The 72,089-nt window shown below is 38.0% G+C and overlaps 3 protein-coding genes across 4 annotated transcripts; 1 reads left to right on the forward strand and 2 right to left on the reverse strand.

Annotated features, from left to right (window-relative positions):
- The first annotated feature begins 34,360 nt into the window (after positions 1–34,360).
- Positions 34,361–34,843, forward strand: LOC141588564 (uncharacterized). Its single transcript, XM_074409998.1, has one exon. The coding sequence runs from the start codon at positions 34,361–34,363 to the stop codon at positions 34,841–34,843; it is 483 nt and encodes a 160-aa protein (XP_074266099.1).
- A 343-nt stretch (positions 34,844–35,186) lies between these two features.
- Positions 35,187–38,605, reverse strand: LOC141658936 (aluminum-activated malate transporter 12-like). The gene is made up of 6 exons (XM_074465659.1): positions 37,968–38,605; positions 37,500–37,640; positions 37,135–37,407; positions 36,417–36,532; positions 36,062–36,205; positions 35,187–35,955 (listed from the first exon to the last, which is right to left on the reverse strand). Exons 1-6 carry the CDS (start codon positions 38,278–38,280, stop codon positions 35,356–35,358), a joined length of 1,587 nt encoding a protein of 528 aa, XP_074321760.1. The 5' UTR covers positions 38,281–38,605; the 3' UTR covers positions 35,187–35,355.
- A 4,314-nt stretch (positions 38,606–42,919) lies between these two features.
- On the reverse strand, positions 42,920–51,438 carry LOC141587163 (MND1-interacting protein 1-like). Of its 2 annotated transcripts, none has more exons than XR_012519714.1 (2): positions 47,904–51,284; positions 42,920–43,649 (listed from the first exon to the last, which is right to left on the reverse strand). XR_012519714.1 is itself a non-coding variant. In XM_074408605.1 (2 exons), the coding sequence occupies exons 1-2, from the start codon at positions 50,818–50,820 to the stop codon at positions 43,143–43,145; spliced, it is 2,229 nt and encodes a 742-aa protein (XP_074264706.1). In that variant the 5' UTR covers positions 50,821–51,438; the 3' UTR covers positions 42,920–43,142. The 2 variants fall into 2 exon arrangements, 1 of the variants encoding a protein (XP_074264706.1); XM_074408605.1 differs by having other exon boundaries at positions 49,099–51,438.
- Positions 51,439–72,089: the final 20,651 nt, after the last annotated feature.

Consider the following 72,089-nt stretch of genomic DNA (forward strand, 5'->3'; position numbering starts at 1 on the left):
ACATACTCCACCAAAACACAATTTGAAAATAAAAATACTCATAAGACAAAGAAAATTGAGAGGGAATCCTACTTTCTTCATTTCCCATCTTCCTTTATCAGCTTCCTTGATCATCTTCCATTATTATCCTTGAGCATCTTCCATTATTATCCTCGAAGCTGAGAAACAAACAACAAGACCAACGTCCAACGTAAAAAATGACGGATTTGCAAATGGTTCCATTTGGCCATGGTAATGATTGGATTGTTTTTTTTTATTTTCTTCATGTTAGTTTATATATAATATTGTTTTGAGTCCTTAATATCTGATATTGTTATGAAAACATTAGGTTAGATATTAACAGTTCTTTAAATATGACGAGGAAGTGTATTTTAGGTTGTTTTTGAAGCTTGTATTTTATTATGTAAAATCTGTTAAACTTCTCCATGATGGAAGTTAAACTCTGGGAATAATAAGTTCAACATCATAGTGTCAGGCTTGAAATTTATAAATGTTGAATTCGATGAAATTGTAATCTTAACTGCAAAAGGTGTGAATGTAAGCCACCAAAGTATTATTGTAATTAGTATGGTAGAATTGAATTTCAAAAGTGTAATATTTGTATCTAAATTGTCAATATCGTAAGTATAACTTATAAAACTGTAATTATATGTGATGAAAGTATAATTTTAACAGGTAAAAGTGTTATTGTAAGAGACAAAATATGTCAGTATTCAAACTGTAATTGTAATAATTACAAGTATAATTGTAACATACAAAAGTGTAATTTTAACAACGAAAGGGTTGATTGTAACACAAAAGCTGCAACTTTATAAACTATAATTGTAATAATAAAAAGTATAATTCTAACAGATTGGACTGTAATTTTAACAGGCAAAAGTGTGATTGCAAAAGACAATTTCTGTAAGTTTTCAAAATGTAATTCTAATAGAAACAAGTATAATTGTAAGAAAGAAAAGTGTAATTTTAACAACCAAAGGGTTGATTGTAACAGAAAAGCTGCAACTTTATAAACTATAATTCTAATAGTAGAAAGTATAATTCTAACAGGCAAAAGTGTAATTATAACAACGAAAAGTCTAATTTTAAGAAATATATAATTTGAACAAATATAGGGGTTACTTTAAGTTGTTATGAAAACAATTGATAATTATTACGCTATTGTCAGATAATATTGAGCACAATGGAAAGCAAAAGCCGAACGAAGAAGAATTTTGCAAAGATGTTGAAGCTAAGTTCACCCCGTATGTTGGTCGAATTCCGGAAATAGAGGAAGCAAGTGACATTTTATAGAATTTATGTCTGTTGCTTGTGGTTTTGATGTGCGTAAGTACACAACTAAGAGATGGCGTGGAGGGGAGATCAAATCTAAACTGTTGGTTTGCAACCGGGAGGGGTTCAAACAGAAGGGACAATTGGAGTGTAGTGGCGGCCAGGACTCAGGTAGGAGACACAAAGTCAGGCGTGTTGGTTGCAAAGCGAGGATTAGGTTGTTCTTGATGAAGGGGGAATTACGAATTGACAGATTCCACAGTGGGCACAACCATGAACTCGTATCAGCCAGAGATAGAGAGTTCCAAAAGTTGGCATGCAACATAACAGACTATCACAAAATGATAATCCTTTATAATTCAAGGGTGAGTTAATTAAAATAACACTTGTCTTGATTGAAATTACACTTGTTTATGTTATAATTTCACAGTAATTTGTTAGAATTACACTTTTGTCAACTAAAATGACACATCTTGCGTCTACAATTACATTTTTTCTTGTTAAAAGAACACTTTTCTTTTTTTGAACTTATACATTTTAGATCGTTTTCTCTATCGCCAAGAGATAGAGAGTTTCAAAAGTTGTCATGCAACATAATGAGACTATCACAAAATGATAATCCTTTATAATTCAAGGCTGAGTTGATTGGAATTACACTTTTCTTGATTAAAATTACACTTAATTTTGTTAGCATTACACTTTTGTCATCTAAAATTACACTTTTTGCGTCTACAATTACATTTTTTATTGTTAAAACAACTATTTCCTTTTTTTGAACTCGATATATTTGTATCTGTTTTAATAATGTTTTTGATGAATGAAATCTGTAAATCTAAAAGATTGTCATTAATCAACAAAGTGAAGATAGGAGCTACGAAGACGTACAAAATTCGAAGGAACATGTTAATGGGTTTGAAAACATCGGTGCTAGTTTGAATTCTTTTAAGAACTTTCACAGGGATGTGAAATGCTACATTCATGAACGGACGGTCGGATGTTCGTGGACCACTTTAAGGAATTGGTCACGTTACTAGACCAGGGTTCTTCTTTGACTATGATGTTGATTTTGACGGTAGCCTTAGTAAAGCTATATGGGCCGACGGGATCGCTAGAAGGAACTACTCGGTCTTTGGGGATGCAAAGTGTCATTCGATCCGACGTATTCCACCAATAAGTATGATATGTCATTCACACCTTTCACGGGGGTTGATAATCATAAACGGTCGGTCACTTTCGTGGAGCGCTTGTTGCTCATGAAGATGCACTCGTTTAAATGGGTGTTCACCCGTTTCCTGGGTGCGATGGGTGGCAAAGAGCCTAAGTACATTATCACCGATCGTGATCTTTGGTATTCTTAAAGCGGTGCCATTGGTGTTCAAGACAGCGCGCCACCGCTATTGTATGTGGCATATCATGAACAAGGTTCCAAGCAAGTATGGAATGGCGAGAGATGATTATTCAGTGTTTCTAAAGAAATTGAATGCCATAATCTGGGATGAAGACATTGAACCGGCAGAGTTCGATGCAAAATGGGAAGAAATTGGCAGGGAACACAATGTTAATAACATTGACTGGTTCCAAGAAATGTTTGCTAAAAGGAGGCAGTGGGTTATGGCTCATTGTAGGGACCTAGATATGGGAGGTGTTATGAGGACAACCCAAAGATCAGAGAGCGAAAATAGTTTTTTTAAGAGATTTGAGAGTAAGTCAGGAACTTTAGTTGAGTTTATGATGCGTTTTGACAACAGCGATGGACCAAAGAAGACACACACAGTAAACAGATTGACAATCGTAATGCATACGTTTCTGAAATATCAACGCATCTAGCTATTGAAGTGCACGGGCGGAAGTGTACAATCATAAAGTATTCGAGGAATTTAAAGAAGAGGCCAAGTGGTCAATTGGTACTTGTAAAAGTAGAGGATTCACTGAGTGTGGCTCTTTAGAAGTGACCACTGTAAGAGATGCAAGCAGGGAGAGAAATTATGAGGTCACATACGCCTGTATCATTCTCAGTAGCATTTGTTTACTAAAATTATACTTTTATCCGTTAAAATTATACTTTTGTTGATTAGATTTACACCTAGGGTTGTTAGAATTATACGTTGGGTTGTTAAAATAATACGATGGGTTGCTAAAGTTATACTTTAATCAGTTAGAATAACACTTTTATTGATTAGTATTACACTTTGGGTAGTTAAAATTACAAATTGATTATAGTTATACTTTTATCCGTTAGAATCACCCTTTTATTGATTAAAATGCTACGTTTGTGTTTTACTACAGTCACACTTTCGTCTGACTGATTTAACTAACATATTACCTTATAATGTTGAACTAGATACACTGAAAGCCACTTGTAGCTGCAGAATGCTTGAGAGGAAAGGCATCATTTGCCGGCATGTCATATGGATTTACTCATCAAACGGAGTGAAGATTATTCCAGAACAATGTATTGTTAAAAGATGGTGTAAAGATGCAAGGTTGTCTAAAATGTTCGATTGTAATGGTGAAGCAACTGAGGACATTGATATAATAGATGAAAAAACAGATTGCGATGTCGTAATGTGGTCGGAGATTCATCGATAGTTGGGTTGCTCATGGGCAAATTGAAGAATGATGTCGAGAACTTCTCGTGTCTAATTAGACAGTTTAAGGAAAAACTCTCACCATTAGGATCACCATTGAATAAACGTCAACAGTTGGAGAAAATTCTTGGATGTTCTCCTACTGAGGAGATAACCATTTTGCCGCCCAAGAAATCCAAGAACAAAGGGAGCGGAAAGAGAATGTTGTCGAAGAAGGAAAAAGCAGTTGCTTTGGCAAGGAAGCCAAAACGTATGTGTAAAAATTGCAAGCGATTAGCTAACCATGACAAAAGGAACTGCCCTAACCCATTCGCAGAGCACCCGCCAGTCTCGCAATCGTCAGAAACCTCGTCGGAAGAAGAAGAAGATGGAGAAGACGAAGAAGAAGAAGAAGAAGACGAAGAAGATGAAGAAGCAGGCATCTTAGAATAATCAATTTAAGACGTAATAAGTAGTGCTATTTTTTGGGATGTCTACACAAAATACGAGGTACAACATGATGTTTCGTATTGTGTTTAGACATCAATCTGCCAGGTAGACAACTGGTCGCCGTTGGTATGACAATGTATTTTGATGAAGTTATTTAGTTAGAATTACATTTTTCTATTTTAAAGTTACACTTTTGTTATTTACAGTAACACTTTTTTGCCTTAGAATGACACTTTTCTCTCCACGCAATTAGACAATTTGTTAGTTAAAATCACACTTTATTCAGTTAGAATTACAATTTTCTCTACTAAAACTACACTTTTTAAGTTAAAATATGTTCTTCAAAGTATGTAATTTAAAGTTAAAAAATGTAATTCTAACTTAATAATTTGTTATTTACAAGAACACTTTTTTAAGTTAAAATATGTAACGCTTGACTATCATGAGAAATTATGTTCTTCAAAGTACACAGCTTATTATCGCAACATCTTTCGATAGGTAAAACAACATTACTATCTTTTCATAAATAAAACTCCTAAAATGACACTTTTGTCTTTTAAAATTACATTTATATTTTATGTAATGTAAGGTAAATCATCATCGATATTGCCTGTTAGAATTACACTTCAAGGTTACAATTACAATTTCGTGTATTACAGTCACACTTTCTTCTCGATCGATTTAGATAACATATTACTCTATATTGTTGAAGTAGATACATTGAAAGACATTGTGGTGCGTCTTGCTTGAGAGGAAAAGGCATTCTTTTATAGAATGTCGTAAGATTATTTACACAAAAAATAACTGTCTACATTAAGTTTGCTAACAAACCAAATAATACAAAATATGAAATAAGTGTTTACATAGCCAAGGGAATATTCCAACAAAAACAGAACTACTAAATTAAGGTTGTTATTTTTTCGCATTGGGACGGGGTCAGTCTCACGCTTCGTTGTAATACCTTCCACGCTTTGTCCTTCGTGCTAACAAAAGCTTTGACCTTCTCGAGCACACCTTCGCGCAAAATGTTCATGTCCGCCGAACGAGGGTAGCTACACTGGATCACCAAATAGCGCCGTGATTTCTTCTTCTCGAGATCTTCATGCTGAAAAGGAAGACCCTCGTATAAGAGCATCGCCATCATGGTGAATGCATCCGACTGGGTTGGTTGAGAGTTGGTGACATCCCGCTGAAAGGTATCTGGCGCAACACATAATTAGGAATTTCCCGTGCCCTACTGTTCTTCTTATCCTTATCCCGTGATTCTAAATAATCACTCACCGCGCTAGACCGCAAATGTACATAATTACCCTATAAAAACTGATTGAACAAAAAGGATAGCATTCGGAAGAAAGCGATCGAAAATAACTTACAATTAAACGCGCCGCTTTGCCAAATCGCGACTTCTTCAGTCGAATGCCTTTGCCCGTCAAGCAAAGTCGATCGTATTTGATTTGTGATTGATACAAACGCATGCAAAATGGTCATCAATGCAGAACGGGACAAATAGCAAGTCTGTTTTCAAGTTAGCGGTGCGGTCATTGTTGTCTTGGATGAAGGTGTCCAGATCTGGCACAGTCGTCATAGTTCTTTGTCTCGATTGTGTGCCTGGTTGCTCAAACGCCCCGAGCATACGCAAGAACTCCTTGAAAAGGCAATAGTACACATGATTCTTGTGTTTACATTGTCACCCAAAGTTACACTATTGTCCCTTAAAATTACACTTCACAAGGTTAGAATGACACTTTTGTGGATTAAAAGAACTAAAGTGAAACATTCACATTAAAACGTCAGTAACTAAGAAAAGTGACATTCTAAGCAACAAAGGTGGAATAGAAGTGGACATAAATATTATGCAATGATAAATGGAATTACCATGTGACGTATACCAAAGAATGACATCCTCATTTGGTCGCCATATTCCTCCTTCTCCAAATGGTTCATCAAAATCGACCAAAGACTCGATCACATCTAACGACATAAGGTTTTCGTGCATCAAGGACATAATGTCTTTTCTCCGAAGCGTTGCGTGACGGTGTACGCATCATTGTTCACCGCACCGTAATATTAAAGAAGTCGTTAATTAAAGTAAAATAAATGTCAAAAATAATCTGAGTATCCTTGAATAAAGAAGGCGTTAATTAAGCCGGCGTGATGCACCGTTCATCATAAGTGTGGTCATCTAACAAGCAATAGTCGGCTACATGCTTCCTCCTGATTTTAATATCCTTGATTAACGCCCGATTGCCCGGGAGCGGCCTTCGACACCACATTTGTGTTGAGACCACCTCTACCACAGCCGAGAGAGCAGCCCAACCCGTCCCCCTTTCCACGGGGATGGCTCCTGACGGCTGATAGCGCTTGACCAGATGGAATGCGCATGGCAAACCGCAAGCGTCACCTCCATAACGGGCTTTTCAAATTCGATTACGCGAGCACGTTTTATGGACTCCGCCCTATGTCACCATCTGTTTTCCTCTTAACAAAGATTCAACTTTCTTGTCAACGGATGTCCAGCGATCGTTTTGAAAAAACCAACCTGGTCAGGATATCTTCCGATCATCGTTAATGTCACGAGGAGGACGAGTGATGCAAAGCAATCTCAAAGACGGTACAAACTCATAGCATCCTCTTTCCCGAGGTCACATTTAAAAGGGCTTCCGCGGTAGAACATCATATGTAGCATCATGAAAACACCACAGTCATTTCTCGAATACCCTTGACCTTGCCAAATTTGAACTCAATGTTGACAATCTTGAACCACGACCTTTGCCCCCTAGAGACACCCTTTAGACACCAAATACTTCCCCATTATATTTGCCTGGACACAAAAAAACGTGTGATGGTAGCAGCACAAAGTGTTATTTTAACTAACATAAGTGTGATTGTAGCAGAGGAAAGTGTAATTCTAAAAAAAAAAAGGGTTATTTTAACAGCAACAAAGTGACATTTTAACAGAAAAAGTGTGATTTTAGGTGATAAAAGTCTAATTGTAGCAAAGATAAAGTGTTATTTTAGCAACAAAAGTGTGATTCTACCAAAGGGTCAAAAGTGGGATTTGTAGCAGAATAAAGTGTTATTTTAGCTTACAAAAGTGTAATTCTAACAAAATACGGTGTTATTTTAATGTAGACTACATTGTAATTTTAGCCAAGATAAGTGTGATTTTAATGAGAAAAGTGTAATTGTAACAAGATAAAGTGTTATTTTAACATACTACATTGTAATTTTAGCAAAGAAATGTGTGATTGCAGTAGCATATAGTGTTATTTTAGCATCAAAAGTGTAATTCTAACAAAAGCGTAATCAAAAGTGGGATTTCTCCAACAAAAAATGGATAAACTGTAATTTTAACAAAGAAAGAGTAATTGTAGATATCGGCCACTTACGGAAATACGCGCTATCCCTCCGTAAGGGAGCGTTTCTATTGGGTCATCGTACTTCCGGTTGTCGAGGTAGTCAATCGCTTCGGTGAGAAAGTTGATGCACACGCATTTGTAGTGATCACCGTCGCCGGATAAAACGGGAGAAAGATCTCGCACCGTGTGTTGCTAAGATCAGAACAATTAAAACTTAAAAACCATGAGACAAGATTACATGTTTTGTTACCTACCATGTCCGTATCAAGCTGGAATGGTGCACGACACATTTCAGCCCATGAATCCCAGCCACCAAAAATGTCTTCGTCTTTGTTCAACACTTTCCCAAGCTTTTGAGCGTCCCAAATCATAATGCGGGGACCGTAATTTGAAAAGTGTTAAATGCGTGAACAGATAATTAAAAGAACTATTTTATACAAATAAAGTGAACCTTTAACCAAAAAAAGTGTTAGAATTAACTCAGAAGGGAGATGTTAAAAGTATAATTTAAACAATCAAAAGTGTAATTCTAACGGCAAAAAGTATCATTCTAACGGACAAATGTGCAATTTTAACATACAAAACCAACCTTTAACTTTAAAAGTATAATTCTAACGGACAAATGTGTAATTTTAACACACAAAGGTAACATTTTAACTTACAATGTGACTTAGTCCAAAGAAAGAACGGGATATGTCCGAAGGTTTCATGATGTGGTTGAGTAGCAAGCACCAACCATCAATAACACCGGTCATGATTTGTCGCCTGGGTTCAAAGTTGCAATATCTTCCCGGTAATGAAATACCGTCGCTGAATTGGACCAATTGTTCCCTACAACGAAAAAATGAAATTAGCCAACAAATATATATATAATTAGCAATGTTAAGAGGCTCTTGTAAAGAATAATGCACTTACAACTCGTTAAACACGCCCGATCGATTGAACGCATAGTCAATCACATATTTCCGTCATCGAACATTGGCACTAAGAGCTCCCGATGAATGCTAGGTTTTTCGTCGCAAAGCACAAATCAGGATTAGGTGCCCCACAATCAAGAGAACACCCAAGGTTCTCAATGACGTGATCCATGCATGGTAAGGGCTCACTTGAGTGAAGTAAAAAGGATGGTAGCTCGAGATCACCGTGAGGGACGACGGGACCAGGATAGGAATGTCAACGTTTCTCCGCCTGCGGAAGAACGTCACCGATACCTCTCTTCTCTCGACGGTCCCTTCCGAAGACTTCGCGGCAACATCCTCAATCGCCGCATCGTAATAAAAATAGTGTTATTTCATCATCGTAAGTATGTTTAATCGTAAGGAGAAGAAAGTATAATTCAGTAGACAAAATTATAATTCAAACAAAATTGAGTGTTATTTTATCACAAATAAGTGTAATTTTAACTACAAATAGTCTAATTTTAACTACAAATTGTAAGCTACAAAAGTATATTTTTAACTTAAAGTGTGATTCTAACTGAATAAAGTGTGATTTTAACTAACAAATTGTCTACTTGCACCAGAGAAAAGTGTCATTCTAAGGCAAAAAAGTGTTACTGTAAATAAGAAAAGGGTAACTTTAAAATAGAAAAATGTAATTCTAAGTAAATACCTTCATCCACGGCATTACCTCCGTGATCCTTCAGTGCAGCCCCATCCACTACCTTCTCTACCACTGTCTGAGAACTTATATCCAAATTTGGCTCATCATTATTCCAACCCTCCTCATTTACAGTCGGCACAGATATTGGGTGCTCCTCGAACAGCGCGTTTACTTCCGCAGAAGAATATACAGTGCTTGTCCATTCTACGTCCATAAATTCCTTTGCCTGCAACGCATATACATATTCAGGCTGTTCATTTTCCTTTAACACCCGCTCGTCGCTGGTTTCGCCTCCGCCGTTTCCTCGCACCCTCTTGATAATGTTGTTTGGTGCGCGCTCGCATCGCATATCTCAAAGAAAAGAGAGAACATCAACGAGTGGAGTGGGGGAACTTCGTGTTCGAACTTCCGCCAAAGCATTATCCGCCTTCTCGTCTCCCGCATCGTGCCCTCTAAATTCCAAAGATTTAGAGTCCACTTGTACAAAGATCGTGTAGGGTTGCAGAAACCACAATTGAACTTGAACATTGGAGACCAGGTTCAACATTACCCTTCCCAATCTTGTCATCATCCTTTCCCGCCTCGGCATTCAGAGCTTCACTCACATACACAACCGCTCCCGTAGTGTCGGAGGCCACATTCACCAATTCTCTTACCTCTCCAATTCCATGGTCTTCTCTGGACGACCTTTCACTCGGCGGTCCGCTTCAATAATCTCCCAGACGAAATCGCATTGAGAGACGGGTGGAACAGCGTCGGTGGGCCCATCGTCCTCATTTTTTTGGTCCGCTAACTCATTATCCCCGCCACCGGACGTCCGATCCATCTTCCGCTTCTTCTTCGGCCTCATTTTTTTTGTCACCTATCTCATTATCCCCGGCCACACCAACGTCCGATCCATCGTCGCTTCTTCTTCCTTTGCAAATGCTTCATTCGCATAGAACTTCTTCTCAGCCTCGTCAAGCTCTTCTTTTGAATATATACCTTCCAGAGCTTCGCGGTCAAATTTTGGTGGTTCTTTAACACCCACCGCTTTCCATCCGCCTTCCTCCTTCAGTATATAACGGAAATCTCACGAGTACTACCAACATCCACGTCGGTGTCCTTCGTACTCGTCTCCGTGACCAGTGTCCGTAAATTCAGCGCCGGAGCCGTAATATTGCACGACCTCCATTATCTCATTTGTGTAGACACCTCCGTGCTTTCTCACTAGCCGCGTCATCCGAAACAATTGACGCGCCACCGGGCCTTCACGGTCTCTACCAAGATCTACAATCACCTCTTTCTCATTATCGGATCCATCATCCTCCATATCATCACCGTCCTCCTCATCGCCAACATTATCAACATCCTCGTCATCTCCCTCGTCCTCATCACCATTGTCCTCCTCTTCATCATCGTCACCAACATGCCGTCGTACTGCCGTCGTCATCTACCTCATCATTCGACATCGATCACCTGGACTTTGTTGCGAACAGTGTGCCGATTTCACGGAACGATTTATTCGTTCACCATCTCCCGCATTTCCACAAAGATAATCCTTCATCCTTTGGCTTTGAAAGAATGATTGCGTGCATTGTGTAGCTTATTGTGGTCACTAGGATGGTTCATCCCTCCCGTTAATCTTTTGAGCGTCATGGTCGCATCTCGCATACCATGAATAGAAGATGAGCGTTCCTTTGCATCTTCAAGTAAAGCTCATGCACATCCTACATTAAAATACAGATAATTGGACAATTGTTCAGTCAAAACTTGTTCATTAAAAAGTATAATTTTAACCTTAACAATCGTAAGTCTAAGGTCCAAAAGTATAATTCCAACGGACGAAAGTGTAATTGTAAGCTACAACAGTAAAATATTAACTTTAAAAAGTATTATTTTAACGGACAAAAGTGTGATTGTAACATACAAAAGTATAATTTTAACTGTAAAAAGTATAATTTAAACTGACAACCTTGTATAATTTTAATCGACAAAAGAATTTTTAAACGGACAAAAGTGTAATTGTAACGGACAAAAAAGTATAATATTCATTTTAAAAAGTATTATTTTAACGGACAAAAGTGTAATTGTAACATACTACACTATAATTTTAACATTAAAAAGTATAATTTTTACTGACAACCTTGTAATTTAAGCAATTACTGATTAATATCGCAATTACAACTGTAGTGTAATTGTACTGAAAGAAAAATTGATGTTTTAAAACATTAAAGTAGCACTTACATCTACAACCGAGCTTTCAACTCCTCGTCATCATCAACACCGAAGGGAGTTCAATCTCGATGAACTTCTTCCGTCAAGTTGAAGTCACTTGTAATGCCGTATCCCTAACCACATTTCCAATGGCCAACACTTGGTCGTTATCGTGCACCCCACCAATGCTTAACAGTTCTTTTTGTAGGCACCGAGGATACTTAACCAACGACCAAGTTAGCCGACCCAAACGGCTCTTGTCAAGCTCACCATGTAGTCTGTCGAAAGCGTCCGCCTCACGGCCCCAAAGTGCTTAATGAGGGGCAGGGTGTGGGGACAACTCTCACCACGGAAATCGAAACGTTGAAAGTACGTAATCATTAAGAAGGGATACACCCAAAGCCAGGCGTCATTTATTTTCACCAAGATCCGCAGCCTTCACCAAATTTTCCAAAGACATAAGTACACCAATCGTATCGCGTAATCGAGTCCACATCTTGAACAGCTCTCAAAAGCTTGAAGTCAACCCCATCGTATGACGTTGGAGTTAGGAATGATGACATTGCGAGCAGAACAAACAGCCTGCAGAATTGCGGACCTCCTTTTTTGTATTTTTTTTTTAAAATATCTTGGAAGACAATTCCTAAGTTAATGCCTTCATTAACCCCTTTTATGTTGTACGCTTTTCGCCATTTATCTTTCAATTGCTTGTTCTCCGGCGCTTGAGAATCCTTTTGGCGGCCCGTAGGTACTAGATCAAGAGTTTTAGGACCAAGTGGTAACATAAAACAGTCATACACGTCATGCTTGGTGACCATGAACTCCTTATCCTTGGCCCGAAAAATATACGATCCATCACTGAATGCTTTCAGAAAATCTTTAACGTACCCCATCGGGTATGTTTTGAGCTTAAGCTCCAGAATACCACCGAAACCAATCCTCCGTACCGCATCTCGCTGTGCATCATTGAGCTTTTCAAGGAGCTCAACCACCGCTTTCTGCCGGACTGATGTACCCACCTTTGCTATTTTCTTCGTGTCCGGTTTTATTTGGTTTGGCCGGGTTTGGCAACAACAAGCTCCTTACTCGACTTATCGTGCACCTTTGCTTTTTTGGACTTGCTCGATTTACCCTCATTTCCACCGACATCCGTTAACATTACTCAAAATTCATTGTTAAAAAAAAAAAAATAAGACAAAAAGAAAATTTAAAATTCAAAGAAAGATAAAGTGTAATTATAGCACCAAAAGTGTAATTCTAATAAAATAAATGGTTATTTTAACAGCAAATGTAAAATCACAAAGAAAAGAAAAGTGTGATTGTAGCAAAGACAAAGTGTTATTTTAACAAACAAAAGTGTAATTGTAGCAGAGGAAAGTGTAATTCTATCAAAATAAAGGGTTATTTTAACAGTAACAGTGACATTTTAACGAGAAAAAAGTTTGATTTTAGTCAAAAGTCTAATTGTAGCAAAGATAAAGTGTAATTATAGCAGACCACAAGTGTAATTCTAATAAAATAAATGGTTATTTTAACAGGGAAAGAGAACTATCAAAGAAAAGAAAAGTGTGATTGTAAAGACAAAGTGTTATTTTAACTAACATAAGTGTAATTGTAGCAGAGGAAAGTGTAATTCTAACAAAATAAAGGGTTATTTTAACAGCAAATGGTGACATTTTAACGAGAAAAAGTGTGATTTTAGTGACAAAAGTCTAATTGTAGCAAAGATAAAGTGTTATTTTAGCAACAAAAGTGTGATTCTAACAAAGGGTCAAAAGTGGGATTTGTAGCAGAATAAAGTGTTATTTTAGCTTACAAAATTGTAATTCTAACAAAATACAAAGTGTTATTTTAATGAGACTACATTGTAATTTTAGCAAAGAAAAGTGTGATTTTAGCTGAGAAAAGTGTAATTCTAACAAGATAAAGTGTTATTTTAACATACTACATTGTAATTTTAGCAAAGAAAAGTGTGATTTTAGCTGAGAAAAGTGTAATTCTAACAAGATAAAGTGTTATTTTAACATACTACATTGTAATTTTAGCAAAGAAAAGTGTGATTGCAGCAGCAGAAAGTGTTATTTTAGCATCAAAAGTGTAATTCTAACAAAAGGGTAATCAAAAGTGGGATTTCTCCAACCAAAAATGGATAAACTGTAATTTTAACAAAGAAAGAGTAATTGTAAGCAACAAAAGTAGGAATTCTCCAAAAAATATGACTAATCTTAATGAATATGAACATATATACTCAAAACGTTAGTTGACAAAATACTGATGATAAAAAATAAAATCTGTTCATGTCCTAAATGTGCTAAAAATAATCGGGTAATCAAAATGAAGAAACCAAAAACAAGTGATCAAATAGAACAAAGACATCAACAATGGTGACAAAATACTGTGATCAAATACAGTCCAATAGCATAACAATGTCCAATAAATTAAAAAAAACGTCTAATTAAATGAAGAGAACAAATAATAAAACCGTAAAAACCCAGAAAAAAATCATAAAACTATAAAAACCCCAAAAATAATTACCTTCTGAAGTGATTCAATGGACGACAATGGCAGTTTGCAAGTGAGCAAAGAAAATGGAGAAAAAAACGATAATAAGGTAGCAAAAAAACGATAAATTTGGGGGATTTTTAGAGCAGTTTCCTCTTGAAATGAATGTGGTTTAATTTGGGGCAAATGTTTTGGGGGAAAATTAATTTTGAATAATTGAGAGATGGAAAGTGGGGGGAAGTTTTTAGGACGTGTGTGTGTGATGTTTTGATTGACAACCTGCTGCATGCATGCTAATACCCACCCTATGAGTGGTAGGAGGAGAGAGGTAATTATTTTAGCCATTAGAATAATATTATTAGTTGCTTTTTACTTTTAATCTAAGCCATTCAATAACATGATCTAAGGGATGAGAATAGAACTCATGGACTCAAATGTAAGAGGTGGACTTAGATGATCTTATTACTATATATATATATATATATATATATATATATATATATATATATATATATATATATATATATATATAAAGTTCAAATAAGTCCTTTATATGTTTTTAGTCCATGAGTCCTTTCCAGAACCCTTGGATCATGCATGGTGGAAGGTTGAGATTGAAAGCAAGAAATACACTTAACACTAATTAATTCACTTCTCTCTCTAGTTTTAGTAATACATTCACTAATTCATTATCATACACAATTAACACCACCTTTTGTCTTATACTTGTAAGTTTATGAAAATTTTGTTAACATTTTTCCTGATTCGGGTTTTTTCGTTTTTTTTCGAGAGAAGTTTTCGACATTTTAGGATTTTACGAGTGTAATTCTAACAAAAAGTGTAATTTTAAGGAAAGTTTACGAGAATTTTGCGTTTTACAAGTTTAACTTCAGTCTTTTTCGAGTGATTTTGACGAATAATATTTTTTTTTGTAATTTTATCACAAGTTATTGTAATTTTAGCATTTTACAAGTGTTATTTTAACGACAAAAAGTATTATCTTAGTCCAAGTAAGTGTAATTTCAGTCCAATGAGATTGTTATTTTAGTCCAGGAGAATGTAATTTTAGTCCAGAAAAGTGTAATTTTACTCCAGAAAAGTGTAATTTCAGTCCACTGAGAATGTAATTTTAGTCCATTGAAGTGTAACATTAGTCCAAGTAAGAGTAATTTTAGCAGAAAGTGTAATTTCAACAGAAAAAAGAGTAATTCTAGCAGAAAAAAGAGTAATTCTAGCAGGAAAAAGATTAATTCTAGCAAAAAAAGACTAATTTTGGCAGCAAAAAGAGTAATTCTAGCAGCAAAAAAGAGTAATTCTAGCAGAAAAAAAGAGTAATTCTAGCAGAAAAAAGTGTAATTCGAAGATGAGAAAAAAATGTAATTCTAACAGAAAAAAGAGTAATTTTAGCAGAAAAAAGAGTAATTTTAGGAGAAAAAAATGCACATCTAAGATGAAAATCAACAAATAACCTTAGATCGATTTATTAGATCTAAGACTAAAATAAAAGATCTAATATAACAACAATTGAAGAAAAATAAGGAGACGACATTTTAAATATATCTAAGATTAAAATTAACAAATTATATGAGATGTACTTAGTAAATGCAAGACTAAAATAAAAAAAAATTCACAAAATAAAAACAAGATCTAAAATATTTACTCAAGTAAACAAAATAAATATACCTAATGTCATAACTTTCCGTGTAGACTTGTACATCCAGGTTTCCAAAATTATATTATTCATAAATTAACCAAAAATTTTAAAAATAACCACCAAATCTGAATAAAATGAAAAAACATTAAAATAAAATCTGTAAAACAATCTGAAACGAAATCTGAAAAACATAAAAAAAATTACCCCCATCATTAAACACCCAAAAAATCGAAAAAAAAATTAAAAAGTGTTGGTGTTTGAGACAGATCTGAGAGAAAAGGAATAGGCGGCGTTGAAGGTGCTGGTGGCGGCGTGAGGGGCGGAGATGGGGTGGTCAGAAAGTGACGGCAATGGTGGAGGGCTGGTTGAGGGAGGTTGTTGTGGGGTGGTGGGATAAATAAAAAAAACTGGAAGATGGTGGCTGGATCTGGGGTTAGAAGAGGCGGGGTGAGAGACGACAATAGGTGAAGGTGGTGGCTGGATTCGGTGAAGGTGGGGGTAGAGGAGAGGAGAAGGTGGCGGCGCAGATCTGGACCAAGCGGTGTCGTCAGAGGAGGAGGGTAATGAGGGGCGGCAGTAGAGGTGGTAATAATGGGCTGTGGGTCGAGGAAGTGGTGGAAGTTCGATGGTGGTTGTGGTGGTGGGCTGCTGTCAGGTGGAGAGGGCGAGGGAGGTGAGGTCGTGAGTGGTTGGTGGTGATGGTCGGATCTGAAGGGTGGGGCCGCGGTTGTAGTGGGTGGTGACGGGAGGTGGCGACCGTGGTGAGTTGGAGAGGAGAGGGTGGGTGGTGGGTGCTGAGTGAGGGTTCCGTGAGTGGTTGGTGGTGGTGGTCGGATCTTGAGTGGTGGGCCACGGCTGTTATGGGCGGTGACGGGAGGTGGTGACCATGGTGGGGTTGGAGAGGAGAGGGTAGGTGGTGGGTTGTGAGTGAGATTTTTTTTTTTTGGGTCAAATGAGTCCTCCTCCTAAGTGTGAGTTCATAAGTCCTATTGATGACAATTGGATGAGGAAGATGGGTGGTGGAGATCAAAGCACAAAAGGTGATTATTTTGCTAAATAAACACTCTCTCTCACTACCTTTACTAATCCACCCTAATTATCACTAATTCCACTATATATTATTTTTCATCACACCCATTTATCTCTCATCTCACAATTCATTCACATTCTCTATCAAAAACCCAATGAAATCAGAAACCCAATAAATTCAAAACCTAAAAATTCAAAAAAAATTCCCCCTCTTTTCCTCACCACCACCCACGACACCCCCACCACAACCACCATACCGCCCTCCACACAGCCACGCACAACCACCGCCACCAACGACCCTCGACCTCACGCACACCACCACCAGATCTGACCTACACATCACCGGCCACCACTTCCGCACAACCACACACCCTCTGCTCATAACCACCCGACACCAACACGACCCACAAACCACCCGACACCACCTCGCGTCACCCCTCCACCTCCCGCCAACAGCCTCCCCCAATACCGCCACCACCACCAACAACAAACATCAAACACCACCGTCATTCACCCACGAGCTTCTCATGTCGCCGCCATTGCCTCTCACCTCATCTGCTGCCGCCGACTACTCTTCTCATTCCTTTTTTTTTGTTCGGTGGTTTCGTGGTGATTGTTGCCGCCTTCTCTTCTCATTTGTTATTTTTGTTGGATGTTGTCGTTGTGTTTGTTAGGCTGTCGTGGTTGTGTTGTCGTGGTGCTGTGGTGTGTCAGGTAGGGGTGTTGGTGGCGGTTGTAGCCCCTCTCCCTTCACTTTTTTTTTCGTTCTCAGATCTCTGTCGTGGGGGTGGCGGTTGTTGTTAGTGGGGGCAGTTGGTGTTGCTGGTGGGACGGTGGCGATGTTGCTATGGGAGATGGGGGTGGGTGTTGGTGGGTCAGATCTGTGGTGTTGGCTGGAATCATGTCACGTTGAAATCTGAGTTTTTAAAATGATTTTTTTTATATTTCCAGATTTCGTTTTTTTTTCCAGATTTGGTGTTATTAGTTAAATTATGGGCATTTTCCTTCTCTTCTCCCTTTCGTGTGTTATTTTATGTATATTAAAATTACACTTTTTTCTTTTAAAGTTACATTTTTCTCTATTATTAAAGTTACCCCTTTCTCTATTAAAATTACATTTTTTTCTATTAAAATTACACTTTTTTCAGTTAAAATTGCATTTTTTTCCAGTTAAAATTACACTTTTCTCCATTAAAATTACATTTTTTCTGTTTTTTTTTCTGTTAAAATTATAAACTCCATTAAAATTACACTTTTTTCTGTTAAAATTACATTTTTCTCCATTGAAATTGCACTTTTATCTAATAAAATTACACTTTTTTCTATTAAAATTACACTTTTTTCTGTTAAAGTTACACTTTTTTCTGTTAAAATTATACTTTTCTCCATTAAAATTACACTTTTTTTCTGTTAAAATTACACTTTTCTCCATTGAAATTACACTTTTATCTAATAAAATTACACCTTTTTCTATTAAAATTACACTTTTTTCTATTAAAGTTACACTTATCTCTATTAAGGGTACCCTCTCAAGTACTAAAGTTATACTCTCAATGGACTAAAGTTACACTAGCAAAGGACTAAAGTTTCACTCGCAATGGATATTAAAGTTACACATTGAATATGGACTAGAGATATATACTCTCAATTGACTAAAACTACAATTTAATGGCCTAAAATTACACTTTAGTTGACTAAAGTTATACTTCTGGACTAAAATTACAATTTAATGGACAAAAGTTACACTTCTGGACTAATATTACAATTTAATGGACTAAAGTTACACTTCTAAAAGACTAAAGTTACACTTATAAATCACTCAATTTAGAATGATTTATGTTAAAATTTGAAAAAAAACAAAAGTCTCAAAAATTTACGTAAAATTGCTTCAAAATTTCAAATTTGTCGTAAAACGCAAAATTTGTCGTAAACTTACTTCAAAATTTGAAATTTCAAAATAATATCCATCAAAACCGCTTTCTTTTTGTTAAAATTACACTTTTTTTTGTTAGAATTACACTTTTAAAACAGTAAAAGTGTCATAAAATTTGTATAAACTTTCTCTCAAAAAATTTTTTTTGTAAAAACTTGAAAAAATAATAAGGCAAAAGATAGTGTTAATTGGGTAGATTAATCAATTAGTGAATGTATAATTAAAGTTAGAGAGAGAAAGTAGAATTAATTAGTGTATAAGAAATTAATTAGTGTTAAGTGTGTTTTTTGCTTTCAATCTAAACCATCAATATTGGAAGATCCAAGAGATGTAGTGAGGACTTAGGGACTCACAACATATGAGGGACTCATTTGAACTTCGCTTCCATCAGTAACCCACTCCGTCCAACCGTACTCCGGTCGACCGATCTAAATTTGAACATACTGTCTACGCCCTTGTCCGCCTTCCCCTCCCCCCCCCCCCCCTCCCCATCATATTCATATATGATTTAATTTAATTTGTCATAAAATTAAATATGGATTTTATGCATGCAAACAAATGAGCAAAATAGAGGAGAAATCATGTTCTTACATTGGATGTTTCGGTTTTATGGGCACAAAAGAAATCTCCTTTTCTTTTGTTCTTGAGCTTTCCTTTAATGGAAGAACCAAGATCCAAGTATAGGATCTCTCCCTAAGCTTAATACCCAAGGCTTTCTCTTAATAAAATTAACGGAAAATTCACGTGGTACCCTCGAACTTTTCCATTTTGCACATGGTACCCAACTTTTTAAGTTTTTGTACATTATACCCTCCACGTTTGATTTTTATGCACAACATACTCTTTTTGTCGCTTTAAAAAAACTCAATTGCGCATAAATCCTAGACCGGAATTCAGAATCGGGCAATTTTTTTCCTAAAATGATTATCTCGTCATAATCTACGTTTTGTGAAAAAAAAATTGTCGACTGACATTTTATAGGGGTTTTTTTTTAACGAAAATCTCAAATCAACCATATCTTCGATCTTAAATTTCCGAATAACCATTTTCGTTTTATTAATTTGTAGATCTCGAAGAGATAATCAATTTGAAAAAAAAAAATAGTCAATTCCGATTCCCGGTCTATAATTTATGACCAATTGAAAATTTTAAAAACGATAAAAAGGGCACGTTGTGCTTGAAAATCAAATTTCAAGGATATTACGTGCACAAACTTAAAAAGTTGGATACCACGTGAAAAATGGCAAAGTTTGAGGGTACCACGTGAATTTTCCGTAAAATTAATATTATAGGAACTAGTACAATATTAATTTAGTAGAAAATTGATCCAAAATATTATATAACACTTGAATATTCGGTTTTTAGAGAGAAGAAGAGGAGAATTATTTTTCTCTCTAGAATTCTAACTTTTGGATGAGTAATGGAATGAATAAGATTTACAACATTTTGTATGTTATTAGGTTAATGAGATGAAAAACCATGATGGTTTTCTCTTCTCAAAAACCGGGTGGAAGGGGGGCTTTTTGGGGAGCCAATGCATGCAATTGTTGCTCTTAACAATAAACAATAGGGTTGCATGGCTAAATAGTAGGTAATCATTGTGTTTCTATTAACTTAATCAAAACACAATATTAGCCTAAACTACTCCCTTATTTCGGCACATATGGATAACAAGTAATCCATTTTATTTTTTGTCAATTGTCAATATGTCACATGTCATATGTCACATAAATTTGTTATGTATTTTTAACATATTAAAAATCAACGTATTATTAAAAATACGTCACATACAAAAATTGACTTAGTAATTTCATAATTACTTGTACCAAAATATTTTACCATTTATAAATCACAACAGATTGTATTTATAATAATTCATTCAATTTCGATTGTTTCTTTAAACAATAATTTCATCCGAGTAATGATACAATTCGATTACTCAGACCGTATCTCATTTAATCACATTTTAATATGATACGTAAATTTTACTTCCAAAATCGTCCGTCAATTTTCAAATAATTTAATTAACTCGTAACGTTATACGATTAATTAAATAATCAATTAAGAGTGTTGCCCTATAGGTATGACCTAGGGAGTCAACTGATCACCACCGTCGCACGACAATAATGTCAAACTCTAGTCAGCCAAGCATTACCGATATATGTTGACCAGTTGACAGTAACAATATTACTTCCCAATTGTATTCTTTATAATGAGATTTAAACATGTGATCATCATGATCAACAGTCGTGATCGCATTATTGTCGGAGGACACATATTCCAACAGTTTTTATGCGTATTGTCTCTAAGTGTATTTGTGGACAGCGGGCCGCCCACGGGGGCGCTTGGTGAGAAACGGGGACAAGCGTTTGCATTTTGTATGGAGTCGCCACCAATTTTTATGGGAAATTGGAACCGTTCGAATACCTCGTGTCATGTCAAGACACAAAGTAGTGACATGAACACTAAGCAATCGTTACCCTTAGCATTCTATGTCTAGAATGACTCTCGTGGATGCCAATGAACACGGGTGCTCACGGAGATCTGGAGTAAGGGGTGAGGGTACGTATTAGGAAGCTCTTTTGATCGAACACCTAATCCCGCCCGCCTCGATAGCGGCCTCTACTAATGATTAGGGAAGTTATTCGTACTCGATGTATCGTCGGTTGTAATGCATGCAATGCAACATCCATACATTAATCCTAGCATGTGAGAATTAGACTAAGTCGGTTGACAATTAATTAGCAAACAATTGGGTCGAAGTTGGAATTAATGTTCATTTACATGTGAGAACATACAAACAATAAAAGGAATACAACAATTATAAATTACAATAATGAAAATTACATTAATTACATTGAAATAGGCGATTTATGTCGAAAATACCTTTAAAACGGATGATTTGAGAAAAAAGAATAAAAGAATAAAACACGACAGATCAGAAGGTGATAATACAGATATTAGTTGATTAATACGTTTATTAAACTAGGTCAAGGCAGAAAAGGAGTTCAGGGACAGAATTCACCCTGGAACAGGCGCAGCAGGCACTGCGCCCTTTGGAAGAGGCGCAGCAGTTGCCGCGTCTGTTCCAAAGGTGAGTTCTGGCTGTGAAGCCGGAACTGCGAACCGTTAATGTTAATTGGTAAATTAATGGATTGATTACGATTTTAGACTCGGATGAAAGTTATTAGCAGATTATTTACATATGATTGAGGTCATAAAACAGCAAAACATGGTTAAGACGGAATTAAACGGATTAATTATGTGAAGGGTCGATGTTAATGAATGATTAATTAAGCTAACTAACTAAACGAATTAGACTGAACATGATGAATTGACAATGAATTAATGACTAAACAGGTGAAAATATATCAACGATGAATCCCAGAAACTCAATATGAACGAATTGAATTCCTAAAACTCGAATTGAATTTAATGACGGAAACCCGCAAATATTGATTATGTGGGATTAGAGTCGGATTTATGATGAATTATATGAATTAAACATGTTAACGATGATGGTTAATATACATATGAATTATTAAACTATCATGTGAGAGAATTAACAGACGAACAAAACAAAAGAAATAAATTTGATACGAATTACAGAGGACGGAGGAAGAAGAAAAGAAGCAGGAACTGCGGCAGCCTCACGAAGAGGCGCAGCAGGTGCTGCGCTCCTTCGAAGAGGCGCAGCGGTTGCTGCGTCCTTTCTCGACGTCTGTCTACTGGAAATCCGCAAAAAAGGTTTTAAAGACGGTTTTAGAGATCGGTTTTAATGATGTTTTCGACACAAACCTTACAATTGTGATACAATAATTAAAATACAATAAATAAAAGAGAGATTAATACACCCTCAGACTTACATGTTGACGGAACGAGAAGAACTAAGATATCGATTAGTGATGCTCGACGCGAATGCAAGGAAAGAGTGCCCTCGAAAGAGGAAAACGATTAAAACAGATTGATTAATTAGATTGATTGAGTGTAGTGGTCAAATTGGTCGGTCATGCAACGGAGAGGCTGGTACCCGGAAAGATCCGAGCTTACGTGGTCGGAAGTCCAAGCACGTAGGCGCCAATTAGTAAGAACGAAGTCTAGAATGCAAAGGGAGAAGAGAAGGGCGGACACTCGCGTGAGAAATATGAGGAACGAAAGCTCCTATTTATACTAATCACACGACGGAATTATGGTAAGACTAGGATACGGAAGGAAAGATCCGGAAATAACCGACTTAGGTTAAAACACGGAAACTTGGACAAAAAGAAAGCCCAGGAAAAGGCGCAGTAGGAGTGCTGCGTCCCTTGAAGAGGCGCAAAGACTTGCTGCGTCCTTTCCCGGGTAGGTTCCTCTGCGCGTAGAAAACGCGTTTGACAGCCTGTCGTATTTTAGGCATAACTTTCTCTACAAGACTCGGATTAAGGTGATTTCGGTGGCGTTGGAAAGCTAAAAGAAAGATCTAGAACTTTCTGTGAAATAGGCCTGACCCAAAAAACTCGTTATGACCTCGTAAAACGGGCCTAAAGGTCGGGTTATCATTTTAACTAAATGAAATGCACATTTTGTAATGTAAACTTTTAGTTTAGCCCAAAGAAGTGACATGGGACTCAAAATGAGATATAATCCCAACATTTTATGACATCCTAACCTTAGGTAGACAATCCCATTGCTTTGACTCGGGATTTGACGGTTTTAGGAAATGAAGACGGTTTTTGACCCGGACTCCAAATGTACTCTAATTACTGCCAAAACGACCGTATCGGCACGTAGATGACAATTAAGAGGTAGACATTAATGTTTGAGCAATCACTTGACGATAATCTTACGAACTGTCACAAATCGTTCCGCGAATCAAACATGCGGCCCAATCATCACCGGGTGGTTGGCGGGAGGTGCAGAAACGAGGTGTCTACAGAGCCCCCACTTTGACTGAGGCTTGGACAAGGCGAAAGTCAAAGTATAGCCATCAGGTCAATCGAAGATTACAACCTGACGACTATGGCGACGCGAGGCGGTTCAAGGGGTCTGAGCCAAGGACCTATCGTCGGGAACATTTTAGAGTCTGTCGACTATCGGGGAGGGTCGTTTAAAGTCCATTAGACTACGTAAGGAGGCTTGCCAGCCATAAGAAGAGACCATACCTGAGACTTCTTCCTCGAGATGCTTCCGGGGTTGCGTAGGAGCTAAGGTTGAGCATGGGAGCTAAGGGTAAGACCTAAAGGATATATAAGGATTGTGCTAGGGTATGGGGCCCTAAAGGAAAGCATTGATGGGAAGGAGGCCAAATATAAGTTCAACCTAAGGGGTAACCAAAGTTTGGGTTTAGGAACTCTAAGGAAGTGATGATCCTAAGGGTAGAAGTGTATGAATTCTAGGGAGCTTGGGAACTTAAAAGAAGCTATGTGTGTGAACCTGGGTGTACGAACCTAAAAGGACGGCTGGTATGGGAACTTAAAGGCTTATGAACCTAAGAGGAATTGGGATCCTAGGGTTAAGTTTAGGAACTACTGGGTTACTAATTCTCGTTTTGGACACATGCATCCAAGCTTTCTATGGTATGGGAACTTCAAAAGGATTTATGGGTTTATGAACCTAAGGACGTTGGGATCTAAGAATCTAGGGGTAAGAATCCTAACTTTGGGTTTACGAACCTAAGGAAGGAGGCTTTGGTTTGGGAACTTCTGGAGAACAACACCATTGCCGAACTCCGTGAGGAAACAATAATATCGAGGGTAGCAGGACGTCGGTAGAAACTGCTGGGGAAGCTGCTTGGATCGTCTCAAGCGAACTCTGGCAAAAACTTGAGGTTGAATCTGCTTGCGTCGGTCTCAAGCGAACTCTGGCAAAAACTTGAGGTTGAATCTGCTTGCGTCGGTCTCAAGCGAACTCTTGTTGGGGAATATATTGACGATTAGGAACATCTTGATCGCCATGGAAGAAATCTTGAGTGAGCAATATCGAAAAATATCGCTTACTGGGAAAAGGATTTGAGCAATACCGCAAAATACTGCCGCTGATGGATATAAGGATTTGAGCAATACGCAAAATATCTACTTATTTGGATAAAGGGACCTGAGCAATACTGCAAAATACTGCTTCTGATACCTACCTGCATGGTTAGTAGCCACACAAGAATGCAATCTAATATATGCACGTAAGCAATTATCGCATGGACGTCGAATGAGGAGACACATAGGCTTTGCAAAAGTTGTTTCTTTATAAAAGTTGTTTAAAACTTGTGTAAAGGAAATTTGTCGTTTGTAATGCGTTATGCATATTCAATGGGCTTTAGACACGTGACTGGCGCGACGTAGACCTTATATGGACGTGAAATGTAGACTTAGCCTGGACTGACGCGACACCAACTTAGATTTGACGCGACACAGGGATGACTTTGACAGACTTTGTTTAAGCATGCGCAACTCCTAGCCAAATGTGGGTGACAATGCGTATCAGTTCCAAAGGTATAAGAATTGCAAGAATGATGGGGACACATAAAAGCAAGGCATGAGCCATGGATCAGCTGTCTACTAGGACTTCTTTCACCACCGTTTGCTGTAAAAGAGACCCCTCTTGAGGCACGATGACTTGGAGAATTGATCTAAGATCTTTGTCATTGTCCGGACCGAGTACTAGCTAGACTTTAGAGGAATAAAGGAAGGGTGGCATCTCGGAAGAGAAGCCCCCAGGATGAGAAGATGACTCTGGACTTTGGTAAAAAGAGGCTGGGCGACAATAAGGAGCCCCCAGTATAGAGGTGTTGGTTGTGGAAGGGATGTTAATTGAGGTTGGAAGGTTGAAAATAGAGGTTGAAAGTTAATGGTTAAGGATGGTTGTGTCCTTGAGGACTGCCTACGTATTCACGTGAAGTGAAATCAAACCAGATCGTAGTTCTGAGGTTTGGTTAATTTTGTTTAGGTGTTGTGGTTGTATCCTTCTTGTGTAAGAAAGGACTGCCTACGTATCCACCTGAAAAGGTGAAATCAAACCATGCTCGTAGTTCAGGTGTGTGCCTAAGCTAAGTTGTTAGGGCCTTAAAGTGCAGGGTCACAAGGGTGTATTCCTTTGGTGACTCGAAGAATCGATTTGAGATAACTCCCTCTGATCATAGACCAAAGAGGTATAATTAATTTTGTAAAAAATTTCCTTGTCGTGTGAGCACACTTAGAGTGGACCCTAAGGATGAATTGGGGTATGTCCCGTTCTGGGTAGCAAAGTATTTGAAGATTCCGTGTTTGGGTAAAGGTGAAACTGGATTGGATATTTGGAATGTGGAGCTTGGTAATAAGAGGCTTTGATGAAACAAATCTCTGGAGCTTGATTTTGTGGTGTTAAGGCTTTATGGGATTATGGCTTGTAATATGGCTTGGAAATGGAGTCTCTTGGCTTGATGTAGCCTGAGCACATAAAGGTAGGTTAAAATGACGTGGGTTCAGGTTTCCATGTCTTGGCCCTAAAGGATGGGTATATTTGACGAGCTTGAGAGGATTCTCAAAATTCCTAACTATCTCTCTGTAACGGTCTCGAGAAGGACTTAGGGTGTGTGATGTATGAAAGGCTAAATGAGGGTGCTAGCTGACCATCTTCATTGATGTCTTGATTCTACCTAGACTTCAGCAGTATTCTTTATAGCATTTGATTTCAGACTTGTTCTTGATTCAGATTCAGATTCTTGGTCTAGAATATATCTTGGATTCTTGCTAAGATTCATGATTCAGGTTTTTGAGGATAACATTGACTTCGGATATTGACTTGACTTGCTTGATTGAGCCTTTTCTTTTGACTCTTTTGTCTTGGATATTGATCTTGGTCATTTCTCTTGATTGAGCCTTTGTCTTTGATCATGGCTCGTATTGTCTTGGATGGACCTGGGTCAGACTAGCACTTTTTGATGTGAAACGGGTTGGTCTTTTTTAGTAACACGGGTTGTTTATTGTGGGAAATGGGCTTGCCTTCCGTCATGGATCGTTAACAAGGGAGACGGTCTGGATTCGTCCTAGAATCTCTTGAGATAGGCTCGTCCTAAACTGGGGTTATATTGTGGTTTCTACTGCCAGACATGGAATAGGTAAGGAAAGAACACGGAGTTTCAGGTCCTCTACAACTTGGAATGGAACATCATCTAAGTGCACTCACATCGATTTGGAACGTGCTGTTGTTCATTTTAAAAAAAGTCTCAAACCAATTCTTGTTGTCACAGGAAAAGGGTAGAGGAAGAGATATGATAGAATATGTGGATTGAAAAGTGTACTTTTATTGAATTGTATAATAAATGTATTTAACATAGACTCGAGAAGACATGTGACTCGTGGGACAGCCCCCGGGTTGTCACTAGAAATGAAAATGGACACGAAGAAAGACACTAGAACAAAATATGAGATAGAAAGCCTAAGACTCGGACTCGGACCCGGACTTTGACGCGATCTTAGACCCAGACTCGTAGTCATCGGCCCATGCTTGAACATTTTCTTTTTCAGCGATTGGCTTCGGCATCTGGCTTTGAGCATTCACCCATTTGAGCACCTCGTCCTCATCATTGGGAACATTGGAAGGATAATAGTCAAGAAAAGTTTCTTGATAATTGTTATATCCATGAGGATTGACTAACTTGCCGTGTGAGTTAAAGGTTGAGAGGGACAATTTCCCGCTTTCAATCATATCCTGAATGACATGTTTTAATTTGTAACATTTCTCTGTATCATGCCCTTTGCCTCTATGGTATTTGCAGTATACATTCTCATCCCAAAACTTGGATTTCCTTTCGGGTTCAGGAGTAGGTCCAATGGGCTTCAACATTCGTTGTTCCATGAGTTTCTGAAGGGCATCGGTGTATGTAATATCAATATTGGTAAATCTCCTAGGAGGTGTGCCCTTATTTTCGGAAGCCTTTGTAAATGACCTTGGAGGGTTGTTAGGTTTCTTTGACGAAGGATCCATGAGGATGCCTTTATTGATTTTGATTCCCGGATGAGAAGAACTAAGAATGGATTGCCCACTTGTTGCTTTCTCCTTAGGACTGTCAAGCTGAGGGTTTGTCTGGATATTTTTCATCTCAAGAGGTTGGGCAGCAAGCTTCTTACCCATTTCGGCGAACTGGTTCTCTATGTTGGAAAGCCGAGAGTTTAGGCTATCAATAGCTCCCTCTATTTTGGAGAATTTATTGTTGAAGGCAATGGAAAGCATGAGCATTCTGCTTTGGATATCTTCGTCTTCGAGGACATTGATTTCTTCATCGTCACGAGGATTGAGGAGATGAGAACAGTCCAGGGATGATTCTTCGTCATGTTTAATGATATTAGACCCAAGAGGGTCGATTTTCTTGGATTTCCCGACAGAAGGTGGCTTAGGAAGCATGCCCCCTTCGATCATATCTTGGATGGTGTGTTTCAAGAGAAAACACTCTTCAATATCATGACCTCTACCTTGGTGATATAGGCAATATTTGTTGCCCTTCCAGAGGTTCACCTGTTTCTCCAAAGGTGGATCCGGAGTCGGCCCTATTGGATGTAGCATGCCTTGGGCAGAGAGTCTCTTCAAAGCATCGGCATAAGACATGCCTAAATCGGTAAGTACCCTTTGATGCCTCCCAGGTTTCCTTTCAGCTGTTTTCGGCTTTCTAGGACGATGGTTATTGCAAGAGGTAAGCTTTGGACGACCAAGACTAGAGGTTTCCCTAGGTGGTGTGTTCTTTTCCACCATTCCATTTTCTAGGGTGAGGACGCGAATGCTCAAATTTTCCACTGTAGCTTGAACTCGTAGGACTATGGCATAAATGTCTTGAAGAGACACAGTGATTGTGGCTTGAACTTCTTCGTGACCTTGCTGACTGACGGAACTTGCCGGATTCCTACTCGACAGAAATGACGCGCATTACAACTCGATTTGACATGGGACCACGCATACTAAGGCAATCAACAAAGAAATGGATAAGATGACAAATCTAGACTTGACTTGTGAATTCGTGAAATGTCGTGAGCGACTTCTCGTGTTTGGATTCACGGTGTTTGACCTTGACCTTAGACTCGAGTGTTGACTTTGACAGAGTGACGTTTATATGATTGACCTTATTGACGGGATTGATGACACGTGCTGATTCTGGACTCGAGGTTTGCTTATAGGTGTTAAGAAGACTACTGTAGTTTAGACTCAAATATGAGGCCCATTGAGACTCGTGTGTTGAGCCTCGAAACGTGTGACTCGAGTGTTTTAGATCCTAACTGAATTGGGGTAGGGAGTCCAAAATGACGGCGTGACGCCTTAGGACTTGACTTGAGCTTTGAAAAGACCCAAAATGTAAAGGAAGACGGGTTCATGACTCGACGGAGTTCCGACTAGGACATAGTCGGTTTGAACTTTGACTCTAACTTAGCCCGATTGAATTTACACATTTACATTTACATGTTGGAAAATATTTTGAATAAAACGTTTTTTTTTTTTTTTTTTTTTTTTTTTTTTTTTTTTTTTTTTTTTTTTTTTTTTTTTTTTTTAAAAAAAACGTTTTGTTTTTTTTTGGTTTTTTTTGAAATGGGTTTGAGGCCCGAAATTTGACTTGATAAACGGACAGAATTTCGACTGGATTTTGCGCTAATCAAATGGCCTATTTCGAAATTTTGATTAAGAAAAGGGGTTTTGATTTTTGAAAAAATCGTCATGGTTTTGTTTAGAAAATGGTGATCATGTAATGTACAAGCATTTATACAAGCATTATAACGGGATGCTGAGTGCATTTAAGAGGGTTTTGGTTTAAAGGGTGGGTTGCCATACCGAACCATCAAACCCGAAGTCTGTGGAGAGGCTCGTGCCAAACAAGAGTAAGGCCGATTCCTAGTCCATTTCCTCAAGTAGTGAAGGCCCTTGATACCAACAAGAGTAAGCATCATGGTATGGATGACGTCAATCGCTATCCATCCTTAGGCCCAAATAAGAATTAGGACCGTTTAGACGGGACGATTGGTCGAATGGGTTGGGTTGGGCCTAGGAAGGCCGAATAAAACGGTCTAGGAAGACCGAGTTATGAAAACCGACAATTGTCTTGTACAAACTATTCCCTAACCTTGTTCAAGTTTCACCCTAGCTACACGTAAGTGTATTATCCCCAGTGGAGTCGCCAAAGCGTGGACAGCGGCCGCCCACGGGGCGCTTGGTGAGAAACGGGGACAAGCGTTTGCATTTTGTATGGAGTCGCCACCAATTTTTATGGGAAATTGGAACCGTTCGAATACCTCGTGTCATGTCAAGACACAAAGTAGTGACATGAACACTAAGCAATCGTTACCCTCTTAGCATTCTATGTCTAGAATGACTCTCGTGGATGCCAATGAACACGGGTGCTCACGGAGATCTGGAGTAAGGGGTGAGGGTACGTATTAGGAAGCTCTTTTGATCGAACACCTAATCCCGCCCGCCTCGATAGCGGCCTCTACTAATGATTAGGGAAGTTATTCGTACTCGATGTATCGTCGGTTGTAATGCATGCAATGCAACATCCATAGATTAATCCTAGCATGTGAGAATTAGACTAAGTCGGTTGACAATTAATTAGCAAACAATTGGGTCGAAGTTGGAATTAATGTTCATTTACATGTGAGAACATACAAACAATAAAAGGAATACAACAATTATAAATTACAATAATGAAAATTACATTAATTACATTGAAATAGGCGATTTATGTCGAAAATACCTTTAAAACGGATGATTTGAGAAAAAAGAATAAAAGAATAAAACACGACAGATCAGAAGGTGATAATACAGATATTAGTTGATTAATACGTTTATTAAACTAGGTCAAGGCAGAAAAGGAGTTCAGGGACAGAATTCACCTCGAACAAAGCAGTAGGATCGCGCCCTTTGGAAGAGGCGCAGCAGTTGCCGCGTCTGTTCCAAAGGTGAGTTCTGGCTGTGAAGCCGGAACTGCGAACCGTTAATGTTAATTGGTAAATTAATGGATTGATTACGATTTTAGACTCGGATGAAAGTTATTAGCAGATTATTTACATATGATTGAGGTCATAAAACAGCAAAACATGGTTAAGACGGAATTAAACGGATTAATTATGTGAAGGGTCGATGTTAATGAATGATTAATTAAGCTAACTAACTAAACGAATTAGACTGAACATGATGAATTGACAATGAATTAATGACTAAACAGGTGAAAATATATCAACGATGAATCCTTAAACTCAATATGAACGAATTGAATTCCTAAAACTCGAATTGAATTTAATGACTAAACCCGCAAATATTGATTATGTGGGATTAGAGTCGGATTTATGATGAATTATATGAATTAAACATGTTAACGATGATGGTTAATATACATATGAATTATTAAACTATCATGTGAGAGAATTAAATGACGAACAAAACAAAAGAAATAAATTTGATACGAATTACAGAGGACGGAGGAAGAAGAAAAGAAGCAGAATCGGCGGCCCTCACGAAGAGGCGCCAGTGCTGCGCTCCTTCAAGAGGCGCAGCGGTTGCTGCGTCCTTTCTCGACGTCCTGTCTCACCGGAAATCCGCAAAAAGGTTTTAAAGACGGTTTTAGAGATCGGTTTTAATGATGTTTTCGACACAAACCTTACAATTGTGATACAATAATTAAAATACAATAAATAAAAGAGAGATTAATACACCCTCAGACTTACATGTTGACGGAACGAGAAGAACTAAGATATCGATTAGTGATGCTCGACGCGAATGCAAGGAAAGAGTGCCCTCGAAAGAGGAAAACGATTAAAACAGATTGATTAATTAGATTGATTGAGTGTAGTGGTCAAATTGGTCGGTCATGCAACGGGAGAGGTCGGTACCCGGAAGATCCGAGCTTACGTGGTCGGAAGTCCAAGCACGTAGGCGCCAATTAGTAAGAACGAAGTCTAGAATGCAAAGGGAGAAGAGAAGGGCGGACACTCGCGTGAGAAATATGAGGAACGAAAGCTCCTATTTATACTAATCACACGACGGAATTATGGTAAGACTAGGATACGGAAGGAAAGATCCGGAAATAACCGACTTAGGTTAAAACACGGAAACTTGGACAAAAAGAAAGCCCTGGGAAAAGGCGCAGCAGGTGCTGCGTCCCTTGGAAGAGGCGCAAGACTTGTCGCGTCCTTTCCCGGGTAGGTTCCTCTGCGCGTAGAAAACGCGTTTGACAGCCTGTCGTATTTTAGGCATAACTTTCTCTACAAGACTCGGATTAAGGTGATTTCGGTGGCGTTGGAAAGCTAAAAGAAAGATCTAGAACTTTCTGTGAAATAGGCCTGACCCAAAAAACTCGTTATGACCTCGTAAAACGGGCCTAAAGGTCGGGTTATCATTTTAACTAAATGAAATGCACATTTTGTAATGTAAACTTTTAGTTTAGCCCAAAGAAGTGACATGGGACTCAAAATGAGATATAATCCCAACATTTTATGACATCCTAACCTTAGGTAGACAATCCCATTGCTTTGACTCGGGATTTGACGGTTTTAGGAAATGAAGACGGTTTTTGACCCGGACTCCAAATGTACTCTAATTACTGCCAAAACGACCGTATCGGCACGTAGATGACAATTAAGAGGTAGACATTAATGTTTGAGCAATCACTTGACGATAATCTTACGAACTGTCACAAATCGTTCCGCGAATCAAACATGCGGCCCAATCATCACCGGGTGGTTGGCGGGAGGTGCAGAAACGAGGTGTCTACAGTATTACGAATCGACTTTCAAAAGTGATGGGCTACTTGGTAGGGGAGTTCCAAAATGCTTCATTCCGGGACGGCAGATTTCTGACAACATTTTACTGGCACATGAGGCACTTCATAAAGTCAATTCCCATAAGAAAGGAAAGTATGGTCGGTATGCATTCAAGGCTGATATGAGTAAGGCTTATGATCGTGTTCGATGGGACTTCTTAAGGGATGTTCTTATTAAGGTTGGGTTGCCTAGCCATATGATAGCATTGATCTGAATTGTGTTAACACTGTCTCGTATCAGGTCCTGTTCAATGGAGCACCTCTAAAATTATTTAAACCAAAATGTGGTCTAAGACAGGGTGATCCTTTGTCACCTTATCTTTTCGTTCTTTGCATGGAGGCTCTTTCTTCGGATTTGATCCGTGCACAGAATAATGGAACCTTGAAAGGCATTAGTTTGTGTCGGGGTGAAGAACTGCTTTCTCACCTATTCTTTGCATATGATGCGGTGTTTTTTCTGCAGGACAATCATAATTTGACCAAATCATTAAGGGTCATTTTGGATAATTATTGCAAGATATCGGGACAGATTATGAATGAAGATAAATCGGGAATTATGTTGAGTCCGAGTATTACGCTTGCAAATGCGCACCGTGGGTTGAAAAACCTAAAGATCAAAGGCAATAAGGGGCTTGGAAAATATATTGGTTTACCTACGAAAGTTCAAGGATCAAAGAGAAATTTATTTAAGGGTCTGGTGGATATTGTGATGAAACGGATCTCCTCTTGGAATGGGATTTTTTTATCACCTGCGGGAAGACTTACTCTAATTTCCTCCGTCCTATCAAATATTTCTAATTACTTTCTATCGGTATTTAAAATACCGGTAAGTGTGACTACTAAAGTAAATTCTTTATTATCACATTTTTGGTGGGCGGGTAGGAGATTTGGGAGGCATGAATCATTGGTGTAGTCAAAAATTTCTTAACTTACCTAAACGTGAAGGAGGTCTTGGGATTAGAAATATTGAATGTTTAAATCAGGCGGTGTTGGCAAAATATGGGTGGAGGATCCTTTCTGGGCATGGCTCGCTCTTCACGAGAGTAATTCGGAAAAAGCTTCTTGGTGAAGGAGTGCTTTCAGAAGATTTGGCGCTTAAATATGGAAATAACCTATCATGGGGTGCTAGAAGTGTATTACATGGGCTGACTTTTGTGAGACAACATGTGGGATGGAAGCCGGGTCTGGATTCAAAACCGAATGTCTAGACGAACAAATGGGTTGGAGGAGAGTGTCCTGAGCCCAAGCAGAATCTCTTAGAGGTGGAGCATGCGGATTTTAGGAATTTAGAGATTCAAGAACTCACAAGACGGGTGAATTATGGCGCGGATGTGGTTTGGAATGAAGGCTTGGTTCACCAACTTTTTGCGGATGATAGTGTTATGATTATTTTAGCCAAACCCATTTGTAGGACACGGACAAGTGATGAAGTGTATTGGCTACATACTAATGATGGGGAGTATAGTGTGAAGAGTGGTTATGGGGTTCTTTTTGCGGACTTCATAGAACGATGAGGCTCAAATAAGGATAAGGTAAGGGCTTCCGCTGTTACTCGTAACTTTTGTAAGCAGACTTTGTGGCGTCTTCCTGGACCACAAGCATGGAAAATTCTGCTATGACGGATCATTACTAATACCCTTTCGGTAAGATATAACTTTGCACATAGAAATATTGACGTGAATCCAAAATGCAAGTTGTGTAAAAATGATGTTATGGCCATGGAAACAATGGAACACTTATTTCGAGACTATCCTGTGTTACGAAGGTTGTGGGCTTGCTCTGAGATTGGTATTCATACCGACATGGGCTCACATTTGAGTGTTGAGAAATAGATTATTGGCTGGGTTTCTTATTTGGGTAATTTGGAGGGAGCGGAAGAACGGTTAGTCCGCTTTTTGGCAATGATTTGGTGTCTATGGAGTATTCGTAATCGAGTCCTTTTCCAAGGGATGAATTTTCATCCGATTATGTGTTATAATCTATGGACGTAAATTTGTTGGTGCAGCTGATCGAGCAATTGAGGTGGCTTAGAAGGAATCAAATTTAGCAATGGGATCATCAACAACTACTTTGCAGACTGAGCGTCATCTCTGGATTCGCGAAAGTAACCATGTCTGTCTTGTGGGTGAAATTAGACATTGTGATTATGTTCGGGTTATGGTAGATGCAGGTTGGAAAGGGATCGATAATGTCGGTGTTGGATGGGTCGCTTTATCAGGAACTGGAGAACGATGGTTCTACGCTGATAGAAGGATTAGAGTTGAGTCACCTTCTCAAGCGGAAGGTTTGGGAGTGCGAATGGTCCTTCTGTGGGCTCGGGAACAAGGAATTCGACACTTGGAGATTTCTACGGATTGTTTTTCTCTTGTTGGTCAATTGGCTGGCATCGAGCGACCACATCATCTTCTAAAGGCGGTCCTTGAAGACATTCTTTCTTACCTGCCTTTTTTTCATTGTTTAGCTATTAGTTATATCCCTAGATCGTTTAATAATGTGGCACATAGGCTTGCGTGTAAGGCTATGGCTAGTTAGGTAAACCTCGTTTTATGCCAAAAAAAATTAAAAAAAATAAATAAATAGTTTGCCTTAAAAATTGTTTGTTTGATAGGTTCATTAGTGGATTTACGACATTCTAGTCTTTTTCTTATCAGTTCCTATGAAGCATAATTTGCAATATATGACACCGTACATTAAACCACAATGTTATTTAAATAAGGGTTATGATAAATAGAACTTAGAGTGAGTTGTATTTAAGCAACTAAAAGAGGAAATAAATAATTAGTATATGCATTAATTATATTAATTTATGTGTAATTTACTTTCTAATTTCTAAATTAATGTCAAATATAGAAGGGTATTAAATGCTTAAATATGAAGTATCATTTCCCTTTAAATAATTGCATACAATAAATGTGTGTTTGTCGTTAATGTTCAAACAATTTTCACAATTTTAACCCACCAATGGTGTCAATCATCAATCCCATAGACAAACAAAACTCGTAAATGGTGGAAACATTTTTCCAATGAAATCTCCGTTAACAAAACTATTCACATCCATGAGAAGGCAAATGATTTCGCAACCCATTATTACCAAAATTAACACCACCGCCACAATCAACCACCACCACCTTATCATCCCCTTTAACAAACTCCTTAAAATTAGCAACTCTACCAAGTTCCTCAACCTCCTCAATCACCATATCCAACCTCGCCACCGTCTCCACTAACAACGATGCAAATGCCGCGAATGGCAGCGCCTCTGCGAACTCTAAGCTCGTTATGGCAATCTTACTCATGGTCGGCCGTAACATCCGTGCATCCCCACCCTTCTCCTTCTTCGTCCGCCACTCAGTTAGGGCAGAGTTGTCTGTCTTCGACGTTGGAATGACTGCAGTGCCGGAGGAAGGCGGTTTATGTAAGGCGGAGTGGAAGGCGGTTAGTGTAGGGGTGAGGAAGAGGCGGGGTTGGGATTTGAGGGCGGTGTCTAGGGATTTTAAGGCGTCGTGGAGGTTGTCAGAGAGGATTGTAGGTGAACATTGGCGGTGGTTTCGAATGCTGTTACTCAGTTCTCGTAGGACTTTCGAGACTTCGGATGCTACTTTTATGGAGGGCTCCTTGAACAATGCTCGTACTGCTTTTGGTGTCTACAGTATATAACATGCATTTAACATTGGTTAAATTAAAGCTTGTATTATAAGACGGTTTTATGCTACGACGAGGCAACAAAACTGAGGAAGGTAGATAAATTACCTGAATTTCAGTTCGCAAACAACCGTGTAAAGCGACAACAGTATAACCAAAATGGCGAAGAATTGTTCCGACTTTAACGTACTGCTTCCATGGGAATCTGAAGCAAAACCTTGTGTTACAGGGCTCCCAGCTTGCATATAATGCCTGACATAATTAGTTAATTAATTATACGTTAATTCTATGTTACTCATACATAACTATTATCATTGTCGTCAAATAATCAATTGGTAGTCCATGTCTAAGTTTGGACTAAAATGAAGTGTTGGAGTGTCATCTCATGTCATGACTAGAAGAAGAGTGTCACATCGACATTCGACCTAACATGGTTAACAATAATTAATATTAAGGTACTTACCAAAGTTTCGTCGGTGGCTTTTGAATCAAGAACTAACTGGTAAATAGGATCATCATCTGAGATATCATCTTCTGATGCATCTGTATTATTGTCTTTGAAATATTGGTCCACACAAGCTGCATCATTTTCATTTCATACCAGATATTAACGTCGCTTGATTCTCATGACTCAAAAGCAACACAAAAATAAATAAATAAATAAATAAATAAATAACTAAATAAAAGCAAGTGGTTGAATAAAATAGACAGTGACAGAAAAATGATGCCAGCCTCAGAGAATCACTTAGCAACATTCATATATTTCTTGTGAACTAATTAATGCCAACTTCTCTAGGACAATACCATGGTGGTCACCTATGGGGTCGATCACTTTCATATAAGCCATGAAGCTGATAGTCAATGGATTCGCCGAGGATTCTATACAGTGACATACTCGGAAACTACGATTTAAGTTGTTATGAATGTTTTTAAGTTTTTACTCCGTGTATATATTACATTAAAATTATTTGATATTCGATGTGCCACACTATAAAATCGGTAATTGGACTTCAACCAACACCTTAAGGTTTTGGGTTTTGGTTGAAATGGTCTTCTTACATGGTATGAGTTTATCAGAGCCCGTGTGACCAAGAGATTACGGGTTAAAATCTCACCACTCCTCTCTAGAATGTCCAAATTAGACAATCCTTTATAATTTTAATATCTTTAAAACAAAATACCTTCAATTGATCGAGCGAGGCCTTCAAGCTTGGAGACGGTAGAATCATGGAGGTCTTGCCCTGACCAATGAGGGAATATCAAAAGACTCATTACCAGGCAAACTCCACATCCAATGGCTATAGTGTATACCCTCTGTTGTGCTATCTTCAGGACATCACTAACTCGAAAACTTGAGACGACGATCAAGATGAATGTTAGCAAGAATATCATCACTCCATAGTCATAGTTTTTCTTTATATATGGAATGAATCTCACATATGTAGCCAATGTCCCTACATCATCAAACATAAGATTGATTACACCATTAGACCCTAGTACAATTATTTATCGATTTCTAGGAACTCGTAAGAGCTAACGACTTTACCAATTGAGAAAACTGCTGATGCAACAAAAATGGCTCGAACCACATGGCTACATTGGTTGGCAATAAACCCGATGAAAAATGCTAATGATCCGGCCAAGACTGTTCCGAGACCTCTGTTCAGTCCCTTGCACAAAGTTGCTCCTGCAAGTTTAACCAAGGAGGCTATAGTTAAAAATGCATCATTTCATGTTACTCTCGCATCAACATAACTAACTTGCCAATTGCCACGTAGTAACGTGAAATAACTTCGTTCTTTTCAGTTCAGTTCGGTTCAAAGAACGTCAGACGAAGATAACACGACCAAACCAGCCATGTAGCTCCTAGTTAGAATAATATATATCATATCTAGTTACTTTCGACATCATATACTCCATAACATACTAAACAAGTTCAATTCATTTCAATAATTAATACTGAGTATTTAGTTTAGTTTAGAGTATTCAAATGAAGAGAAGTTGTGAAACTAACCTGCAGTGAACTCGAGCACCACCACAACAGTCATCAAAGCCCAAATAGCATTCTGTCCAACACCATTGAACAAAGGCTCAAGCAAATAAAGCAAGGAAACCAACGTTAACGACAAGCCGACCTTGAATGCATGGATCACTCGTCTTGGATCCTCACGTCCGACCATCCAGAACGTTTTACACGCAAAACGCGGAATCTTCATAATCCAATAACTGTAAATACTCACCATACCATTCCTTGCACCACACTCAATCTCTTGAGTTTTTGCCTCCATACTTGCTAAGTCCATGCACATAGTCCCTGAATGGAGCATTACTACTTTAGCTCCCTAGGAACCAAGTAAGTTAATTAAGTATGATGATTAATTAAGAGTGGCTTATAAATTATTGGACTACTGTTTGAATCTTTTGGAATTAACTAAACACAAATGGAGATCAGTGTGGGACTTTGAATTATTTAAAGCTAATATAATTGTAAAGATGTTGTCACTAGTATATGTATTTATATAGGTTTGTGGGTGTCAGATTTTATTGGGTGGCCAGTGGCTGAGACTTCTTTGGGTGTAGTCACGTAGGTCTGAACTATCAAAATGTCACAAACAATTATTGTGTGCGATCGGGACACATAAAAAAATGAGCATTTTATGATAAATAATAACTATTTTATGTTAAATAGTTACCAACGTGGTCATTTTATAACAATAAAAAGTAATCACTCTTTACTTGATCGCATCATACAACGGTCTTACACTATAATTTGTACACAATTTATTTTCTAATTATGTCGGTCATTTTAACATTTTGAAACATCATATTCAATTTTTATTCCTTTTAGATATTAGAGCCGAATTTCTAAAAATATCCCTTTGTGAGTGTAATTTCTACCGTACAATGTATTCTCTTAAATTATTGTATTTTCTAAAAATATCTTTTCATCCATGTTATTTATATTTTCTTAAATTATTTAAAATGTTAAGTGGGAAAATTAAAAACTAAAATGGGCATATTCAAAGGCAAAAATGACATATAACTAGAGGAAGAGTGGCGCAATTTGGAGGAGGTTAATTTAGTATTGGTTGCTACACTTTAACATGAACTGGAGAGTGATGTTAGCTTCTTCGTTTAATGGAATTCACATGCCTTCAATCAAAAGTACGGCCACATGATTATATATAGGAAGAAAGTCAAAAAGAACGAGAAAGTAACATAAATGTTTCCAAGTAATATTGATATAGATGCATTTATAGAATGCTTCATATAATAATAATAATGTTGTTGGTTAAATATATTTACTCGATCGCTGAGCTGCTATATAAAATCCACTAATTTTATCGATAATTCTTAAATTTACTCCGTAACATTTACACGTAACGGCCAATTTTTCTAATTACAGCACTACAAAAGACTTATTATCGTGTCTAACCAATAACATTTACAATTCACCCAAGTAGTTGCAAAACAAAGAAACATGGTCACTTCATTTTATATGCATTAAAATTACGGCTACAATACATTACAGCTACAACTTTCACGAGGAAGTATTATTAGCCTCTACCTCAACGCACAATTTTCTCCCCCAAGACTCAAAAAAAAGATAAAATCTCTCTAGAATCTACTGGGTTCATACTTGTACAATCTTACCATTGCTTTTTAGCAAAACAAACTAAAAATAGAGTATGATTTTTGAGGTTTGATACAAAAACATATCTTTTGTAGATAGTTAAAAACTAATTTTATATTGACAAATGAATTTAATAACCAGGTAATTTACAGAAATTCTTCAGTATTCTAAACAAGTTTGATCTACGATAAGTTTTGTATGAGACAATCTTTAATAATATGTTGGGATTTTCCCATCTGTACCCCCGTGGTTTTCACTTTTCCCAACTGTACCCTCGCGTATCAGAGATTACTAATTGTGCCCTTAAACTTAATTAATGACTCCCATCCGTGACTAAACTTGGCTACTCCGTTTGTTTTGGCCGTTAAGTGCTACCATGGCACGCCTTATGCCAACATGGCTGCTTACATGGCATTATATCGACGGTTTTTCTAATTTATCGTCTCACTTACGTTTTACCGACTTTTAATTATTTGCAATGACCAAACTACCCTTATTATTTTCAGATTCCGAATCAAAATCGATCTAATTAAATCCAGAAAATTTCGCCCAAATCCTCTTCAAACCACCCTCTAACTCAGTCTTATTCAAACTCAGAAACCCGACTTCACATCGTTATTGAGCCCAAATCCTTAATCGCAGCATCCAGCACCCCAATAGCTTCACACAATAAATAACATGGATTTGTGGGTTAGGGTTTCAAGGGTACCTGAGAAAGACGCCGCAACAGTGAGCGAATGATATCGTCCTAATTTAGGACGGTTTAGCCCTGTCCTATTACCTTATTCCGACTCATTTTGTGTGTTTAGTTGTCTAATAAGCTCATTTAATTACTAATTTAAAATAATTAGTCGTATTAGTTTATAATTAAAAATTAATTGTATTTATGTGTAATATTAGTATTATTATTATAATATTAATTTAATGTGCAGGCAAGACGGGAAAGTGAGACGGAAGAGCAAGACGGGATTTTGAGAAGCAATGGCGGAGGTGAAAATACGCCAAATCATGGAAAAATAAACTAAGTAAAGGAGCAGCTGCTAATTTCAGACGGTCTTTGCTGAGCTTTTACTACCACCTTCGGCCACCGTGGCAGCCACCACTCACCACACTCACCACCCTCCACTTCCAATATCACATCCCAACCATCCACGACCACCATGTACCACCGCAACAGCCACCACAAACCCTTCTTCCACCCCCGTCCGTAAACAATACAAACAACAACCATCTCATGCACCCATCTTTCAACCACCAACAACAGCCACCTCCAGCCACCGTGGACCTCACCTACGCCCACCTACGGACCTACGGAGGCTGACAGAGGTGGGGGGCAGCAGAGCAAGGTAGGAGGCGGTTTAGGTTGAGGAATAGGATAGAGTGAAGAGGTTGGTGAGTGTGAATAAGGCGGGACATTACAAATAATTAAAAGTCGATAAAGCGTGAGTGAGACGATAAATAAGAAAAACCGTCAATATAATGAAATTAAGGGTATGACTAGTGAATGGTAGAAGGGGTTTTAGTAATGCCATTGCTCCGGAATTACACCCGAATTGTTCCGGGTGTAATTCCGGAGCAGGATTTGTTACCACGTAAGCTTGTAGAATGATGACTTTGCTTGACTCTTCCTTTCGGCCTCTCCTGAAACAATGAACAAACTGAGGGCTCGGCTTGGTATCGAGCGAACTCACTCCGACGCTCAAGTCAGTAAACTTAAAGAGATTAAGTTGTGTGTTACTTGGCAAAGTATATTGTAGAGAGATAAGGGAGTTTATACCAGATTTATAGTGAGTATTAGGGTGAATTGTGGATTATTGGATCGTTTTCTCAATGAGGATTGAGGAGTATTTATAGACTTTCACCTTTTGTCACGTAGTGGCCAAGTGGCAGAAGCGGTGGAAAGACCTGTTCTACCCTCGCCGAGAGACCCATGGTAGACCGGCCGTGGCCTTGTTGACTCCATGCCGAGGGGTCTTGGATATGAGTACGCGGATGTGTCTCCGGGCGGCTAGTTGCCTAGCCGAGACCCAGTGACAGCCGACAGTCTGCGTCGGTTAGGCTGTCTAATACGTTGACTTCCTGTCTTTTGGCTTTGACCTTGCTCAATATGTTGACTCGGTCAGCGGGTGCAGAATATGCCCCATCAGCCATGTTGGCAGCCAAGTCATGCATTGTTGTCGCATTAAGCGTGCCATGTTGGCAATTAACGACAACATTTGACGGAAAATTGGAGATTAGCCACGGTTGGGAATCATTAGGTAAGCTTAGGGGTACAATTAGTAATCTCTGATACGCGATGGTAAAGTTGGGAAAAGTGAAAACCACGGGGGTATAAATGGGAAAATCTCTAATATGTTAGATATCAGATGTATACGAACAGGAAAACAATGATTAAAATACACCAAATCGCCCTCGTTTTGTGATAGACCCATTCGATCCTTATATTAGTGAGTTAAGGCGTTTTCTCTGTTTTTGGCACAAAAGACAGAGATGTAACTAGACTTATCATATTTAGTTTATTATGTTGTTCAAGATGCAGAAAATATTTTCACCACCAAAAAAAAAAAAAAAAAAAAAGATTCAGAAAATAATTGATATTTTTCTTGTTAATCTTCTTCTCTCATATCTGACATATGTAGATATATTTAGTTTATTATTTTGTTCTAGAGTCGTTGCTCTTCAGAAATTTCTGCCAAAATTAATTACTGTTGGGTAAATAATTGGCGTCAAAGTTTGGGCAAGACCTCCCACATAGTTATTCGTTGCTCTTCAGAAATTTCTGCCAAAGTTAATTATACATCGAACTTACCGACCAAACTCGAGTACGCTAAATAAACCAATTACACCTAATCACCAACATAGTACATGATAATCGTCATTTGGTTTTACTCGAGTATTCCATTTTGGAATGAATTCTTTGGGTCTTGTTTGACCGACCTTGCTAGCATTTCAACCCAGGTTGGTTGCTCTCTCACGTTCACGATACAGTAGCAGTACACACAGCTGTATTACACAAACACCCGTGTGTTCACAGCCTCAACTTACAAATTCAAGCAAAAGGCCTTTTTTTGGGCCACGTGTCGCCACAAACGGTTGACAGATGGCCGAATAAATAGCCTTGACAAAATGGCCTCAGCATCCAACACTGAACAGATATTACAAGACGGTAAAATTCTCCCTCCTAAATTAACGCGGTTTAGTAAACGACCTTTTTTGGTTAAAAACTCAATCGACCAATTACCCATTGAAACAATCAACGATATGACTCCAGTAAACTACGACGACCAAAACAAACAATTAGAGACGATATTGCAGATATATCAACAATGACATGCTCATCAAGTATTTCAGATATTAAAAAGGAAACTCTCAAATCGCAACATATTGGATCAAGTTCTATGTATGTGCCATGTGAAATTTTAATGTCACTGAACTTATGTAGCAAATGTTGCACAATTTGCTAATTATTTCATGTATGAAATCTTCCTCTTTTATTTACATGCCTCATCTCAGGGTGCATTATGCACTAACCTGTAGCAAGTCTTCAAGTTGTCTTTAAGAACTCGCTCCAAAAACACGGATTCTCTGTTCAATTGGGGTTCGGCAACAAGGACAAGTAGCTCTCCCTTTCTTCCCGTAGTCCTCGCCACAACCAGCACACATGACTTGATGAGCACACGGGAGGAACACAACGGAAACTTCATCTTTCAAACAAATTATACACTCCCTTTCACCACCTTCCCTTTCGGGTTCATCTAGTTCATGGAGAAGATGTGCAATAGTTTGACCTTGATGTTTAGCTCTTTCAGGAGTTCTTGTAGGAAAGACATCTGAGGTGGGACCGTCTGTCTCAGTTAACTGAGAGCTTGCCTTTAGGCGGGACAGATCCTGCTCGAGCCTCTCGAGGTCGTCTTTGTGACGCTGGAAATCGATTTCTATCCTTAAGCGTAAGGCTTCGAGCTTCCTCTTGTTGTTGCCCTCAGTTGTTTCCTTAGAACGTCTTTCCTCTTCAACCAGTGCCATCGCATGCTCCTTGTCCTTTACTTCCTGTCTCCATTTTGCCTGGGAGGATTCACTAAAGGAATTAATACACAGTAGCTTTAGAACAACTCCTAATGCAACAAATTTGTGAAAAGTATTGAATCCTACACCACTTTTTCGTCACCATTGGTCTGTTTTTGGGAGTGAGGAGTCAATTGGAGTGAAACGCATCAAGGACGTACAAGTGCCACATGAAAATTAAAATAGGTTTAGTTGCCAACAAAAGTGCATACTGAAAAGTGCATCACACAATGTCTATAATCAGTCATGACTTTCCCAACTAAGCTAGCTGACATCTACACATAATGCTCAAGTGAAAAGCTGTCTGTGAGCAAATAAGAGCTTGGTTAAATTGGATGGCAAATGGGGTAATGAAACTTGACAAAGCCAACCACATTCCATAGCAAAAATATACTCCCTCTGTCCCGGCCATTTGTTTACCTATTCCATTTATGGGTGTCCATTCATTTGTTTACCTTTCTATATTGGTAATATTTTTAAGAGTTTTGATCATCCACATAACACGTTGTCTACTTGTCACTCAATAACAACACCCACAAATGGTCTCCTCCCCCCTCCTTGGTCTTTGTGCCAAAACCAAACGTAAACAAATGACCGGGATGGAGGGAGTACTAATCTGGAACCAAAATAAAATTAATTACACAAAAAATTGCAGAAAAAGTTGCAGTCAGTTGCTCCAATTTAAAGAACAGCACTAGTTCCTTAAAATGCAGCAGCCACAGCTAAAACAATTACGAGTAGTTTACACCTGTTAATGTTTATCTTTCACTTTTAAAATTTCATATTTAGAAGAATTTGTAGAAAACCAGTCTGCAAAAAGCAAAAAATGTATCCAAGGTGGAACCAAACAGCATGCAATTATGTTGAAGCAAAACAGACTAAAACTACTAATAGAACATAATGTGCGTGAATGCAAGGAACAGAAGAACTACTGCGACCAGAAAAAGTCTTCTGGCTAAAATATAGCAACCTTAATTTATGTGTCTCTGTAAGTGGGCAAGTAAGAATTAATAACTACAGCAATACAGCCCAATGACAAAATACAACAGAGAAGGATACATAATGCATATAATGTACCTCAAAAACTCCACATTATTGGGGTAAGATAAGGAGGCTCATATGTACATAACCTACAACCTACCTATGTATTGAAAAACACTAAACGTTCTTTGAGATGACCCGTAATAAAAAGTGTCGACAAACTACTTCTACACAGTACAAGAAGAGACGGTTTTATTAGTCATTATGCTTTAATCCATCATACTCCATAGTCAAAGTTTTAGAGTATCTTTAGCTTCATTAGAAATGTACACAATGCAAAAAACAATGAAAAAATAAACACGGTTAATAGTAGCCATGCTCCTACATTCCGTAATTTTGTATGATTCTACTGGCTGAATTTGTTGTACAACTAAACACAAAACCATGTTATGCAACCAAGGTGATCGGTCAGCAGGCCAAAAGAACAATGAGTTTTACGTAGGCAAACATCAAAATCTGGCTCTGTCAGATGACGGTGCTTCCAATAAGAATATTAAAGCCAAAACTAAAAGCATATCATATATACAACAACAACAACAACATCAGAGCCTTAATCCCAAAATGATTTGGGGTCGGCTGACATGAATCATCCTTTAGAACCATCCATAGGTGAACGTACACCTCAAAAAGCGAATAGAAAAGGAAAATGAAAAATAAAGGGGGAGCGAAAATGTAATGGAAAGTCAAGGTAAACTTACAGGTTTTAAAATCGAATTTCAGATTTCTTTTATAAAAACTTAAAATTTAAATCGAGAGAAAGGATTAAAACGATTTTGAAAACCGAAATAGAGTTAAGGATCCGGAATGCCTTAAAAGTAAACCAAGTAAAATATATAAGAAAGTGGTCGGTAAAAATGTAATAAAGGAGAGTAGAACAAATAATTTAATTTTTTAAATTAAATAAAAACACTAAATATGTCAAAAAAATATCAAATACTAGAAATCAACATGTATCCTTTCCCTCCATTGTGCCCTCTCCGTCACCATACTCTCCTCAAAAAAGAGCATATCATATATACCTTGAAGTTTTATTCATCTTAGGCTAATGTCACGAAATGTGTATATTTGCATTCCTATATTGTGAAAAACAATTCAATCCCATGAGTCATGAAGAAAAACAAGAGGCAGTCGGAGTAACTACGCATAACAATCAATTTAATTCTTCCTATCAGAAAATTTTAATCTATTTAAACCAACTCCTTGTACTAGAATCCATAATAATCATTATGCTCTATTGAGCATCAAGAGGAAAAAGAAAAAAAAAAAAAAAAAAAAAAAAAAAAAAAAAAAAAAAAGGCAACAGAAAATCTCCCGGAAAATAATCTCTTTTGCTCGACCATAAGAAACTAGGGACCATTTATTTCGAGGGAAATAAGTGGGAAAAAGAATTGGACACCCTAATTCCATTTGATGAAGTTTAGTTAATCCTAGCTCCTAATCTCATTCCCCACATTGAGGCTTCAACGATAGAGCCCTCCACCAAAAGCTTTGATATACGCCCTACTATAGTACTATGAACATGATCATGACCACTGAAACCACAGCCACTACCCATCATCTAATATCACCACCAGCGCCACACATTCACTACCATCCTCACCACCACCACCAACCCCACTTAAAAGCACAATAGAACATAAAGTAATGACAATAGCAATCAGCACCGGAACAACCTCATAGAGCTTGACCCTGCACTCTTTACATCAAAGTTCCAATATACCACCTAACTACCGACATTCCTTGACCGGCCCACCATTCTCCTCAACCACATCCACCTCTGCTCTTCGGCCGGCCCAACACCACCCTATGCTAAGGTGTTAAATATTAGCTGACATACTTGATGGCAACTGACTACTACATGTGGTGTATTCATAAAAAATTAGGCAAGGTTGCCTCACTGTCAAACGTCACTGTCAAACGTCAGCCTCCAGAACAACACCCTTGTTCAAGGGAAGGCCTGACTGCCACCATCCTCTCCACACTGTCAGTTGGCATTTCTAGTTGGCCTGATCTGATAACCGCATGCTGAATAAGAATTATAGATGGTGATTGGCTGCAGTAGCTATGGCAGAGAAGAAAGAGAGTGACAGGTGGGAGTTGTACTCATGGTGGATATTTGGGTGAGAAAGCAAGAGCTGACAATTAATGAGGCTTTGAACAAATTGCCCCATCCCAAACTACCCACCTAAATAGCAAGGAGAATTCGAAAGGTTTGTTTATTTATTCTCTTTTTCATTTCACTTCATTCTTTTCCCTTGATCTAAAGACATGGTACCTTAAATTTTTGACACGAATAGATTGACTAGAGACTTCAATTTCTCGTAATGTTTATAAAATATAAATCAAAGAAGCCAGTTATACATCGGAATTAGAGGAAACGACTGTTTGTTGCCTCAAGTAACCAATTAAAGTTAATCAGGAGAGAAAATCCTACTTTCTACCATAAAGATCTCGAGACATACTGAATTCCTCAGTATTGCAAAGTATTGCAAAGTTCAGTAATATCTGAAGTTAAGCTAGAGCTGGAACTCGGGACAATCGTGACCCAAATAATACCAAAGGCAGTGTTATGAAAAAATTCCATGAAGTTAGAATAGATATACATCGGAAAGCTCCTAGAAGACAAGAGACAACAAGTCGACAAGAATATTGAGTAGAAACTTAGAAAGACAGCATAACCACGGCAGAGAAAGATATGCAACTTTCAAAGTTTGGAAAGACACTCTCACAGAGTTCAACCAAGATGGAAACTTTATCAGCCAGCAATCTATGACACGAGAAAACTATATATTTTTTGTGATTTGTCCAATTTTTGTGTTACAAAAATGAAGTCTATATATGAAGTATAATAATAGCTTTGATATTTTTTAATGGAACACCGGAAAGAAGGTTTTCTGGGTGTGCCTTTCAGTGAGATACTCAGATCTCCATATGCGATCATGCAACTGAAACTTGGGTATTCTGTATATAAGGTACTTTATCCTGCTATAATTGAAAATGTGCATTCAAGTACTATGTTGATGCAAGCAAATATTCTTAATTATTTATCAACAATTAAAGGCTCGACTATAAAATCAAAATATGAATGCAATCTTGATAATCATATTGAGGCTAACTCTTTCACACGTAAAAGTTCGTTTAATATGTTAATGACTTCAGAGCTCACACAAACGCAAAAATAATGCTCAGAGCACGAGAATAACTATAGCCTACCTTGTATAGAAAGAACGTTGACGTAAGAAAGCACGAGCAAGGTCAGACAACAAGGAAGAAGACATCAAAAGCATATACAGTTTGAACTAAAACCGTCATTCCGCTCATCTGTCATTCCATTCATCTGTAGGGAAGATTTACAGAAACCGGCATTGGACCCAACTTAGGTATGTCGTCTCCCGTACCTCCCCTTTCTTGTTCATAACTAGATATCAGCTGCGCTTACGCCTTAAATCAACAGATGCTTCTCTGGTTCCCCTTCAGTTAATATTGAGCAAGACATCCACAAAGGCGAATATTGATACATCCGGAAATACACTATTTCCAGTTCATTTAAATTGCACTAAAAAACCCAGGTCCATGGGGTACTTCTTTGGATAGAAAAGAACTCAAGATAGGGAAGTTATAGCTACAGACTACAATGTTAGGAGTACCAAAGCCAAAACTTCACAGTAAAAGAGTTAAAATTCGACACATGCCAAACGAAATCAAGTCTCGCAGATTTCAGCACACAATTCCAAGGAAGTAAGAGTAATACACATATTTCCCAAAATAACTAAAGTGGGTCATGTTCCTACCCCAAGCCAAAAGAATACTAGAAATAGTAAAATATAACTAAAGCAAAAAGATATTGTTACTTTATGAGACCTCATGAAAAAAGTGACAATAGAGTAACACGGAAAGTCATTGATTTCAAGTCTGTTCCAGAAATGCAGAATCCAATATGAATATTCTTATAGAATATCATCTGCAATATGAAGGAACGCTATGCATTATCATGCAAAGAAATATACATTTCTTAGGATGACTATTTGATTCCCAAGGAACCAAGATAGCAAGAAAATCACTAGACCATTACACACATGATGTCATAATCAGATATAGCATAATACAAAAGCAATATAAATGAGAAAAATAATTGTGAGACCTACAATACACAAAATAAGTTAGAAAGCAAGATAACTGAAGTGGCAGGAAAATAAAATGAAAAAACATAAAATTAATGTTGTGTAAATGCAGCATAATTCTCACTGAATAATGGAAATGTGGAGCACAATACAACAACAACAACAACAACAACAACAACATCAGAGCCTTAATCCCAAAATGATTTGGGGTCGGCTGACATGAAGAAGATGTGCACATACATAAAGAACCACCAGCACACACACACAGTGAATGGAGGTATACGTACCTCAGCTTCCCTTTGAGCAGAATTAATTTGCACCAGTTCCTGTTGCAACGAAGAAATTTTTTGTTTCTCAGCTGCGATTTCCTCCTGCAATTTTGTCTTCTGCTTTTCCCAAGCTAACAATCTCTTTAAACACTTCTTTTCCCTTTTTGCAACCTCCAAACAGGTTGTCACAGACTCTGATGCACTCAACTTAGAAGCCTCCATCTCTGCTCTCGTTTCAGCATTCTCAATCTCAAGCTGCCTAACAGCGGCATTTGCACGATCTACTTGGCTACTAGCCTTCCTTAAAGCATTTTCCATTTCTGAAAGCCTCTTCATTGTTGAATCTTCCAAGGTCTGTTTTCCCTTTTTCAACCTTTGGGTCTCCTCCCTCTCCATCCTCAGTATCTTAAGTTCTGTCAGATCACTACTTAATTTCCTAGCAGCTTGCATTGCTTTCTGATGAGCCCAATCCTTTCTCTCCTTCACCTGCTTCTCTAATTCTTTTACTTGTTGCAACAAAGTCAGGACTATTTCATCCTTTTGATCCTCTGTGATACTCTCCAAATTCTCATCAAGATTCATATCACGGAATTTATTCAACACAGAATCAATCTCTTGGTTAGATTCTTGACACACCTCACTAGGTACATCAGATACTTTTGAGGAATCTCCATTTGTTGTTACGCTTGTACAAGGTTGAGACTGCAATTGTGGCTGCCGTTGCTTCTGTTTTGAGCGGAACCCAGCAGCAAAGGCTGCAACATTCCTTTTTAACAAAGACTTCATGGAAGGACTGAGATTAAACCGCTTAGCACACTCAAACTCCCTCTGAATGCTTGCCTCTGAACACGAAAAAAGCTCGCCAATCCCATTAACAGACGCCTCGGAATTGGCCCTATTTCCAAAACCCCAACCCCCATGAAACTGGCACATCCCTGGGGGCAGAATAATTTTAGAATCAGCTGCACTGGTATTAACACTCTCCATATTGTACATTGCATTACCGGATGTATTACTAGGTGAGGATGTATTACTAGGTGACTGAAGCATCGGAATGTCAATAGTACTCGCACGTCCCACGTGAAGATCACTCATAAGAAGACACCACATGGCATCTCCTCGACTCAAATGGGGACGGACTTGCTGCAACAAGTAAACCATACCCGCAAGTGTATACTCCTCTAACTGCTTCAACTCAGTAAAAAAGAACTCAGATTTCTCCGGTATCCCGTCATTTCCACAACACCCATTAGTCAAATACGCCAACGAATTATGCAATATATTCGCTAACACATCCATACCACCATAGCAATGTCCATTCCTCAAAACCGCCTTCAACGCAACCTCTTCATCATAGCCCAGCTCAACCAGCTTTGAAACCGCCTCATTATACAAAAACTCCAAATGTTTCAGCAGAATCTTCATCAATTGTTCCTCAGTACAGTAACCCCACCCACAATCATCAAAACCCGGGTTCGGAGCAGTGCTAGAATTTGATGAATTGCTAGGGTTTGCACCATTAGAATTGATATTCTCATTACTGGTTTTATTACAATTATTATTTTCATCGAAACCGAGGTTGTAAGTCCATGGTTTAAGCTCAGATTCAAGCATGGATTTAGCCATAGATGAAGTTCTATCATTTAAATGATTATGATCAACATCAGATTGTTGTGCAGGTTTCACAGATCGTCCTCTACGATTAGTTTTAATATGCTTTTCTCTCACAGTACAACCCATTATAAATTTCAACAACAATTAACAAAAATAATAAATACCCACTTTAATACTGATCAAATAATAAAAAGGGTAGCTGACAAACTTAAGATTCAATCAAAGATTAACAAACAAATTCTAACTGTAAATTAATGCGAGAAAAATGGGGAAAATTGAAGGGTAAAAGATTAATTCCTTTGAGGAATTAATTCAAGGGGTATGGAAATGAACTCACAGATGATTGATGAAGATGATTTGTATGATGGTGACGATGTGAGTGTGTATAGGGCTGCGCATAGACAAAACCACGAAGTGAGAATTCAGAAATGTGAAAAGTATATATATATATGATCTGTGTTTTGTGTATCATATGAGACCTGGATAAAGCGAGAGAATAGGTAAGAACGAATAAATTGGGAGGTAAGAATGAACAAAACGCAGATGGGTAGGTCCGAAAACGTAGATGGGTGGTCTGGGTCGGTTTTGCGTTGGGTTCAGGTTTAGGTCTCGACGATTTGGTTTGGTCATTGGTGTGTATTATATCGGACCGTGTTGGATTGCTTAGGGTTTTGGGTCATTCATGTTAGATTATTTTGTTGGAGATTTAAGCGGAATTACCGGTAATTTGGTGTATCCTAATTTGGTTCATGTGAGTGTCAACTTGGAATGTTATATAGCAGTGCCCTTTTAGACAAGTAAAGGTATGGATTTTCTTGGAAATAATATTGGTCAAGTATGAAATGCCTTTGTGAGCTGACGTCATAGCAGCAGGTGTGGAACCGATCGCCAGTCAGTCAGCTTCATTAATTAGTCATTTTCGTCCAAGTTTCAAAGCCTTATGTTATAATAACCTAGCGTTGGTGGTTAAATGGACGGTGGTTGAATTTTAGTAATGAGATGGTGCAATTTTGGTGATAATTTGGTCGAGAAGGTGATGGTCTATAATTTTGGTGGTGGCTTATCGAAGGGGCTTTTGCCATAATAATAATGAGTTTGATGCAATTCTTAAGGTTGCAGAAGGTAAAGTAATGGTGGTAGGTGGTGATAGCGGGAGAGGATCAACTTTTAAGGTGTTAACTTTTATTAAGAGCACGAGACTTTTATAGCATATTAAGAAAACCATTTCAGCAAAACCTTTAAGGTGTTGCTTGAAGCTCAATAATTAGTCTTGCACTGTAACACCATGCCGTTGAAATTAAGAAACCGTTGTTTGGGAATTAGAATAGGAATTTGTTAAAATTCTAAAATTCTAATTAGAGAGGGGGGGGGGTCGTTAGGTTCGGGAAAATACAATGTCCAGGAAGTCTAATTACTATGCTATTCTAATTCATGTGAATTTGAAAAAGTTGTTTGGTTGCATGTGGGAACTCCAATTCCATAGGAACTTCCACTTACCTAGTGGGGGGCTAGGTAAGCAACTTCCTCCATTATGGAGGAATTAGAGTTCCTAGGAAGTTCCAATTCACATGAATTGGGGCAACCAAACAACTAGTTATTTTCACACTTCCCATGAATTACAATTCATGTGTTTTTGATGAGCAACCAAACAAGTCCTAATTGCTTTGTTTTTGTTAAATTAGAATTTTTTTCCCTATTACTATTATTTTAAAACCTATAAAATTGGGCCCTTATCTACCTTAGGCCCTAAGCCAGTGCCTCTCCAGACGACCCTCATAGTCGAGCTTGCGTGGGAATAAATCCGAGTTTATCTCAAGAGGCGAGAAACAAAAATGAACCGATCTTATAACCCAAATCGATTTTGTAAATCAAACTAGACTTGAATTTATAGTACTTGAAACTATTGGTACTTGAATTATCAAAGCAACGTTAAGTTTTATGGTTGCATATAAATTTTGGAATGCACATTTTGAATTTATGGTAGTTGAAACTAATGGTGCTTCAAAACAATTGTGTATTAATTTTTCGTGTATATGACAGACAAATTTGAATCAAAAAATTAAAACAAGGTAGAAAAAAACCTGACACCTGATAAACCAGACTTTGTCTTCGGTTCCCAAGTTGTGAAAAACAGATTAATGGATTACAAATTGGTCCAATTAATTTCGCAAAAAAAAAAAAAAAAAACTAATTTTGAAAACCAGCTATTGAACAAGATTTAACCTAATTTGATAAAAATGAGTATCTACTTTTTAAGTTTAATTTTTTTTAAAGTGGTTTTCAAGAAGTAGAAGCACCAATTTGGTGCTTCTATTTTTATGGGCAAAAAGATGATATTTGGGTCGGAGGGAGTATTAAACAAGTTTGTCAAGTCGCAATTTGGATGGATTGATTTTGATAACTAAACTAAAACAGTAAGTAAATAAAACGAATGTAAATAATGATACACTTATATAGAGAAAGAGTTAGAGTAGTCGGTTCATTATGGATGTCATAGGGCAAGACACAGGTCATAAATCAATCTAGTAAATCGGTTTAAATGGTAGTGATAAGGTCCTCTCGGATCGTTAATCGCCCTAGAATGCACCTAACAAGCTCTCGCTATGTATTAGGGCATTACGACCGGTCTATTCCGTTCCAAACTCGTAATCTTAGGTTAAGAATTCCCAAGGCAAATAGTCAATTATGACCACTGACAAATTATTTGTGATTAAATATTGTAACTAGTGATTTAGACTAATAGATGCGACTGACTTAATAACTGTATGCAAATACCTAATTAATCCATAAATCTCCTAAACCCTAGTGAACTGATTATCTACACATGATTTGATTAATGAGAAAAATAATAATAATAATAATAACAATTTAATTCATGCATAAAATAATGATCTAAATAATTTAATATAAAAAGTAGAGTTTCAAAGAAGGGGAAATAAATAGTACAACTAAGAAAAGATGGATGTAATACCCTGAATTTCTAGTTGGCTACTCGGTCGAGTATGGGTAGGTGCTCAATCGAGTGCGACTTACTCATCCGAGTGGTCGAGGACCGGGTAGGATGTAAGTTTAAACTTTATTCTGCCTAGGTGGTACTCGGCCAAGTAAGTGGTGTACTCGATCGAGTGAGTCTTGTTACTCGGTCAAGTCGGGTCAATCTAACGGAATTTTATTCGGCCTTCTTTTATTTCAAGTCATGGGTTATATGGATTTTACCATTTCCTTCCCAATCCTCCCAATTACTATATAAACCCAAAGGCCCTAAAACCCTAGCACACCTCTTATAATTATTGATAGGATTTCGCAACCTAATCAAAGATAAATACCCTAGACACAAATGAATGTAGTAATAGGGGTCAAACGCAAGGAGACGGGAGTCGATAAACAAGTTGTTATGGAGTGAATTCTATCGAGGTCGGTTATCGGGTGATTATTTGATTGGGTTTGTGAAAACAATGATAAAGAAAGAGTCTAGGGAGGTCGGGTTACACATGCAAATTATGTAAATGCTCAAGTTAAACATAGGAGTTGGTAATAACGATAATTGTTTAGGTCTTATGACAACCACCTCTCGGCCTTATTGTCAACCATGGAACGGGTCCTAACGAGCTCTCGCTATGGCTAGGTCGGTCTACTAAAACATGCTTAGTCTAATTCAATTTCGTACCTCTCGACTTATAAAAGTGAATTAACAAATTTAATCTAAGATAGTGGCCAACAATCAAAGACTAACAATTCAATGCAAGAATGTTAAAGAAACAATGAATTGATATTTAAAAATCCTATTTCAACAATTGCAAATACTACTCATGCATGGCTCCCTTAATCCCTAAACTAGTGAATTACTCATGTAATGAAAATTAATCAAATGACAAATGATATAATAAAGATGAACATACTAGCTAGAAATGTAAATGGCAAAAGAATAACAAAACAATACTAGAAATAATGTTACCTTAACAATTGGAAATGAGCTTGGAAATGAAGAACAAGATAGAACAAATGGAAATGACTTGTAAATGAACTTGAAATATAAATTGAAATGTTTAAAGGAATGTTTATAACAACTAAAGGAATGCTTAAAGGAAATCAAATCTAAATTACATTTTATTCTGAAAACTAAAACTAAAGCATATGGAAAAGTGTGTGGATACAAACTCTTTATATAAGACCAAAGGGAGTAACATAAACGAGCTAGAAAAGGGGCACCCCGATCGGTGACACCCCACCCCGATTGGAGTCGTGTGCTTTTTATTTTTTGTCTTAATTCCGTTTTAACTTCTCACTTAATGTTGATGCGGAATCCGATGCTTGCTTCTTTAAGAGTCCGTGTAAGGCATCCTAGGGATCTTTTGGTATCCAATGCAAGCTCTTATCATGGACTTTCAATTGAACTTCATTTCTTTACATATCCACCAACCAAAATTGGTTTCCTCTTACTCGGGTTTTCCAATTTCTTCCCAAAACGCCCCTATACTTATCAGAACGCCCTTGCATGGTCAAGACTTGCACTCAATAGCCTCGTGAACTTGGCCGAATGCTAATTTTACGGGAAAAATCTACCAACGGCTTCATTTCCTACAAAATACAATGAAATACGAGCAAAACACCTAGAACACGCAATTAGCTCACAAATACACTAATAGAAGTGCAATAGTGAAATAAAACCGAGCTAAAATAGGGGATTAAACTATATATAAAATGGACCTATCAATTATAATTCACACAAGAAAATCTAGAGAGGGGAAGGAGAGAAAACTATAGTTAGATTTGGGGATTTTGCATCTAGTGTCTTCTATTTCTACCATGCGAGTCATCTCTAATCCTTCTAAGATTCAATTATGCATCTTTTAAGTCTTAATACATCATATAATTATAGGTATGGCCCTACTTAAGCACATAAGGTTATAATTAACATGATTAGTTGTAGATCTAGAAGTTTCAGCAATTTCACAAATTCGTAGGTTGGATTGTTTGATTTATTTGGGAGTTTTAAATTGTTCATATTCGAAAAGTATAAATATAGACTAGGTTGCACGGACACACCTAGTTTTGAGCGGACACTGTGTCGGACACCGACACTCGTAGGACACGCCTGAAAACGTTCTGAACACGCCTTGAACCGTGTCCCCGGTTTTTATGTTAAAAGAAAACGTGTCGGACACGGTCCAACATGGTTGGACACGGCCCGTGTCCGCTGGACACACCAAATAAGCAACTTTGAAATCAAAATCTCACTTTATCAATTATCACGATATCTCACTTTTCCATTTTCCTCTTACATCTCACTTATCCCCTTTTTTCTCTTGCATTACGACGCCTTCCCGCATCCCCTTGCCTCAGTCCGGCCGTCGTGAGCCTCCCCTTCCCCGCCGTCAGCCTCTGCTCGCCACGTAGCTCGCTTTTTCATTTTTTTTCCCAATTTCTCAATCTATATTTTGTTTCTATATTAATCTATATATATATTATACATAATAATAAGTTTCTAAATAATCAAACTAATCAAAATCAATCGTTATAATGATTATTGTTGTTGTTATTAAATCTGGGGGTTTTAAATTTGGAGATTGTTGATTTTTCGGAAGCTAGGGTTTGTTTGATTTAGGGATAATTTTCGGAAGCGAATAACTGAGTTGTTATTCCCACTTATTGAAAGAAGTTTAATGAATAATTACAATGGTGCAAAGGATGATCCGTGAACTTCCTTTTTTTAGCTTTTGGTGAGCATTGTTTGTCCAACTTATTTCTGGTGCCTTTTAATGTTAATATATTTTGCGGAAAATATTCGATTTGATGACTATGGTGAATAGTTGTGGACAGCGGGGGTGCCCACGGGGGCGCTTGGGAGGAAAGAGAAACAAGCGTTTGCATTTTTGTTGGAGTCGCCACCAATTTTTATGGGAAATTGGAACCGTTCGAATACCTCGTGCCATGTCTAGACACAAAGTAGAGACATGAACACTAAGCAATCGTTACCCTTAGCATTCTATGTCTAGAATGACTCTCGTGGATGCCAATGAACACGGGTGCTCACGGAGATCTGGAGTAAGGGGTGAGGGTACGTATTAGGAAGCTCTTTTGATCGAACACCTAATCCCGCCCGCCTCGATAGCGGCCTCTACTAATGATTAGGGAAGTTATTCGTACTTGATATATCGTCGGCTATATGCATGCAATGCAACATCCAAATTTTAATCCTAACATGTGAAAATTAGGCTAAGTCGGTTAACACGTAATTTAGCATACAATTAATGTCGAAGTAGGATTTAATGCTCAATTACAAGTGAAAACATACAAATGAATCATACAAATGCGATAAATAATACAATAATAGAAAATTACAATAATTAAAATGGAAATTACAATAATTACATCGGGTTTCATTGATTTATGTCGAAAATACCTTCAAAACGGATAATTTAAGAAAACGAATAAAAGAACGAATTAACGAACAAAACAGAAGGTGATAATACGAATAATAGTTAATTATACGTAAGCTAATTAAACTAGGTCAAGGCAAAACGGAGTTGGGGGACGAATTCAACCGGAATAAAGCAGCAGAGAGCTGCGTCCTTGGAATAGGCGCAGAGTTGCTGCATTCTGACCGAATCCGCCGTGAAGTTTTAATTGCGAATTGTTAATATCAATTGGTAGATTTAATGATTAATTAAATTATTTACTCGGATGAAAGTGGTTAATAGGTTATTTACATGTGACTAATGGGTCATAAAAGCAATAAAACATGGATGAGACGGATGCAAACGAATTAATTACATGATTAATAAGAATTATTAACAAGTTAACAAACTAAATCAATTAATTAGGTTAAATACAACGGATTAATGACGAATATATGATAGATATGACAAATAACAGATATAAATATGTCAATGATGAATTCCAGAAACTCAATATTGATGAATTGAATCTCTAAAACCCGAATTGAATTTAATGACGAAAAACCCGCAAATATTAATTACTTGGGATTTAAGTTGAATTTATGATAAATTATGCGCTACTGATGATAAACAATATACATGTGAAATTATTGATTATATGTCAAAGAATTAAAGAACAAACGAAACAAAACAAATACTTGACGAATTACAGAGGACGAAGGAAGAAGAAAGGAAGCAGGAACTGCGACAGCCTCACGAAGAGGCGCAGCAGGAACTGCGCTCCTTCGAAGAGGCGCAGCAGTTGCTACGTCTTTTCTCGACGGTTTGTCTTCTGGAAATCCATAAAAGGGGTTTTAAAGTATGGTTTTAGAAATCGGTTTTAATGATATTTTCGACATAAACCTTACAATATTGGTACAAAAATGTAAATAACAATAATAAAAGAGAGATTATACACCCTCAGACTTACATGTTGACGGAACGAGAAGGACTAAGATATCGATTAGTGATGCTCGACGCGAATGCAACGAAAGTGCCCTCGTGAGAGGAAAACGATTAGATTAATTAAGTTGATTGATGTTGTAATACTCCGTGTTTATGAGTCTTTGGGGTACTCTATCGAGTAGGCCCTACTCTGTCGAGTAAGGGCAAGTTGCGTTTTAAAATAGTTTCTGACCTGTTGGGTACTCGATCGAGTAACTAGGATACTCGATCGAGTAAGGGGGTACTCGATCGAGTACCTTAGATACTCGATCGAGTAGCCGGTTTTACGGGGAGTTTTCTCGGGTTTTGTTAATTATGCGATTAAGATATATAACCTTTTCCGTCATCATTCTAAACACTTTTGCAAAACCTAATTTACTGTCAAAGATAGAAAGCAAGTACGTTCATCATCTTAATCGCATTGTTAGCAATTCCCGGAGTTTGGAAGGTCGGTTTTCATCGTTTGATATACCGTTGAGATCCTTGCGTCGAGGGTAAGATCTATGTACCCTTTTTGTTGTCTTTCCTTTAAGTTGGTTAAACCCTAATCTAGGGATTTGGGGGTTTTTGAGTAGTTTGTGATTTGGTAGCATTTGTATGTTGTGTGATAGGAGGAGGTTTCGTAGAAGAAGATTTTTGAGACAGCTGTAGAGACCGTCGATAGTTGTGCTTTCGGGTAGGATTTCTACTCGTATTAGTCCCATAATGGGATGATTGTTGATGTGTTGAGATTGATTGTTTGATATAGTAATTGTATTGTGACTGTTGTGATTGTGATTGTGATTGATTGTTCTCGGTTCTCGAGATGCGTTCTCGGTGAGTGGAGTCACTTGCGGGAGTGGCTTCACGCCCTAGTTTTGCCCTTCGTGGAACCCGCCACGGAAGGGGATGTGCACATTAATGGATAGGGTTATCGCTCGGTATGATGAGCGGCGCTTAGCTGGGAACGGCTGCGGTCCCCCACTGGCAGGGCTGGTCCAGTGAACAGTCGGTGATTGAGATTGTTGGATTATGTGGATGTGTGTGTGTGGTTGTTTGTCTGTTTATCTTATTGTTGATATATTGAGTTGTGTGATTAGTGCGATCGACCCCGGTTGTTGTTTTGTAAACTGCGGTGATCCATTCGGGGATGGTGAGCGATAATTGAGCAGTTTGAGTTGAGTCTTGGGATAGCTGGGAGGTGCCACCGTCGACGATAGAAGTCTTCCGCTGTAGTCTTTTAGTTTTATGACATTTCAGTATTTTAGTAGACAGTTGGTTTTAAGAACTTGTACCCGTATTTTGGGACTTGGTTTCAGTTGTACGTTTCACTAAAGTTATATTATTTAAGTTGTTTCTTTATTGTCTTATGAATATCATGCCTCGGGTAACCGAGATGGTAATATCTTCATACCTGAGTGGTCCTGGTAAGGCACTTGGAGTATGGGGGTGTTACAAATGGTATCAGAGCGACGATCCTGAAACCTGTAACCAATGAACCTAATGAACATAGGGAGTCAATTAAAATGAACCCGGGGTAAAGGTTGTAGGAGCTAATGCAAAGGCTTGGGAGACGTCCTAAAGTCGCGAACTTGCCCTACAATTTTGAACCGGTCACATGGGGGGTGTATGTCAAGGTCGTATGCGCTGTTTGGTTAGCTTGTGTATGAATGTGATGAAGTGTGTGTAATTGTTGGATGTTTGAAGTAGAAGGTTGAGAATGTGAAAGAAAGGTTGATGATATATGTAGAACTGTTGTTGGAATGAGGAACATGATGAATGTTTACAATGTGGCGTTTAATAACATGATATAATGATTTCGTAGATCGTATGAAAAATGCGTAGCATTATATGCTTAGTTATGTTATAACGTTGGTTTTATAAAGTTTTTAGCATGTTAGCATATGATATAGCATGCGGGTAGCGTTTCTGAGTTAGCATGACTCGATCGAGTGGGACTGACTTGATCGGGTGGGTTTTTGACGATTTTGAGTCCAGAATCGTGTTTTTGGGCACTCGATCGAGTACCTCGGGCACTCGATCGAGTAGCCCGTTATTCGATCGAGTATGTTTGGGAACTCGATCGAGTAGGGTCTGGGCAGCTTGTTTTCTTGTTTTGAGGTTTTGGCGTGTATGTTTATATCCACCCCTTTTTCTGTTATAGTTTCAAGATGCCGCCCAAGAAGAATGCGTTGTATGCGAGAGCTGAGCTTATGAACATAGATTACATCGTTAAGATGTTGGAGCATCAGGATGCTCTTACTGAGGCTTTAAAGACTGTGGGGAAAGATAAGGATAAGGATAAGGAGAAGTAGGTTGATCATTCTAAAATCAGCCTCTATATAGCGAGGTTTAACCCGAAAGAGTACAAGGGAGTTGGGGAGCTTAACCTTCTTGATAGCTGGCTTAGAGAGATGGAGAACATATTAGATTTGGTTCATTGTCCTGATGAGATGAGAGTGGAACAGGCTGCGTTCTATCTGAGGGAGGCAGCTGGCAAGTGGTGGGATACGGTGAAAGTGAGTGCTAAGGAGTTATATGCGAACCAAGGTTTACCTGCTATACCTTGGGAAGAGTTTCGTAGGGTTATGAGGAAAGAGTTTGTACCGGAGCATGTGAGGAGTAAGTTGAGAGAAGAGTTTGACAGTTTTAAGATGATCGCTGAGATGTCTGTGGCCGAGTACTACAGGCAATTCAATGAGAAGTGTAGGTATGCTGAGGATATGGGTTTGAATGAGGAGAATCTGGCGCTGAGGTTTGAGAGGGGGTTGACCCCTAAGATTATGGATAAGTTACCCGTGGGAGTCCTTACTGATGTTAAGGAAGCTTATGAGAGGGCTGGAAGAGCTGAAAGGTTGGTGGAGATGGCTCAGGAGAGGTTAGGTGGCGAGAAAACAAAGTCTGAGAGCGAGGGTGGTGGTCAATCTAATCACAAGAAAGGCAACCACAATCGGTCAGAGGGTTTTCTTACGGGTCGGGGTTGATCTTTGGGGCTTCCTTTGGGCGTGGCCGTGGAGGTGGTAGTGGTAGTTGGGGAGTGACCTGCTTCAGTTGTGGTGGTGTAGGCCACAAGAGACATGAGTGCACAAGTGCACCGGGAACTTTCCAGAGACCTGCGCAGAGCTACACGAGCAATAGACCGGCTGGATCATGGGCAAACCGGGGAAGTCAGAGCTATCAGAGTGGAGGTAACCGCAACAGCGGTAATTCTTATCAGAAACCACCGACGAACAACAACAACAATCAAGGATCGGGTGCTAAGCCGACCACATCAGCCAAGATCTTGTCCGGGAGGTGGACGGAAGACCGGTGGAAAGTTATTCATGATGGAGAAGAAAGCAGCTGAGGAGGATGCACACGTTATCACCGGTACTTTCCTTGTTAATGGTATTCATACCTTTGTTTTGTTTGATTTGGGGGCTTCTCAGTCGTTTGTATCTTCAAGTCATGTTAAACGGTTGGGTTTGAGGGTGTATGAGTCTGTTAGTGAGCAAGTTTTATACCTTCGGGTGAGTCTGTATCATGTGGGAGGTTGTTTAGAGATGTAGCTATGATAGTTGGGCAAGTTGATCTACCTGTAGACTTGCTAGAGTTTCTTTTTGACGGTTTTGAGATGATAGTCGGGATGGATTGGTTAGGAAAGTATAAAGCTAAGATAGACTGTCATCAAAAGAAAGTGTCTTTAAGAGGTCCTAAGGGTGTTAGTGTGTCTTATCGTGGGTTTCTAGTCAAACCCAAAGTTAAGTTGATTGCAGCTGTCACCTTGAAGTCTTATCTGAGGAAGGGATGTCCTTTGATCTTGTGCCATGTGAGAGATGACCGGATAGAGAGTCCGACAGTTGATCGATACGGTGGTGGGAGAGTTTGCATATGTTTTTCCAGAGGAGATTCCGGGGTTGCCACCGAAGAGAGAGATAGATTTCACGGTTGAGTTGAAACCGGGGACGGGGCCAATCTCTAAGGCACCGTACCGGATGTGTCCTAAAGAGATGGAGGAGCTCAGGAAACAGTTAGATGATCTGATAGAGAAGGGATACATTATACCAAGTGTATCGCCGTGGGGAGCACCAGTTCTTTTCGTAAAGAAGAAGATGGGAGTTTGAGGTTGTGCATAGATTACAGGGAGCTGAACCGAGTGACGGTGAAGAACAAGTATCCTTTGCCAAGGATAGATGACCTGTTTGATCAGTTGAGTGATGCATCGGTCTTTTCCAAGATTGATTTGAGGTCAGGGTACCATCAGGTGAAGATTAGAGAGGTGGACATACCAAAGACAGCTTTCACGTCGAGGTATGGCCATTATGAGTATGTAGTTATGGAGTCTATTGATCGAATACGAAAGAGGGGGGGTGAATTGAGTATTAAAAACGATGACCACTTTTTCGAAATATATGATATAAATTAATTACTTGATTTTATTGATTAAAATCAACTAATTAAATTATTAATAATAAGTGCAAAATCGAAATAACAATAATAAAGAGAGAGAGAGAGAAAGAGACACACAGGATTTTGAAGTGGTTCAGTTTCACAAGTCGAAACCTACGTCCACTATTCTCGATTAATAATTTTTAGTACCTTTCTCCGAATTACAAAAATTACCAATCCACTCGTATAATCAACTATATGATTATAACTCAGATTGAGTATCGCTAAATACTCTAGGTTGCTCTTACGTTAATAAGAAAAATACAACGACAAATACTAATCTCACGTTATGCGAGTGAGTATACTATCCTTGTGTATTTAATATCCTATAACGATTTTTCTTCGAGTGATTGACAAATTTGATGCGTGATTTTTGTATAAGCAAATATGAAAATAAGAATTAAAGCTCAAATGATTTTTGCTTAAAAATATTTTTCTCTCTTGAAATTTGTAGATGTGTGTGTCAACAATTAATGTTGAATGAATGAGAGTATTTATAGTAGAGAGGATTAGGGTTTGGAATGTTCTGGAAATACAAAACTTGAAGAACAAGTAAGAAGAGAAAGGAAGGAGGAGTTTTGGCCTCCTAGGGTTTCGGCCACCCTAGGGTTTCGGCCTCCCTAGGGTTCGGCCGGCCCAAGGCCTCCTTCGGTCCTTTCTTGCTTCTAAAGCCCGCAACAAATCGAGATAGAATTTAGTTAAAGCCCTAGGTTGCATGACGATATAAATATCGTATTACAAACCAATAGTTTATTTAACTTAAATTCCAATTAATTAATTCCAATTAAAATAAATACTCTCTTATTTTTATAAACCATTAAAAATATATTTTCCAAAAATTAACGCATCATTTTTGTCTAGCAATGAAGTTATGTCTATTAGGTCATAACTTCACTAACCTTTAAATCAAACAAAGTAAAACCATTACCGGATGACGACCTATACTAACTAATCTTCAGTAAACGAATCGTCTCTTCACAAGTCTCTCATCTTGAGTCTCGTGGTTGATTTTCAATCTTGATCTTGCTTGAATACATCGATCAAGTATATTTGAAGTTGTACCTCCTTGGTCCAAACTTTAAGCTTGCGTCATTGTAATTGTTCCTTTCTAAATTAAAACTTAAGCACACAATTACACGCATATGTTTATATATTAAGTCCACATACAAATCATTACTGTCATTATCAAAACAATTAATAAGGACTAAAGGTCCAACAAATTCCCCCTTTTTGATGATGACAAGTCTCCTATGATTTGTGTCTAAGTCTAGTTCCCCCTCAACATAATACTTCCCAAATTATAGAACAGTTGAGCGCAGAAACTAATAATCTCTTCAAAGTTATAACTATAGAACGCCATGAGAGAATTAATCTTTGAGACGGTCGCAAATCATAAAAACAATTCCCCCTCTTGGCATCATTGAAAAGATAAGAACAAACATAAAACGACCAGAATAATATATTATGAAACAAGAAATAATCATGAAAAACATATTATATTAAACGCAATCTAGTTCTTAATTAGCATAATAATAATATAAACTGAAATCACACAAGGAATAATGCGGAATTGAAAAAGCTAATATCCATAAGAATGGATTTTTATTGTGAGCAAAGGAATTAAAAGATAAGGCTAGGGTGAGTGGATTAGGGCAAAAAGGTCAAGGGTAGCGTGGGCTTGGCGGGTTGGACCGAGGTCGGGTGCGGTATTCCAAGTCCTTGAGGCGTGCATGACAATGGTCGAGAAGTGCAGCTTGAGCGGTTAATCGAGTATCGAAGTTACCAATCCTCAAAGTCATTGCTTTAACTGCTTCATATATAGTTTGCATCTCAGACCTCATCTCCTTCCCAGATTGCAAAAGATCATCACCAAACTTAACCAAACTAGCCATACCTTCCTTTATTTGAGTAGACTCGGAGTGAGTTCGTACGGCGGCCTTAAAAACACTTTCCAGCCGTGTATCAAACCGTGACAACACGGTCTTTAGGTGAGCCGGGCTGACTTCACTTGGTCCACTAGTATCAACTCTCCTTTCCTTTTTAATTAGGTCAAACAATTCTTCCAATTTCTTGTCTTGTTCATTAATCCGTCCAAGAATAGAAGTAAAGTTTGAATCCATCTTAGAATCCAACATATCAAAACTCACATTGCTTTTTCCTTCTTTTTCTCCTTTTTCTCCTTTTGTCTCAAAACCTAATTCGTTGCCATTAAAAACGAGCTTCATATAAGATAGATAAAGATCGCTCATCTCGTCATTAGTGATAACTCCATAACTCTGCTTCCCAATTACTCCTTTCTTCTCTAAAATTCGTGATATCCAATTCCCATAAGGCAAACTTAAAGTAGAAGCAAAATCCTCCATCTTAGCCGTTACACTAGCTTGTATAATTTTATGAAACACAAGCAAGGGTAAACTAACCTTTTCTCCTTCAAGCCAAGCCTTCATAATAATCATCTCATGTGCCCCGAATTTATCTCTACCTTCTTTTCGAGGAATAATAGTATTCCAAAGAAAGTTAAAAAAGAACCTCAATTTAGGCGACAACTTTGCAGTCAAGATAGTCTCAGACGAAGTTGCATCTTGTTTGAAATACCGTTTCACTATCAACTTTTTTTCAGGTGACACACCTCCCCATTCTACGCTTGGATTGATCTCAGTTCCTCCTTCAGGAACTCGAGCCAAGTCGCAGAAATCACCAGGTGAGACTTTTATGGAAGTCTCATTGACCACAGCAAACAAATTTCCTTCCTTAAGATGAACAGAAGCATAAAATTGATATACCTCAATAGGAAAGACAGGACCACTTACAGCAACAATATTTTCCCATCCTTGATCTTTGAGAAAATTTCTGAAAAACCCAAGTGCTTTGTATTTCTTTAACCAATCAATCGAATATACTCGTCCTGCGTGAATGCGATATTGAGCAACTTGATTGACATCTCTTCTTTCTACTTGAGTTAGTCTAAGATTATTCAGTCCATTGTTGGTGTAATCATCCATATGCTGTGCGTAAAGAATACGTGAAGAACCATCTTGAAGTTTATAGTTCTCAGTCTTTGAACTTACCTCAATTTCCGAAACCATCTTTCCCTTACCCTTGAACAATTTTCTTCGCTTTGTGAGGTTGGCGGGTTGGTCGGCAAAGGACCGTGGGGAGCGAGGGGGTTCGGTCGGTGAGGTGGAGCGAGTGCGAGGCGGTGATTGGCTTACCTTCTTTCTAATAACAACATGTTTCTTTGATTGAAAACGGGTTGTAGGTTGATTAGTCATTATGAAAATAAAAGATAGTAGTAAAGGTAATTAGGGTTTAGAGGATTATAATTGATGAGAATTATGGTGAGATTAAAGGGGTATATATAGCATAAGGAATTTGAGTTTAGGTAAGAATAGGATTCCTTAAAAGATAGAGAATAATACCAATTTTCTTATTTTTAATGCCTTTCCTTTTTTTTTTTCTCGGCATCTTTCCCTTTTTTCTTTTTTTTTTCTTTTTTTTTTCTCGTGCCCTTTTTTTTTTTTTTTTCACGGCACTTTCCTTTTTTTTTTCGTGCGTTTTTTTTTTCGCACTTCCTTTTTTTTATTTATTTTTGGCATTATTTCCTATTAGATGTAAGATTAGGAAATAAAATCTTGTGATGGAGTTTAGGCAGGATTTGTGTAGGAATATAATAAGATAGAAGTATCTTTATTATATTAAGGCAGTTTATTGTAGATTTTGTCGATTTTTGTAAGGAAATGTGATTATGCAGAATATAAAATACTACCATACACATAAGCAAGATATAACACGTAGAATAAATATTATTTAACATAATTAAACTTGCAACAAAAATATACGGACACAATCGTACAATCTTATCTTCCTAGCTGATCATTCGGGTTCCCGAGACATAATTATGACGGATTTAATTATCACTAATTAAACCAATCTCAAGTCTCAATAACTCAAAGCGTTTTCTAGCTAATGCCTTAGTCAAGATATCAGCCCATTGCCTTTCAGTACTACAAAATTCAAGTGAAATGTTGCCTTTCTCTACATGATCCCGTAGAAAATGGTGTCGAATATCTATATGTTTGGTCCTTGTTTGGTCCTCGAGTGCTGGGCAGGGTTCTTAGAAATTACTATAGCACTCGTATTGTCACACATAATAGGCATACGACCTACATTAATACCATAATCACATAGTTGTTGCTTTAACCAAAGTAATTGAGAACATACCAGTCCCGCAGATACATACTCGGCTTCAGCAGTAGACATTGCAACTGAATTTTGTTTCTTCGATCCCCATGTGATAATACAAGGTCCAACAAACGTTGCATACCCAGAAGTGCTTTTCCTATCTAAATAATATCCTGCATAATCTGCATCTGAATATCCTACTAGATCGAAATTACACTCAAGTGGATACCATAAGTATAAATTAGATGTACCAATTAAATATCTCAGGATACGTTTAACTGCAATCATATGTGATTCTTTAGGGCACGATTGAAATCGCGCACAGACACATACGCTAAACATTATATCAGGACGACTTGCAGTTAAATATAAAAGTGAACCAATCATACCTCGATATGTAGTCTCATCGACACACTTACCATGTTCATCTATAGTCATCTTCTTTTCAGGTACCATAGGTGTATCGTATGATTTTGCATTTTCCATACCGAACTTTCGGATTAGTTCCTTGATATATTTCTGTTGGTGTATCTTTATACCATCCTTTGTTTGTTGAATTTGTAAGCCTAGAAAGTACTTCAGTTCTCCCATCATGCTCATTTCAAACTCAGAAGTCATTAGATCAGAAAAATACTTGCACAATTTTTCATTAGTAGAACCGAATATAATATCGTCTACATAAATTTGTACAACAAGTAAATTAGAACCCTCGGATTTTAGAAACAGGGTTTTATCGACAGATCCTCTTGTAAAATTATTTTGTAACAAAAACTTGGATAATCTGTCATACCATGCCCTTGGAGCTTGTTTCAAACCATATAATGCTTTGTCTAATTTATAGACGTGGTTTTGAAACTTGCTATCTAAAAATCCGGGAGGTTGTTCTACATAGACTTCTTCCTCCAAATAACCATTAAGAAATGCAGTCTTAACGTCCATTTGGAACAGTTTCATTCCTTTATGAGCAAAGAAAGGCAATAATGAGACGTATAGCCTCAAGTCTTGCTACAGGTGCAAAGGTCTCGTCATAATCGATCCCTTCCTGTTGATTGTAGCCTTGGACAACTAGTCGTGCCTTGTTTCTTGTAATAAGTCCTGTATCGTCCAATTTGTTTCTAAACACCCATCTTGTACCAATAACAGTTCGATCACTAGGGCGTGGCACTAAGTGCCATACCTTATTGCGTTCGAATTGTTGAAGCTCTTCTTGCATAGCGGTTATCCAATCAGGTTCAGCAAGAGCTTCTTTAATATTGGTAGGTTCAATGGTTGATAGAAACGAAAAGAACGAGCAGAAATTATTCAAGGACCTTCTAGTTTTAATGCCTTGCTCTAGATCCCCTAGGATTTTGTCCAAAGGGTGGGAACTTTGATGTTTCCATTTTTTGAGAACTCTAGGCTCATTATCATTTGATGGACTAGCATCATCTGTAGACGAAGAATCATGATTTGTTCCCCTTGAGTTGGACTCGGGATTTTCTTCAGAAGCATCACTAACTTCATTAGAAATATCATGATTTGGATCGGAAGTTACAACATCATTAGGTATAACTTCAAGATCTCTTTCTTTATCCAAGGAAGGGTCGATAGTATCATTAACTATGGACTCATCACTTCTCTTAGGATTGTTTGCAGAATTTTCTAGTTCATCATTGATACCTTGAATATCTTCATCTTCATTTAAAGGCTCATTTCTTGCTAGAAAGAAATCGGGCTCATCTGGATCCTCTTCTTCCCGTTCAACTTTATCAAACACATTATCTTCGTCAAAGCGAACATGAACACTTTCTTCTATGCGCAAGGTTCTTTTATTGAACACTTTGTAAGCTTTACTATGATCCGAATATCCCAGAAAAATAGCTTCATCACTCCGGGGGTCAAATTTTCCTAAATTTTCTTTTCCATTATTGTGAACAAAGCATTTGCTCCCGAAGCAACGGAGATGTGATATATTGGGTTTTCTCCCTCTTAAAAGTTCATAGGGAGTCTTTTTCAAAATAGGTCGGATCATAGCTCTATTATGCACATAGCATGCGGTACTAACAGCTTCTGCCCAAAAGCTTCTAGGAAGGCCACTACACAGAAGCATAGTACGAGCCATATCCTCTAAGGTTCGATTCATACGTTCCACGACACCGTTTTGTTGTGGGGTACGTGGTGCGGAGAAGTTATGCCCCACACCATTTTCCCTACAATATTCTATAAATAATTGATTATCAAATTCCGTGCCGTGATCCGTCCGAATCGAAATAAGCTTATTATCATATCTATTTTGGGCAAGCTTCATTAATACCACAAATTCATCGAAAGTTTCATCTTTAGAGGAAAGAAAAATTGGCCAGACATACCTTGAGTAATCATCGACTAGAACAAAAACATACTTTGATCCACCACGGCTTCTAACTCTCATAGGTCCACATAAATCCATGTGTACCATCTCAAGTGGTCGTCTAGTGCTAACTATTCTCTTAGGTTTAAAAGAGGATCTAACATGTTTGCAACGGGCACATGAGTCACACATTGTCTCTTGCTCGAAATTAATTGAGGGCAAGCCTTCAACTAAATCCATGGACTTAAGTTTCTTTAAAATAGTTGGACTAACGTGTGCAAACCTCTTGTGCCACAAGCAAGACTCATCGGAAGTTACATTTATACACGTAAAGGAATTTGTATTGACAACATTTAAGTCAATCATATACACATTCCTCATACGGTGACCCTCAAGTAAAACATTACTAGTACCTTCAATTATGATACGACAAACATCGGCATGAAAAACAACTCTATTTCCTTTGTCACATAATTGAGAAATACTAAGTAGATTATGTTTAAGACCACTTACCAGATATACTTTATCGATTGAATGAGAGGTTGAAATTCCAATTTTTCCTACTCCAATAATCGTACCCTTCTTATTATCTCCAAAGGTAACCTTGCCACCAAAGAAGGGTTCTAGTGAAAGAAAAAGATTTCTGTCTCCTGTCATGTGTCTCGAGCATCCGCTGTCGAGATACCATAGATTATTTTCTTTCACTTCTACCTGCAGATGAATCAAATACAACCTTTAGGTACCCAAGCTAGGTTGGGTCCTTTATGGTTAGTAATTCTATATATTTGATCCTTTCTAACCCATACTTGTCTTATTATTCTTTTGGCTTTAACATTGGGTTGTCTTGGTCTTTGTCTAACAATCGGAACATAAGGTACTCTAGGTTTTGTTCTATCGAAAGTAGCTTTAGGTCTAGTACCTTCATGAGACGCTTTAGGTTTAGGGTTATGAACTTTAGGCTTGAATGTATGCTTTCGATTCTCATTTATTTTGTTTGATTTTGAAGGAACAGATGAGTAATCAAAAGCCATATCATAAGTCCATCTAAACTCATTATTGCGCTCTTCATTGTCGTTAGGGTCATCTATAGTAGAGACATCATCTTCTACTATGAAATCACAAGTCTTAACAGTTTCAACATTCTTTTTCTTATCCCAAGCAAGTTTGACACAATTGACTTGTATATGTCCAGTAGAGCCACAGTAATTGCAAATCAAGTATTCTGGAAGATTAACGTATTTTCTTTTTCTGAAATCATTTTCAGAAGGATTAGATTTGCATTTATCATGGTCTCTACGACTATAGCATTCATGACCAAGTCCCATCTTCATGTTGTTGTCAGATTGTTCAGTAAGGAAGTTTAGAACCTTTGTGCTTCCTTCCCACTTATCATGAACTTTTCGAGCATGTAAAAGTAATTCTTTCAAGGACTCAATTTCTTTTTCACATTTTGAATGATCTACATTTGAATCCTTGGAAGAGTTACCTTTCTCAAAGTTATCACGAAATTTATCAAAACGTTCATTTAAGACACGTTTCTCAATTTCATGTTGTTCCTTAAGTTTGGACATACTATTACTAGTTTCATCCAATTGCTTAGAGAGAAATACAATTTCTCTCTTGTGTTCGGAAACCACACTATCTTTGCCATTAAGCTCATCTTTTAAAATCTCATTGACTTTCTTCAACTCAGAAGTTATAACATCACTAGCTGTAACTTTAGCTTGAAGATGCTTAATGTTGAGTTTAAGCTCTGAAGTTATGGCATCACTAGCCGTAACTTTAGCTTGAAGATTCTTAATGTTAAGTTTAAGCTCTGAAGTTATGGCATCACTAGCCTTAACTTTTAATTCAAGAGCGTTCTTCTCAGGATTCGTCATATCTGAAGTTGTAGCTGGAGTAGCCATAACTTTAGATTTGAGCTTTTTGGCGTTGGCTTTCAGAAGTTGGTTTTCCTCAGCAATATCTAAAATTTGTTCCTTAAGGTCTCTTAACTCTAGACTTTGTTCATGACAATGATCAAGGGAATGTTCGCAACATTTAATTAAATTATCCTTAGAAAGTTTCTTAACACGCTTTTTAAGTTCAAGATAATTTACCTCTTCATCCTCTGAATCTGAATCTGAATTTCCAACAAGACACTTCTCAGCATTTGAAGCATTGCTTTCATTGTCGCTTTCGGAGAATAGGTCAAGACTGACGCTACTTAGACAGACGTTGGCAGTTTCTTCTTCTTCTTCGGATTCGCCATCTTCAGAGTCCAAGTCTCCCCAACAATATGCCATCATAACTTGCTTGAATTCTCTCTTCGTTTTGTCTCGTTGATTCTTGTCCTTAATTTTCTTCCATGTAGGGCAATCTTTAATCATGTGATTATCATCACCACACTTGAAGCATCCATGATTAGAGAAAGACCCTTTTGACTCAAACGATTTCTTAGGGGTTTGCTTTGATTTGTTATTTGTCTTATTTTGATTTTGAAAGAAGGGCTTTTTCCTAAGACGTTTAACAAACAATACAGTTTCATCTTCAATATCTGAAGAATCATCAACTTTGCTAGACTCAGCTTGTAAGGCCATCTTTTTGCTTGTGCCAACTTCCTCCTCATCCTGATTCAGAGTAATCTCGTGAGCCATTAAGGTTCCGAGTAGCTCCTGGTAGGATAATGAAGTTAGGTCCTTACATTCTTCTATGACAGATACTTTATGTCTCCATCTGCGAGACATACTTCTGAGTATTTTTCTAGCAATTTCCTCGGAGTCAAAAGTTCTTCCTAAATTTTTCAGCTCATTGATGATGCTAGAAAAGCGAGAGGACATGCTATCAACTGACTCGTTTTGCTCCATGGCAAACAGCTCGTATTTTCGCATTAGTAATGCCATACGTTGCTTTTTGACAACAGTGGTTCCCTCATAGGCTAATTCTAGACCATCCCATATTTCCTTGGCAGATGAACTGGTTGAGAAACGATCGAATTCCGTGGCAATCATACCGTTTTGCAATAAGCTTATTGCTTTTGAATTCTTCTCAGCCTTTTTATAATCCGCCTCAATATAGTCTTCTTCTTTCTTTTCGACGGTAGTGCCATTACTGGT

Source organism: Silene latifolia, chromosome 6 (assembly GCF_048544455.1).
Source record: "Silene latifolia isolate original U9 population chromosome 6, ASM4854445v1, whole genome shotgun sequence".
NCBI classification, from domain to species: Eukaryota; Viridiplantae; Streptophyta; class Magnoliopsida; order Caryophyllales; family Caryophyllaceae; genus Silene; species Silene latifolia.

Coding starts and splice junctions, on each gene's coding strand:
- LOC141588564 (XM_074409998.1), top strand. CDS start 34,361: ATGGGATCATCAACAACTACTTTGCAGACTGAGCGTCATCTCTGGATT.
- LOC141658936 (XM_074465659.1), bottom strand. CDS start 38,280: ATGCTCCATTCAGGGACTATGTGCATGGACTTAGCAAGTATGGAGGCA. Junction 37,408..37,499: donor ATCAGCAGTTTTCTCAATTG/GTAAAGTCGTTA, acceptor TTGATGATGTAG/GGACATTGGCTACATATGTG. Junction 36,533..37,134: donor CCTCGCTCGATCAATTGAAG/GTATTTTGTTTT, acceptor AAAATGATGCAG/CTTGTGTGGACCAATATTTC.
- LOC141587163 (XM_074408605.1), bottom strand. CDS start 50,820: ATGGGTTGTACTGTGAGAGAAAAGCATATTAAAACTAATCGTAGAGGA. Junction 43,650..49,098: donor CTGCTCAAAGGGAAGCTGAG/GTACGTATACCT, acceptor GAATCCTCCCAG/GCAAAATGGAGACAGGAAGT.